The following is a 52,837-nucleotide window of genomic DNA, read 5'->3' as shown; positions in this document are numbered from 1 at the left end:
AGAGGATTTTTTGTCCCTGAATACTTTTTTTTAAATTTTTATTTTTATTTTTCTCAAGCCAGTCGTTTTTTGTGGGACCAGCCATGCACATCGGTTTAGGGGGTACACACCCCGAGCTCCGTGCTGCTTGCCCTGCAGTGAATCTAGAGGGGACAAGTATTTGGGATACAGACTGTGAGAGCTGGGAATAGCGAGGAGGGACACAGACTATTGCAATAGATCCCAGTTTAAAGCTTCCCAGCAGTGAAATACACTCCGCGTTTTCACCTCTTTCTGCATAATACAGTGTTATGCAGTGAAGGCTCCTTGCTGCAGTGTCCCCTGGCTCCTTGGCAGAGGAGGCTGTTGGCCTTAGCTCAGCAGGCATCCATAAAGACACTGCCCTTTCCAGACCAGGCCCATAGGAGCTTTGAGATTCTACATGTCACCCTTGGTGAGAGTTCCAGGGGTCTGGATCCAGGTATCAGGCCTATGTGCTGTGATTTTTTTGCCCTTACTTCACAGCATTGTCTTTTTGAGACCTGTGGTCCAAACAAATTCCAGCATTTCCTATACCCGTGAATCTTTTGATTTCCTATCATAAAATTAAAAAAAAATTAAAAACCCATCTCAGTCAAGGGGGGGATAAAATAAGAGACGTTTTCCTAGTATTTGTGATCTAAGCTCCAAATGCAGGGGCTGCTAAGCAGAAATCCAGCTATCTCCTTGAGTGGCATTTCCATGGAGATGACCACAGAACTTAATGACTGATGCAATGAAAACACCAGTTGATTTTATGGTTTCTTTTACTGTTACCCTTCCTCCTGAGAAGCAGATTTCAGTTACATTTTGAAGGCACTGTTTAATGCAGCTCCGTTTTCCTCACTGGTGTCAATTTTGGAGCACATCCTTTCTTCTTGTGGTGCATTGCCTCAAGCAGCCACAGTGCACACCAGGTAAGGTCTTTTGCGTAACTCTCACTTTGCAACAGCCTGCTGGAGGTTACAGACTTCCTGGTTCATCTGAGAGAGCAATCACATCTGTACTGCATACAAGGCTGCTGTGCTGTGGCTAGTAGCATGCATACTTTGAGTACTAAGCAAGTAAAGTTAATAAAAACTAATCCTGGGTGATTCTGAAAATTGAAGAGTCCCCCCTCTCTACAAACAAGAGGACTAGCAAGGGACAAAATACTTGACAGATAAGATTTTTCATTTTCCATTTTAGGTTGAACTAGTACAATGAGCTTTTTAATTTACGTATATAGAAAGAAGCCATATGGGTCTGGATTTAGATAGCCAGAATTTTGAGGAATCAAAACTGACTCTGAAACCCAAATAAAAGCAAACAATTGCAGTGACCCGGATGCTGCTGTGCCTCAGAGGTACAGGGTGGGTGTTCATTTAGAGATTCCAGATGTGAAGTGATACTCTGTGAAGATGCACATGAACAGGATGAACCCACAACTTGCTGAAGACAGAAGCGCCAGCCATTCCCAGCCCCCCTTGAAATATTCTCTCATCACTTCAAAGATGTTCATTCTTGTGAGAATTGATCTTGCTGTTAGAGTAAGCTTTATTTATGGCATAAGCTATAAATTGCAACTCCCTTTATCTTCATTTTCTTCTCTCCCATATTCATTTCATGGTTGTATTTTGTTAAGCCTTTCTGTTCTTGTGGCTCTTAGCAGTTACAAAACTGCTTCTTGAAGCAGAACTGTTTGAAGTTATGAAAACATAGTTTAAGGAAACCTTAATGTGACATGGAGCATCTTCATAAAAGACTGAGACCAATCTGTTAAGCACCACAGCAGTACTTTTGTATGGGTAAAATTACATATGTTTTAAACGTTTTTATCATAGCTGCATTGCACTAGTAAATTGTAGGGTATGAACTCATCGAATAATAGAACCATAGAATGCTTTAGGTTGGAAGGGACCTTAAAGAACACCTAGTCCCTACCCCCCTGCCATGGGCAGGGACACCTTCCACTAGCCCAGGTTGCTCAAAGCCCCGTCCAACCTGGCCCTGAACACTGCCAGGGAGGGGGCAGACACAACCTCTCTGGGCAACTTGTGCCAGTGTCTCACCATCCTCACAGTAAAGAATTTCTTCCTGATACCTAATCTAAATCTACCCTCTTTCAGTTTAAAACTGTTACCCCTCATTCTATCCCTACTCTCCCTGATGAAGAGTCCCTCCCCATCTCTCCTGTAGCCCCCTTTAAGTACTGGAAGGCCGCTATAAGGTCTTCCCCGAGCCTTCTCTTCTTCAGGCTGAACAACTCCAACTCTCTCAGCCTGTCCTCATAGGGGAGGTTCTCCAGCTCCCTGATCATCTTCATGGCCTCCTCTGGATCTGCTTGTGGCCCCCAGTGCTGCACAAGTATTCCCAGTGGGGTCTCATGAGATTGGAGAAGAGGGGGAGAATCACCTCCCTTGACCTGCTGGCCACACTTCTCTTGATGCAGCCCAGGATAGAGCTGGCTTTCTGAGATGTGAGGACACATTGCTGGCTCATGGTCTGTTTTCCATCCACCAGTACCCCCAAGTCCTCCACAGGGCAGCTCTCAATCCATTCATTGCCCACCCTGTATTTGTGCTTGGAATTGCTCCGACTCATCTGCAGGACCTTGTACTTGGCCTTCATGAGGTTTGCACAGGCCCACCTCTCAAGCCTGTCAAGGTCCTTGTGGACGGCACATCCCTTCCCCCCAGTGTGTTGACTGCACCATGCACCTTGGTGTCATTGGCAAATTTGCTGAGGGTGCATTCAATCCCACTGTCCATGTCACCCAGAAAGATGTTAAACAGCACTGGTCCCAACACCAACCCCTGAGGAACACCACTCGTCACTGCTCTCCACCTGGACTTTGAGCTGTTGACTGTGACTCTTTGGGTGTGACCATCCAGCCAATTCGTTATACACCGAGTGGTCCATCAAATCCATGTCTCTCAATGACTAGGATGTCATGAGGGACAGTGTCAAATACTTTTCACAAGTCCAGATAGATGACATCAGTTTTTCTTCCCTTATTCACCAGTGATGTAACCCCGTCATAGAAGGCCACCAAATTAATCAAGCATGATTTGCCCTTAGTGAAGAAGCCATGTTGGCTGTTACTAATCATCTCCTTGTTGGGATTCTAGAGGGCTTTCTGCGAGAGAATGGCCATGTGAGCAATCCTGCGTGAGAACAAGACTGATAAGAGCCTCAGCCGAGAAAGAATGCGATAAGGATGTGACCCTGAATGAGGGGGGAGAAACTAGAGGAGACAAACAACCCCCGGAATGGGTTGGGATAGAAGAGGAACTTACACAAGGTGGGAAGCCTGGCAGGGCTGATGGGGCACTTCTTATCCAATCATAAGAAGATTTAAAGTGCGGGCTAAGTTAACTGTCCAATCTTGAGGACTTGTACTGCATGTTACTCACGTGTGCGGGAGAACATTATAAAAGGGCTTTCTTAGTTGTAATAAACGGGCATTGCTTGATCACATTGTTCGTGTGCGTGCTCCGCTCTCCTGCATCTCCTTATTTCCCATGTGCCCTAGCACAGTTTCCAGGAGGATCTGCTCCATGATCTTGCTGGGCACAGAGGTGAGACGGACTGGCCTGTAGTTCCCTGGGTCTTCTTTTGTTCCCTTTTTAAAAATGGGGGTTATGTTTCCCCTTTTCCAGGCAGCAGGAACTTCACCAGACTGCCATGACTTCTCAAATATGATGGACAGTGGATTAGCCACTTCATCCGCCAGTTCCCTCAGGACCTGCAGATGCATCTCATTAGGTCCCATGGATTTGTGCACCTTCAGGTTCCTTAGCTGGTCTCATACCTGATCTTCTTCTATGGTGGGCAGTTCTTCATTCTCCCAGATCCTGCTTTTGCCTTCTGCATCTTGGGTGGTGTGGCTGGAGCACTTGCCAGTGAAGACTGAGGTAAAACAGTTATTGAGTACCTTCTCCATATCCCAGGTAACGTGGTGTCTCGTTTCCTGCTGGAGGGGGCCCACATTTTCCCTATTCTTCTTTTATTACTGACTATAGAAGCTTTTCTTGTTGCTCTTAACATCCCTAGCCAGATTTTATTTCATCAGGGTTTTGGCCTTCCTAATCTGATCTCTGGCTGTTTGGACAGTTTCTCTGTATCCCTCCCAGGCTATCTGTCCTTGCTTCCATTTGCTGTAGGCTTCCTTTTTGTGTTTGAGTTTGTCCAGGAGCTCCTTGTTTGTCCATGCAGGTCTCCTGGCGTTCTTACCTGACTTCCTCTTTCTTAGGATGCATCGCTCCTGAGATTGGAGGAGGTGATCCTTGAATATTAACCAGCTTTCTTGGTCTCCTATTCCCTCCAGGGCTTTATCCCATGCTGCTCTACCGAGTAGACCCTGAAGTGGCCAAAGTTTGCTCTCCTGAAGTCCAGGGTAGCAAGCTTGCTGTGCACCCTCCTTGCTGCTCTAAGGATCTTGAACTCCACCATTTCATGGTCACTGCAGCCAAGGCTGCCCTTGAGCTTCACATTCCTCACCAGTTCCTCCTTGTTGGTGAGAAAAAGATCCAGCATAGCACCTCTCCTCGTTGGCTTCTCTATCACTTGCGAGAAGGAAGTTATCACTGATACATTCCAGGAACCCTGTGGATTGCTTCTGCCCTGCTGTGCTGTCCCTCCAACAGATATCGGGGTGGTTGAAGTCCCCATGAAAAACAGGGCTTGTGAATGTGAGGCTGCTCCTATCTGTCTGTAGAGGGCCTCATCCGCTTGGTCTTCCTGGTCAGGTGGCCTGTGTGACAAGACATTATTAGGAGCACTATTTATTTTAATTAAGGTGTATTATTAGATATAGTGTTACAGATCCCCAGAGGTGCAGCAATAGGTCTCTAAAGGAATGTACGCAAAACATCCTCTCATCATACCAGAAAACTACCTCACGTTATCTATCTCCTGTGCAAAACATAATCGCTGAGGAAAACAACTTAGGAAATATTGCTGTGCTGGTGAACATGAGAAACAGAAATTCAAGGGACAAATTTTGCTGTAACTCAGGGATTGAATTTGTGTCAGAGGAGACTCTTAACTCCTGACCATACTGACGGTGAAGAAGTTTTTCTGCTTGGGGACATCCCTTGCTGGCCACAGCTGACCTTGCCTTACCTCTAGGCTGGCATCAGGCTGTGGCGAAGGGGCAGCACAGGGGAAGGTGAGCCCTGTCTGGTGTCATCAGCTCTGCCCATGCGCGGGACATGTGAATCTGCTCCTGCAAGTGAATTCTCCAGAGAAAACCCACTCATGGCTGACCTGTCCCCATCCAGAGGCCTGTCTTTTGTCCCTTTGAGTACATGTTCACTACAAGTGAAGAGGTGAGTTTTCCAGTGTTTCTTTTCCAGGCTTGGAGGACACAGGTGTTTCTGCACATCTTTCACCAGTGTCAAATGAAACTTCTGCCTAATACAGGCTGAGCTCAGAGTCGTTGCCTGAAGTGAGGAGACACTGTAAATGGTGTATTTGGTGTTTCCTGATGTTCCAAGCTGAACAGAAAAACAGATAAAGGAAAAATTTCACACTCCAAATCTACACAGCTACCTACATCTTGCTTTCCACCTGTTGAGCCTACCCCGGACTCCGGTCCCTGTGTCCTTGTCTGGATGACAGAAGATGTCCCTGGGATTGGCAGCTGCAACCCTGTCTGTGCTGTGCCTTGAGTTGCCTCCCCATGCTCAGGGTACTCTCTGCAGCTCCTAGGACATGAGCAGTCCCCAGTGGAAACCCCACACAGCTGACAGCTGAGAGTTTAAACCAAACCACCCAGCACAAGACATCTCCTCAGATAACACTTCTTTTGTATAAAATGATAGCACAAAACCAGCTTAGATAAAACATCATTTACAGGGAGAGGTAATAGCTAAAAATGGAGCAGTTGCACCAAAGTCTGAACTCACTCTTTCACCCCACAACTCAGATTGCTAAATCCATGTCTAGAAGTCATAAACCTCCAAATGAGAGCTCTGAAGCAGGGATTGAGAGGGGCCTGGCATCACGGCAAACAGGCTGAAGGACTCTGGCAGGCAGCACTCTCCTTCTGCTGTTTCTACAGAGGAGCTGGGTCTCACCATCCTGGTTTATGCCTTGATCAGTAGACTTTGAGATTTGTGGGATGGTGAGATTTCTCCTGGAATACCCTAAGACTTGGTGGGGTTTTTTAACAGGATTCCAGAACAGCTAGTCATTTTAAACCGCTTCAGGAAAGTTGCACTAGTTAATCACTACCATTTCCATGAGTGGAAAAAAAAAACAAAAAAAACCCAACAAGAACTATCTCTGGAGAAAGTTTCCATCCCTGAAGACCAGAAAAACTGATTCCTGTCTCTTTGCAAGCAAGATCAGAAGGAAGATCTCTGAATTTTAATGCATGCTTCTGCATGTGATTAAGCCCATACAAAAAGGTGGCAGCGGTGCTGCTGCCTGTATGGACAACTGAAGATTCATGTTGGCAGGAGAAGGAGAGGACAGACAAAGGTTACAGGAAAATCCAGGTTTGTCCCTTACAATATGCCCTTTGCTGTCAGCGCACACAAAAGCAACACTGACTGAGCTCCACTCTGGGTTACTGCAACAACGCACAGCCGGTGCAATCCCACCCCAGTGCTGCTGCACCAGCCCATTTGACGTGACCTTTGGTGTGGATTTATGAGTGGGGAAGAAGGAGCTGCAAAGAGCAGACATCTAGTCAGCATCTTTGTTGCATTTTCATGCCTATTATTTTCTTGCAGACATGGATACTGAAGAGTAACCAGGCTAACCAGACTAGTGCACAGTCTCCCCATGCCAGGCACATGATCTCAAATTATCGTGACTCCTTCACCTTTAAAAGCTTATCATCTGATTAATTGGACTCAAAAAACACAGGGTTTTACCAGGTAGGTGCCTGTGCCTGGGAGGCAGCCTTGGCTGGCTGCAGGTCAAGGAAAGGTGATCTACAGAGTCATCCTTGAGTAAAATAAACAGTAAAACAGGGCAGATGACCTGTTCTCCAGGCATGCAGCTGCATCCCAGTCTGGGCAGATTTTTTTGTGCAAGAGACTGCAAAGTGTTGGCAATAAACAGTATCAGGGTACAAGCAAATGGGAGCAGGGATTCACCCCTGTGACCATCTGCAGGTAGGAATTAAGCCCAAAGAATCTTTTTGGTAAACAGGAGTTATCTTCTGTGTTATGCTAATACCATGTTTACCTGCAACTTTCATCTCATTCCACTTTTATTAACGCTAAAACAGAGGTAAATATGTTTAAGTGGCTTTGTTAAACTGCTGCCAAGAATATTAAGAGCAGAGCTGTAAAGCATGAGTATCTGTCCCTGTTTTTCCTGGAAGGGTCTTTCTAAGGCAAGGGAAATCCCACAGATCCCATGAGAGGAGGCTGCTCCTCAGCTCCTTGTCTCCCACCCCGTGCCACTGGTACGAGCACATGATGTTCCCTGTTTCAATCTCCTCCTCTAACAGACTAAAATCAATCGTATTGAAAAAGGAAAGTCAAATTAACGCAGTCCATATTAATGGACTGCTTATTAAATGGAGAGGAAAGCCTTTTCACAGCAACCTACGCAAATGCACGCATCTGCAATTATCTTTTTAAATTCTAAATCAAAGCAAATTAGCAGTCTAGTGCTGAGCAGTAAACATGATTTGATTAGGCATTTCATACCCAGGATACAACAGGATTTTTTTTAAGAACTCAATTACAATCATGAATCCTGCTTTCTCTGTGTTATGAAGAGCTCACCACTAGGCAGTGACAGCTCAGCACACAGGGTCGGACTTTCAAAGCTTTCCTTCTTGCCTGGCACACTGAGTAGATAGTAAGAGTGCAAGAGCTGGCATCTCCACAACTCACTGTGCCTTGGGTAGCACTTTTATTCTCAACTAAAGCTCCAGCTCCTGGAGTCCCCAAGTGCAAGGTCCTGCTGCACCTGTGTGGGGCAATCCCCAGTATCAATAAACTGAGGTCTGAATGGATTGAGAGCAGCCCTGTGGAAAAGTACTTGGGGATGCTGGTGTATGAAAAGTTGATGAGCTGGAAATGTGCACTCACAGCCCAGAAAGCCAACTGTATCCTGGGCTGCATCAAGAGAAGTGTGGCCAGCAGGTCAAGGGAGGTGATTCTGCCCCTCTACTCTGCTCTTGTGAGACCCCACCTGCAGTGCTGTGTCCAGCTCTGGGGTCCCCAGCACAGGAAAAGACATGGACCTGTTAGAGCAGGTTCAGAGGGAGGTCATGAAAATGGTCAGAAGACTGGAACATCTCTCCTATGAAGAGGGGAATAATTTTTTTTGTGATGAGGGTGGTGAGACACTGGCACAGGTTGCCCAGAGAAGCTGTGGCTGCCCCCTCCCTGGCAATGTTCAAGGCCAGGTTGGACGGGGCTTTAAGCAACCTGGTCTAGTGGAAGGTGTCCCTGCCCATGGCAGGAGGGGTGGAACTAGATGATCTTTAAGGTCCCTTCCAACCCAAACCATTCTGTGATTCTAAGAATAACACAAACTCCTTAGTTGTCTAATTCCCTATTTAAAAGCTTGTTTCTAACCCTGTGGCTGATGAGAAAAGCTTGAAAATATACATAACATTGAAACTCCCTGAAATTAGATATCAAAAATATTTTTGATACATCATAAATCTCAAATCAGCCTCTGGATCTTATGCCCTCTGGAGTGGCAATAGTGAGTGTTGACATTCATGTCATTCAAGTGAACCACATAATTTCACATGGCTGGTCCTTGCACAGGCAACCACTTCTGCATGATGCTGCCAGACAAACAGAGAGGACAAGATTGTCCAGACAAACTTCACAATGCTTTTGTCCATCACTGGGTCATGGCTTTGCGCTCAAGAGATGTTTGGCAGGTGAAATCAAACATGAGAGACAAGGGTGTGACTTTGGAAGGCTCAGCATACAAATGACTCAAGAGCTCATTAGAGTTAAAAATACAGCATTAGATAAATGTTCAGTGATCATTAGCATTAGATATAAATAAATATATTCTTAGGGAGTTTTCTGGACATTTGTGTCCAGAAAACATCACACACTTAATGTTGTGATGATGTATATATAAGCAATAAATCTAATTTAAGAAATCTGTCTGTAAACGGCTTGCTTCTCACCAGCTTTCAATTTACTCTAAACACGAATCATGAGGTGCACATCAGGAACACAGTGTTCTGCCAGGCTGCAGAGCCCAAGAAAATCAGCAAAGTAAATCAGCATTAGCAGCCTTGTTACAGCCGCGCCAGAGCAAGACTCAACTACACAATCTGGTCCCCCCCAAGCACTTTTTTCCACTCTGTCCTCAAGAAAAACCCTGTTGTGTTCAGTGCTCTCTTTAATGCTGAGAGTTTGGACACACTTCTGCATGAGGAGCACCAAGTCAAACATGAAGAGCACAGCTGGGAGGAGAGGTGGGGTGTAGGCAGCAGATGGCAGACAGACTTGCCACCATTCCTTTCCTCCTTCCAGAAGGGAGCATCCTTGTCCTTGACATGATCACAGAGCACAAATGATCCTCTTTTTCCTGTTAGGAGTCACAGGACCCTGAAACTGCAGTCAGTTTTGCTGAGAAAGTAGCACACTGGTGTGCCTGTAACATGCCCTCGGTGATACTGTCTTGCCTCTGTCTATTGTCACCTGTTTTTACAAGGTCCTGGCAGTACCTATTTGTGTAGGAGAAACAGCATGTTGAAGAGCTGCGAGAAATAATTATGGCAGAAATCTCTGCCACACGTGTTAACTGGTGATTTATCACTCAAAGAGGCTGAAGCTACAGGTGATGGATAACAGCTACAGGTGATGGATAACAGCACAGAATTTTTCAGACACCAAGGATGTGTCTTGAACTACTGTCTGGAAGAGGACAGGTGGCAAACACTCAACCAGGACTTAAAGAACAGCACACTGTACAGGCTATCAGTATTTTCTTCTATGCAGACACAATAACTAGCACTGTCACACAGATTCACTGTCCTATTAAAGCAAGATGCATATTCTGTGCATTTCACAGGCAGAAAAAGTAAGGCAGGCATTATTCTTCTTCTTTAATGCTGCTGAGTTATTATTATGAGTTTTCATCCATGCAGAAATTGGGATTCACTGCAAAATGGCAGAGCATGGATTTGCAAGAGAGGTGAGCAATGAAACCAGACGTCTGTGTTTGCAGCCACAAAACACACATCTTGGAAGAAAGTTGCCATGATGGGTAAAACTAGTGGGGAGGAGTGAGTGGTGTTGATGCAGAAGGGTGGGAATAGATGGCTGTGGCTCTGTCTGTGTTTCTCATGAGTAGGCTGTCCATCTGATACTTGGTTAACCCCAGTTTCAGTGCTTTCAGTGTAGGTTTAAGTTTGGTGGTAACTGGAAGAGAGGTCAGTAAATTTACTCCCATGCTTCATGTTAAACGTGTTTTCATTCTCCAAGGACTGAAGTTTCCTGGACTTTCTTCACTGGATTCAGCAGGTAAAGGGCAAAAACCCAGGGAGAGCAGTTCAGCCTTGGCTGACAAGTCAGTCTTGGCTAACAAATTCTCTTTTAATGACACAAAGGGGTATATTGCTTTGCTAAAAATCCAAGGAGCCATACTCACCACAGCAAAGCAAAACAGACCAGCTGGAATAAAAAGCAAAGCAAAGCAGCTGAGTACAACAGCTCCTTCAACCTCCTTTGTAATTTTCAAATCTGATAAGGAGAGAAACCCAGGAATCATGTTTTTTCCACTATGAAATATAACTGAGAGCAAGCTGGGTTTTGGTATGGGTGTTTTTCAGAGGGGAAGAAACGGGATTAAATTCTTTATAGGTAGAAGAGGAGCTTAGTTTCTGCCTTTATACTTCTCACACTGTGCTTTTTAAGTTTATAGGATAGTGGTATCAAAGGTGTAATTTTCCTGATAGTCCTCTGAAGGACACACCTCTCCTTATACTTTTGCCCCTCTTTTTTCTTAGCCCAATCATGCAGAGGATGCTTAAGACAGAAACTTCACTCAGTAAGGGCTGGCGCAGCTGTTGGCAGCTTGCATGTGGAGGGTGGGTGACGAATTTCTAGAGGTCTGTGTAACTGAAGGTTAAACAATTAACAACATTAGTTAGGTCACCTAAATAAATGACTGAACTAGCATGAAGTGCTGCATGATGTGCTAGCAATTTCATCAGAGGTGCTACAAGAAGTAGCTGGTAGTAAGCAGTCATACCTAGTGCTGTGTTTGAGGAAAAGTTTCTCTCCTTGTTTGTTCAGTGTTTAGATAAACTGCAAGACTTCTGCATGGTTTCAGCAGTTATCAAGCAATGCTGCTGCAAAACTGGAAATGCAAATTCACATTTCAGCTTCCCCACATTGAGCACGTTTGATTACAGTCGTATAAAATATTTTGTTTCTGCTTTGTTTTCTCAATTAGTTTCATTCCAATTACTTTATCAGTTGATACTTCAACAATTCATTTTGCCTGTCAAAAAGTCCCAAACTAGTTTCATCAACATTGACAGTTTCTTGCAAAATACTGCAATTTAAATTGCATAATTTACTAACTTGTCAGTTCCCAGGGGCTCCTAGCCTCATGAAATCCCCCCCACACATCTTTTGCGGGGGGCAGGGTATATTTTCCTTCATTGCTCCGAGGCACTAGCATGAAGTTTCCACTCTTGTTTGGTATTACCCCTGCATCTCTTTCAAAGCAAGCACGGTAGTGGTATGCCTCCATAGGATGCTCAGCTGTTCCAGCTTCAGGCTGATGACCAGTGACTCCGTTCTTCGGAGTCATCCCAGCATGTATCATTGCATCTTGCATTCCCTTGTTCTCATTGACCCAAGTACTGAGCTTGATATTTCATTTAGCCCTTATACCTTTCTTGGTTCTTAGAAAGTCCCTGGGCCTTACACCCATGTGAAAATAGGTTCTGTAATGGCTGTGTAAATAGTTTATCTTTTTAAATGATCTGCGGAGAGAAGCACCAAAACTTCAGCCCCTGGGCAGGTTGTGTTCTCTTGCCATCACATTGCTCATGAGTGACTGATGCTCCCAGGGGTTCACATAGCCCAGCTCACTGACGTAGGGGAGCAAGTGTGTTGGAAGGGATGATGTCTTGCACTTAATCAGATATCACCAGATAAAACAGGGAAGTTTTCAATCACAAAAGCCTTTCTCCAGATGCACACATCATCCAGAATTTGGCCACTTTGATGATCCATATCAGCTAGCCTAGAAGGAGGTATGTGCCCTCCTTGTAAAGCTTTTTCTAGTGTTTCTGGATCATCACAGCTGTAACAGTGCTTTCAACAGTTTAATATTGGCATTTCACTACAAATGTAAATGAATGGATATTTAATGGAGCTTGCATTTGATCAATTTGTATTTCAGGTATTTCACTACCTTACAGCAAAGCAAATCAGAGCAGTTTACAAATGTTTTCTTCTACCTAACTTCTGTCTCCAAGATCAAGAGAGATACTTCTTTTAATAACTACACTTTATTATATTGTCTGTTCCATGGAAGTAGAAATGCAATTCACAATAAAAAAACTTCTTGGTATGGTAGGAGAGGAAATGAAGCCTTATCAGTCAGTGCTGACCAAGAGGGAAACACTCTATTAAAACACACTTTGGGAACATTCATTGCAGAGAAACTCTGGGAAACTTACTAGTGAGCAAAACGTTTGATTTCCTCTCCAGAGTGGTGCTATGACCCCACGCTCATGTGAGGAACAGACAAGTCAAAGACAACATAAGGAAATGAGAGCTGCTGCCCACACTGCAGACAGCATCCTGGAGGGTTTAGAGTCTAAGGACACAAAATGTACTACTTTTAATGCCCTCAGTTTTTAATATCCTGAATGGTTTATATACTGCTCTAGGCTCTCTATCAGAAAGATGGTGGCATTTGGCAGCCAGATAAAACAGTCTTCAGCCCCAAAAGAGCTCACAAGTCTGTAAAGGTGAATACATGGCCATTGCTGCCTTCTCTGGACAGTGGGGGAAAATAAGGAGCTGAGGGGATAAAGCAATGTGAAATGGGAGAGTAAGAAGCACAGACAGAAAAACACACTGCATGAGAACTGAAAGATGCTGGTATTGTCAGGTTGATGGGAGTCTTGTTCAGTCTGGGTAGAGTCAGAAATAGGAGATGTGCTTGCTGTGTTTCAAACTTTGCTAGGGAGTTGACTTAAATATGCCTCAGACCACAGTTCCTCCAAGTTCTCCATTCTCCCCTTAGGTGATGTGAGCTCTCATGCCTCTCAGCTAAAGGATGCTGGAAGAGTATGTCTGCAGTTTGATTCCTTTCTTTTCCACCCAGTGCATTTTCGTCATGTCTGCAGGGCCACTCCCACAGGCTCCTCTCCAGTTGGGCTTAGAATACAAAAATGCACTCAGCTGCAGTATTTCCACAGCTTCAGCAATATTCAAGTTTGAACACTGGAGTGAGTTACCACAGAAGGACTCTAGATGCACTTTACCCAGGTGAGACAGCAAAATTTCACTGCAGACAGAACAAAGCCGGTTTACTTCACATCTGTCACAGCCTTGGAGGACACAGCCTAGCCAGCACTCCACAACTTTTTAAGCTCTCCTGACTCATCTGCAATTCATCTCTTTCTCCAAGCTGTCCTAGTGGCTCTAGTCTGCCTCTCGCCATGCAGGGCTAGAAGCCACCATCATCACATGAAAAATCAAACTCTTCTCTCCCCTTTTTTCTCCTTTGAAAATATTTTATTTATTGCATTAACAGAACATAGACAAGTTGAGTAGGTTTGAAATACTCTTGTTATTTTTCTTCAGATGGTTGGTTTTTTTCTTTTTGCATAGCTTGCTATGAGGAAACATCCTAGGCAGGCCCATTCAAAACTATGTCCAATTTACCTGACCTGGGGTGTCCCCTGACTACCATGCTTTCTCCCTGGCAGGCACAGCCTGTTCCCCTTCTGACAAAATGGTGCTTGAGAATCAAACAAATGTACCCTATTGATAAGGGTAGGAATATTTTTCCAAGCATCACTCACTCTTCACAATTGTTTGCATGCGTATTCTGTAGGTTGAAATTCCCTTGGCAGAGCTACAAGCATCTCCCAAGGGCTCAAACAGTGTTCTCCCCTTGCCTTCCTCCAGGGAAAGCTCCTATATCCCACTGAGGAAGCTTTTCAAGCATGTCTTTCCCTCCAGAGGGGTCTGTTGCATTTCAAAGACACTGGATTGCTTTTTTAAGAAAAGGAAGGCACCTTCCTAACCCACCTGCCTGGTGCTAGTGTAACCTGCTCTGCACCAAACAGCTAGTACACAGATCACATTCCCTCTTCTGAAGAGCTTGGATGGGGCAGCAAGCTCACGATGCTGACTCTGAAAGTATCACCATTTGCATCAGAACGAAACGGGTTGGGTAAGTACTGCTTGGGTCAGAAATGCTAGTCCATGACCAGTACTAGTCAGGCTCAGAGACATTTGGGAACCATAACAACCTGAAAATGTTTTTTCTTAAACACTAGCACAGATTCTAAAGATTAAGAAAGCAACAGGGAAGCACCTGTAGCCCATACTGCTTCCTGCAGAATGAATTTTAGCAAACATTTTGGAGATAATCTCTTGCAATCGCCTAGACCTGCAGGTAAGATGGAACACATCTGCAACTTCTTTATTAACATTTTTTTTATTAATTACTATTCTACAAAAATTCTAGGAAAAATTACCCCTATTAAACCCTGGAGTCACTTGTAAAAGTTTGTTCTTTGAGGGAGTCAGCCTGAGAGTCTCTCTCCTTGTTTCACTGGTGTGTGCTCTCATTCTTCTGTTGCTGTTCCTTAGCTCCACTGCTTTGATATTTCTTTATTCTTGCTGTGAGAGCATAGGACAGACACAAGAAAGGGGAAACAGAACAGACTTTGACTGGTTGTCAAGATGTGAACTTTGAATATAGGTAGCCTGGGTTTTGTTCCCTGCTTCATGACTCCTAGTGCAGATTTCTCTCAATCTGAATATTCATCCATAAAAAGGGTAATTCTTGCCTAACTTATCTCCTATGTAACCTCCTAGCATGCTGTAAGGCATCACAATACTTAAACATAAAATACTGAAACATCAACAGAGCAGTCTTCTTGTCTATCCTTTTGCCTTGAGGTAGGGCAAACTAACTAAACTGTGCTTAGAAAATGTTTGATGCATTTTTAATATTAGAGCTGCGTAAAGATTAAATGCACAACCTTCATAAACACATGCATTCTGGTGCTTATCTCTCCACTCATGTTTTACACATGTTGAATGGCGCAGCTGTTTTTTTTATTCAGGAGGAGCTCAGCCAGAGTTGAAAGTAGAAAGAGATGTGAAAGGCAGCATGAAAGGCTTCTGTAAATAGATCAGCAGCAAAAAGGAAAGGAAAAGGAAAGTCTACAGCTCAACATGGCAAGGGACATAGTAATGAAAGACATGAAAGAGGCCAAGGTACCTAGTACCTTTTCTCTTTTCAGAGTTTTGTCCCATAGCATAGGACAATGACCTAATGAGCAAGTCCAGCAGAAGACCATCAAGATGATTGGGGGTGTAAGTACACAGCGCACAAAGAGAGGCTGAGCTGAGTGTTCTCAGCCTTAAGAGCAGAAGGTCTTACTGCTGACTACAACTGCCTTACAGGAACAGAAAGATGACAAGCAGCAGACTCTTTTTGGAGGTGCATGGGACGAAATTAGTAGAACAATGGACATTTTCATTAGATATGAAGACAGTTTATTACCTTGAGGGTAGCAAAATACAGAAACAGGATGCCCACAGAGGTTGTGGTAGTTCCATCCTTTGAGATACTGAAAACTTGACTGGATCTCCAGAGGTCTCTTCCAGCCATACTTCTACAATTCTGTTCTACATTTATACTTTATGACTCATGGCAAAGAAAGTGGCAGGGTAATGAGTGGAGACCACATCTCCCTGACTTCCAGCAGATCCCTAACTGATGGAATGTCTTTGCTGTTACAGACATGATCTGTATTAATCTTCAAATAACTGCTGTATTAGGACAGATTTTCTACAAAAAACACAAGCTTCTATTATGGACCTTATGCTTCTGCAAGCAACTAAACAACATGAAAGGTACTTATCTTTTCCAGAGTACAGGAGACAGGATCAAATAGACACTGAAGTATTATAACCTTTGATGGAAGGAAAAGCATGTTCATAACAGCAACCTAGTATCAGAATACTTCACCAAACCCGTTCTCTATCACTAATCACACGCACAGTAACATCTGTGCAAGCCAGTTGGCTCTGGACAGCTCCTGTGGTTCTTGAAAGACTATTTCTTGGCAGGTTCTGTTTTTAACTCTAATTGAAAGGTTAATCAAATCAGTCATACTTGTATGTTGGCTAAATAAACACACTGTCTCCACTGATGATGAAACAGATGCATTACCACTCACGTTTCCCAGGGGGTTCATTTGTTCCATGATTGCATTTGGTTTTCTTAAGCTTTTCTATGCAATATCTGACAGCATTTTGGATATTTTTCATAAGGAAATTTCCATTGCAGATGCTATTGCATTCACGTCTCAACTCTAGTAGTCTTTGGCAAAGGTATTATATATCCTCAACACTGATTCACTGTGGAAAATGTTGAAGTTAATCCTGAGAACAGGTGAGAACTCTTATTGAGGCATAACTGCATTATCAAGTCTAGCAGTTCATGTTGCTGAGGCAAAAAACTGCTAACATATTCAAACCTGGTTTCTCTGCCTCTCTTCTTTCAGATCCAAGTTTCATTTTGCAGAAAGCTGTTTTAGCAAGTTAGGTTCTAGAATCCAGTCCTGCAAATTCATATGCTTTGTGTTTGACTTCATGCAATTAGGCAGAGCCACTGACCTGCGCGTATCTCTTTCTGAAACCAGTGTTTATATCTGATATGGCAATTCATCATTCGTAAGGCATACAGAAGACATGGTGAATGCATGACAGGTAGGAAGGATTTATTTGAGTTAGGAAGTTTTGTGTATCACAGCATTTCCAAAGTTGAAGAGCTACAACCAGCTGATATTTGGTTTAAAGGAAAAGGAATCCAAAAACTTTCTGCAACATGGTAACTAATATAATGAAGAAAGTTTCAAACCATAGAGAGATTAACACAGCTTTAAATAATTTCAATATTACACATTCTAAAGTGCATTTGAAGGGGAAATAAAAAAGTGTACTTCTCCATTAAAAAAAAAATAGTATTTATGCAATGCAGTATTGAAGTTCTGTAGGGCAGGATTCATCTCACCTATTTTCTGTGATGTAGAAGATGTAGATAGCTAAACTAGTTTGCTAAATTGCTAAGAGATGTGCTCTCTGCCAGGGTCTTTAACTAAGCCAGGTTTTACAGATACTCTCTCCCTCCAGACACTAAAAGGAGAGCAGACTTGCCAGGCCTACATGTCTGAATAATTTAAGTAATTTGCATAACTCATCAGCCAGCAATTAACTCCCACTGCAGTCTCTCCTTTTTTTACTACTTTTAAAAGTTAAAGCATAAGATCATGTCATCAACTTCCAACCTTAGATCTCCACGTTAAAGACCTTTTCTTAATCTATCTCATAACAAAGAGGAAACTGTATTATGAAAGCTGAACATCACGCTAAGTACATAACTGTTGTTACAGGTAAACGTCATTTGGGAAAAAGTACCTGTCTCCCACCCTGTACTATACCTCTTTAATCTCCAATTCACCGAAAACCATCTTGAGCCAAAGGAGAATATTCTCATTTACTATATTTTGTCACCTTACCAAACGTCATGCTGATAGAAATTTTACTGTTCTTGTTATCATCATGTCGCCCCTAACTGCTGACAACAGAAACAGCAAATACAGGAGTAGATCAGGACAGCTGAGGAACCCACAGCCAGCAACAACAGGCAAAAGGCACAGTACTGACCGCCACAGGACTTCACTCATCTTCAAATTTACTACCACTTACAGCCTGAATCTGTCATTTGCTTAAGCACTTTGTTGAACTGAGGCATGGGAAGAAAGGCAACAGAAACCGTGGTCAGGTATCAGGTGGATTTACATTTTAAGCCAAGCACAAAAGACAGACTTGAAATTTCTCTGTAGAAAGGTTTGCTTAAGTTAAAAATAGCAGCTTACTCCAGTTTAATGATACTGTATTTGTAAAAGCTTCTCTGTAAAATGGTTTCACATAAAAACACAAAATGCTTCAAAAAAGTAGTGTGACAAGCTATTGTTTGAAGTAATTTTCTAACTTGTACTTTGAATTGTCTGTGAATGGTTCACAAGGTGCTATAATATACTTGATGCTGTACAGAAAAGGGAGTATCTGCACCGTCCCACCAGTTGAATGGCTTGCTGATCAAAGAATAAATGCTTTTAGAATGATTTTTTCATTTACTAGAATCTAAACTGATAAAAACAGGAAAGTCAGATTATGAGAACTTTGTGGGTATTAGGAAATACGACTGAATATAGATTCAGAAGACTGTTTTTAGTATTTATTTAGTAAAACTCACTATACAAACAAATGTTATCACAACAGTTTAGTATGCAGGGCTATAGCTTCTCCTTCCTTCAAGATGCTTCTTTGTTTCAGTAAAAACATATAGACATTTACAACGATTTCCCTTTAAAGCACTGGGATTTCATATATTAAAACATACCTGGTAAACTAAGCTTAAAATAATTTTACATTGCTTGGAAAAGATTTGAGTAATTTACTCTTACCAGAGTGCCATTGTTGCACAGTATTCAAAAAAAATGAACCACCACTAAAATATAGAGTAAAACATTTAAAAGTACATTTATTTAAAATGTGGGCAAAATATCAATATAAAAGAAAATAGAGTATAAGAAATAAAAATAAAGTACAAAACATTTTCATCTTCAACATCCATAATTTAATAGATAGCAAGCCCTTTTATTTGTACATCCAAATTACAATTTTGGCTGAAGTACCATAATTTACGTTAAAATGCTTAAAAACGGGCTAATCAGGATACCTAAAGTGGGCTCTTAAAATGGTAGTATAATACAAAACATAGTAAATTATGTTTCAGCATAATAAAATTACACATCCTAAAAAAGATGCAGTTTATTTTTGCTTTCCTGCTTTAAACTGCTCATCACCCCTAGGAAAACAGCTGGAAAACAGCATCCACAGGAAGTTTTAGTTGCTTTATACAATGGCTGAACAGCTAGATTTAATGCTCCAAGGATTCCGAAGCAGTAAGGCATTTCACTATCCATCAAGTAAATTTATATGTAAGTTTGTTAAGAAAGAACAATTTTAAGAAATGACTGCAAAATAGAACTTATATAAAAACATGTATAAAGACACAGAACCCTTACTGGGCCCTCCACTGTATTTATCAAACAGGGCTTATAATCTTCAGTAAAAAGCTATTTTCCTCAGCTGCAATTAACTCGTGACAAATACTTTTCTCAGTGTTTGTTTAAATATTGTTTAATATTCTACTACTATTACTTTCTCACAACCCTGTCTCCCACCACCACTGAAGTATTTCCTACCAAAAAGTTAATTCCACTTTGAATTTAAGCTAGATTTCTGGGTGTTTAACTACCCTCCTATCAAGTAAACATCCTAAAAAATTATAAATAATTACTTCCTAATTAAAAAAAACTTTTAGTAAACCACACTTCCCTAAGCAGTAGACAGCCTTTACACAAAAAGGATATGATTCATAATCCAGTGTTTGAGTAAGCACTCCAGTCAGGACAAACTCAGCATTGTGGACATCTGGAAATATCAAAAACATGCCTACAGTTCACATCCTACAAAGACATTCTTCCTCAATCTGCACGCGCATCAGGAGGGGCCATTCTGTACCTTTCTGTTCTTCACACAAAGGTGTAGGGGAGAAGCCCCTCCTGTTAGCCATCACACATTTCACACCACAAATACCAGACTTCCCCATGCATGTTTTTGATAATAAATACAGCATGTCTTGGAGTTCTACACTGAGGTGAAAATCGCTGAAGTGCAAAATCCCAGATAGTTAACTAACTTGATGAATACTGAGACAATAATCTTGCCTCATCCAGTACTGAAGCCCCAAGTTCAAGCCTACCCTTCCAGAGATTTATGGTGGCCTAAAATACCTCTATTAGAAATAGCAAACAGCTGCCTCAGATTTCTCCATGATTTGCAGGACAGACCATGTATTCCTCTACTATTACCTGAAAGCTTCAAGAGATTTATTTTCTTGTAAAATATTTTTTTTTAAAAAGAAAAAAAAAAACAGCTATACTGTTCCAATTACATTGATCATTTATACATACCTATGCCTCTTGCGAAATATTCTCGACATAAATGAAGGTCATTTTCACAGGAAATCAAGATTATCTCCGGCAAACTCTACACAAAAGAAATACATTGTAAACTCAGAATAACACAGTAAGAGATTACCAGTGATTTTTAGAAAGCAACACTGTACACACTTTATTCTGCTTATGCTCCATGAGTTTTCGAAAAGAAGGTTGTTTAGATAATACTTTTCCTCCTGCACATTCCACAATAGCTTTCATGGTGGAAAGACTGGGACAAATTCCAGGTGTAATGTAAAAATATTTTCCCTAAAAAGAGAAAAGAAAGAATAAGAGTAAGAAGTTTGTTAACTGATTTCTGCAATGCCTTAAGTTTTACTATCATGTGACTCTTAAGACAATCACAGGCAGGCTTTGTAAACTGGTGTTAGATATCACAGCTAATGGCAACAAATTCATCAGCTGATGAGTTGTCCTTAATTACCACTGATGTTTTCCCTGGACGGACAAACCTACAATTTTGCTAAGTTTGAACAGCCTAGGTGTGCTTATTTCAACACCTGGAAAATAACAAACAGGAAACCTTCAAATGACCACTAGGTTCAACTCTGGTTTTAAAAACAAAACAACAAAAAAAAGTAACTGCAGCTTGGTAATATATATAAGAACATCAATGCTCCTTGCTTCTTCAAGCACAGGGACATCTCAAGTATTGCAAAAGAACTTTACTCTCTTAATTAATAGCCAATATATTACTTTCTGACAAAAATTACCCCACTACATTACCCCACTACTTTTCTGAGAGCAATACAAGTGATCAGATCACAAAGTATATAATCTCTGTTTACCAGCTAGGAATAAACAAATAACCTTGCTATCTTTAGACTGCAAAAGTGAGTGAAATGTAGTATGCAAACTCAGTAGAAGATATAGAATCTTATTCATTACAAGTTGTAAAAATACCCTTTTTAGATGGTTTAACTCAAGAAAAAAAAACCCTCAAGTTCAGTTACACTGTAAAACCTCTAGCAACTTGGATCTTCATATACCTCTCTGCAGTGTGACCTTTTAACTGGAGGCGTGAAAACTATCTTGCACCCTCCTCACAAACAGCCTGGTGGTAAGTGCAGTTTTCAAGGAGAATCAGAGAATAACTCCCTTTGGCTGAAGTGAAAACTTACTCCCAGGCCCTTATTTTTATAGACAAGTGCTTTGAGTACCAGGTTGGTGTTAAAAACCAACCAAACAAAAAGTCTCTTCTATAAGCTGCATTTTACAAATAAAGGAGCAATGTTCTAAATTTTGTAAGGGAACAAATACTGTTAAGTATATTGAGCATGTTTTGTTCACATCTACAGGATCCAGGCACTCAGAGAGCTTAGATCCATCCTAACAATGCTTAGGCAGGAAATGGGCATAAAGTAAAAAATAAAATTTAAAACAAATGCTTCATGTTATACACTAGTCTGTTTTATTGCTCTTGGCTACAAAAGCTGTGGTCCAAGTGCTGAAAAATTTAGGTTGAAAAGCTCCGAGTATTTAAATGTCCTTTTAAACTGCATACCTTGAATAGTGGAGCTACTTGTGCTCTCTTCAGAGACTCTTCTAAACTGAAGCAGAATAGCACCTCAGCTTCAGCATCTCTGAGCACAAAGTTCTGCTCATCTGAAAAAGACAGACCGATGATGTAACGCACAAAGACAAAAACATTAACGTAACCCAGAATCTAATTTGATCAGAAAATGTTGGCAAGAGGGGGACTCTAAATGGTAAACACTAATTTTAACATGAGTATAATACTGCCTTTTATTAGGCATCTTACAAGGATGACCCACGATTACTTGGAGAATAAAACTGTATTTCACACTTGTGTAGCTAGCAACAACCACCGTTCTATGAAGTCCCTTTTTCTGAGTTACTGGAGGAACTTGCAAACTTTTACTTATTGATCCTCTACAAACAAAGGAACAGAATGATTAAATTTAAGCACAAACCACCATGACAACCTACAAGAGGCCCAAAACTGCCTTCAATTCCTCATGCCGCCTCAACAGACCAAACTTTCCATCTGTTTCCCTTGTCCTGTTACTTCAGCAGGGGCTTTTTTTTTTTAATCTGGGATGGAATTTCAGTCTTAATCTTTCCACACAAAACTATGTCAAACACATTTCTAATTCAGATTTATTCAAAACACCCAAATTTAAAGAAAAAAAAAAAGATGGAGAACAAATTGGTCTTTCCAAGGATAGTTCTGATAACTTGCAAAAGATGGTGTTAATACTTTTCCAAGAGACAAAGAAAGCCACTAGGACAATCTTTCTAAATAACTGTCATATTTGTCATCATTGTACTAGGTACAAAAGTGAAGGCAGCCCATTATCTACAAATCCACTAAATGTCAGTAGATTAAGTATTTCAGAACAGTCATCCTTCTAAATTCCCAGGCCTTCTTTATTTTCTAATAGTTTCCAAATGGACTGATTCCCCAGTTCACTGATGCTCAATCAAGCAAGTTGCCTTCTCTAGATCTATAAAAATGTTTGCTCGTTTATTGGTTCATTATCCATAGATTGAAGTCTTTGTGATGGTTAGGCAGGTATATTATACATTTGCTCCTTGCAAGCAGATTATATAAAAAGAATAAAACAATCACAAAACAAATAATCAGCCTTTAAGAACATTTTCTTCAGATCCAACATCCTTGTCAAAAGATCAAAACTATCTATGTTGGTTTTCTGTCCACAGAAAAACAGTGTAAACACAAAGTTAGTTTCTTCCAACACTGTTAAGGTACTAGACTACTTAACTTCAATTACTCAAAATTATTTTTGTGTGTATTTCCAACAGTGGCTTAGTTCCTTACAACTTCTATTTTAGAAAAATTACTGAAACCAAAAGTATTTGGGGCCTAAAAAGTAATGTAACCATAGGTAAAAATCTGCAAATGTTTATATGAGAAGCAAATACAGTGCTTAACAACATCCAACTATTTAAACACTCTAAAGCAAACCTTTAAAGTATTTTTTAAATTTATTATTTCCATTTAATGGAAAAAAACTGTATTAAATCAAATGAAAATTTAAACAAAATGCTCTGTTGAAAGAGCACTCAAAAAAAAAAAAAAAGTGATTTGTTCTTGTGACAGCTTTATTTAACAATTCCAACATAACCTTCTACCTCAAGTGAAATAAAAACTAGCTGCTAGTGTAATTGCTTAAACATAACATCAGTTATGAACTATGCTAGTACAATTTTCTGTAGACTTAAAATCTCTGCTTTCAAAACTGAACTCTTTAGAAAACTGTCAAGAGACACTAAAGTCAGAAGTCAGAACAACAAAGTGTATTTCAACTTGCATTCTATCTTCCCATACTTGAATCAATGAACCTTAAGTTTATTACAGAAGGTGATACTAGTTTAACTTACCAACAAACTTCTGGCATTTGAAACATTCTTCTAACCACTCTGGAGTGACTATGTGCTTGACTACAGAAATTGCTGTCAGGAACTTGACAGTTCGGGTCACTTTACTGGCAATTAGATGGGTACATTTCTGGGCAGATTCTGCTACTTCACCTCCAAGGATATAGAGTTTCTGAAAGTTGTACAAAACACAAATCAGAATGGAGTAGTCCTCTAAAAACTGGAGGAAAAAATGAAGAATCATCACCATCAAATAAATCTAAAGATCCTAATGAAACAGTAAATATAGGAGATTTCTGTGTTACAGTCATTCCTTTACTAAAGATGATTAAAGGACAGAATTTAAAGCCATTGAAAATCCAGGTACTTCCAGACACAAATTTCATCTGCCAAGACTGAAAGCTACATTCTGCTTCTGCAGTTTTTTGGGTTGTTTTTTTTAAAGCAAGGAAATAACTATAGGACACGAAATTTAAGTAGGCAGATTAGTAATTTTTCTCTTTTCTATGGAACGTACACTGCAGCTGCAGTAAACTCGATTTACTAGTCTTTTCTTTGAAGAGAAAAACATCTCATGAAAAACACGTATTCTTTAAATACACCATTTCCACATGTATTTTTGACGATACTGAGCAACTATCCCTTTTTTCTTTTGGGATTACAGACAGCAACTAAACTAGAAAAATCCTGGGTCTTATCCAGTACAACCATTACTACTTTTCTCACCTAAAATTGGTCATGAAGTTTTCTCATTTAAAAACAAATGTAGAAGGGCCTTCTTGCCTTTTAAAACAATCATATATAAAGAAAAAACAAGTACCACAAAAGCACAATTATCTGAAGCAGAACAGTCACCAAATAAAACTAATTTCACAAAAATTATATTCTAATCTGAGCTCCAGTAAGTATGGGGTTTTATCCATTAGAAATATGCTAATCAAGTCTTAGATAGGAAAAATTCAACATCAAGAAAAAAGTTAACAGATGTTTCAATGTAGTTCATAAGAGATAAGCATGAAAGTCACCTTAATGTACTGTTGAACTTGCATAGGTTCAAATCCTGTGAAGAGTACCATTGGTGTCAATTCTGGGGTGAGTTTTTTAGTAGGTGGTGGTAGGTCTTCAATCCTACAAAATATATGAAATACAGCAGAATGAGAAGCTTTGGCCTGAAGTTTGCTTTGTTTTGTTTTGTTTTAAAAATAGACAAGCACACTCTTGCAACTTTTACCAGCTGAATTACCCAGATGAATGAGAACTAGGCACAATCACTCTTATTTTGAAGAAAAAATTACTAGGCTGAGAACAGGACATTTTCTCCTGTTTGTTTTCTCCCAGTCCTCTTACTACTTCACTCTTTAGTCACTACTTTACTCCTGCCAGTTGAGTAGCTGGCAATATGCAAAAAACCGTTGATAGTTATTTCAATTAGCAGGGCAAAGGATGAAACCAGACTGATGGCCAGCTGACACTTCTGTGGAAAAGTAAATTAAGGATTATGACACAGATTGCTCACTATTCTTACCTTGCTCTTTTGGAAGATGGCTGAAGACTGGATTCATTTTGCTTTGGTTTCAAAGGCAACCTCACACCCTGAAATCAGATCATCTACATGTTTATATCTGATTTGACCAGGGAAACAAAATTTATTCTGAAATAGGAAAACTATACACTGATCTTTTGAGACTATATCAAAGAAAAGTAAAACACAAATGAGAAAGACACACTACTGAATGCATACTGGTGCACCTAATGCTTACACAACTGATGTGAGCAAAGCTCAGCATTAACCACAGCTTCTCCACAAAGTTCTGTAACTATTTAAGTGTACACCAAATAAAATACTGTGGGACTTTTTTCTTTAAATAAAGTTGATAATCATCAATGGAAATCCCAAAAAATTAAATGAGAGACTGAAAAACCCATCCATTTGTTAAATACATGAAGGCTATAATATTATTCCAGGTGCTTAAATATCAACAGAAAATACTGGCAGCTGTGTTTTAAACACTTAAGTTCCCTAACTACCTAAACAGATGCTCCATAGGATGCTATGGTACTCACTGGATAGACATTCCTGCCTCCCCAGAACCAGGTCGGCCACCACAGCATTTCCCCAGGGGTAGAGAAATGTAGCTTTTAGGCTCTCCCTGGCCTAACTAACTTGAAACAACAGCTCTCGCTTGCAGGAGGCATGTGACATCTATTAATTTTTAACCTTCAAATCTACACCTGAAATTTAATGACGAATACTAGAGGCACATGACCAGAACGACAGGCAGCATTATTTCAGCCTCGCTGTGAGGACGGTCATTTGGGAGGAACAGGCCACAGGGGTTTGTTCCCTATTCTCAGGGACATGCATTTTTATGCTAGGCAATCACTGGTAAGAGCAGCTGAAAGAAAAGCGCAGGCACTCACTTTCTGACAGACATTTCAACTATGAAAATGCAAAACATAGATGGCATCAACACCATCTGACAGACAGCTGTCCTCAAAAGAGGACACCATATTTTAAATCCAAAGACAAACAGAAATGCCTACTGTGAAGGCAGTGAAATACCTTGTCTGACACTTCCACATGCCTGGCATTTTCTATTACCAAATCACATTCTTCATACGTGGGCATCCTGAGGGGAGCTGGACAGATTACCTTCAGAAGTCCCTTTCAACGTTAAGTTACAAGACTCTCACTTCACATGGGCAAGAAGGGTCCCCATACAGTAAATACAGAAAGGGAGGTACTAAATTAGGCCTTCTGACCTCTAAGTTCTCTTCATTTGCTACATAAGACAAAACATGGGCCGTCACCTGGTTTAAGTCACACAAAAGCGGCACATTCCCAATTCTAAGATGAACTCAACTGCAGCGTGAACACAAAGGGTGATGGTAACAAACTCAAAACTGAAATAGTTAAAGGCTATTTTAAATATTAATAGTGCATAGTGAGTATCTTCAAGGATTTTTCATTTTGCCACACAAATTTTTGAAGGTACTTAATTTCCTAAAATTAGTTTACTATGGGCCCACAAAACACTTCCACAGGGGTCTATAAGAAGGTTTCAAACTTATGACCAGTGATACAGTAGTGGCTTCTTCTAAACAACAAACACTGCGCCAAACTCTATTTAAAGTATTAGTTCAAATTAAGCTATCACACTTACTAAGCTCCTCTTTTCTGAAGAGGATACAAAATGACTGAGTGATCCAGAACAAAAGTGGTATGGCAAAATGTTTTTGTGCAATATAAAATGTTATCTGACAAGTCATCTGTTGTACAAATGAACTGAAAGCTCACTATCTCAAATTGGGATTTACTTTCATCAGGACAGACACTGTGAAAATAGTTATCGTGTAAATGTGAAATGGGAAGAGAATTTATAATATAAAACCTGAAAATTTTTCTACATATTCAAAACAAGGAAACAGTTCAGAAAATAAGTTGCAGTTTCCACCTCAGCTCTTACACCTGTCTCATGTTCGCATGTTTCACAGAATACACTACATGGTAAGAACTAAATGTTTTGTATTTTTAAGGTACCTTCTTCATGTCCTTACTGTTGTTCATCTACACTGTTGTTATTTCCAGGGTTATCAACTACACTTTTTAAAGCAAGATATATTTTAAAATTATAAAATATATGGTATATATACCCATGGTTTTAGTTGTTAGGCTATTTCAAAGAGATGATATAAAGTAGTTCCACCCTTAATTTACATTATCTATTCTATTTAAAATTTAGTCAATATTTAACAAAATTCTTAAGGATTTTTGGTGCTCTGCCTTAAAATCCTTATGTGGCCTGATTTCATGTACTGACTCAAAAAAATACTAAGCCCTTTCTAAAGGTCTGATGTAAAAATTGAAGACTGAAACATTAGCCCAAGATGTCTCAAAAGTAATCTGATTTTGTGTATCATGTGGAAGTTCTTAGTTCTACAAAACATGGTTTCTCAGATTTCTCAGAGCAGAGAGAACGCTAGCAGGAAGTACAGTCAGGAGGTTCAGTACAGGTCTGTGTTAAGTCTCTCTGGCATGCTGCTCACACATCAAAAACACTGAAGAGTAATCTTATAAAAATAGCTTTATATTTGTAATAATTCCACATACCATTAGAAGTTCTGGTGATACCTTTAATGGGACTCTCCAAGCATCTAGAAAATTAAAAACAAAAGAAAAATTAAACCACTGCAAAGTTATTTATAACAGAAGATACATGCTTCTATTCATTCAGTGGGTACATATATGAAGTGCTGCAGAACACAGAACTTTGGGACCAAAACTCTTACCAAGAAGGTTTAGAACTAGATGTTGACTAGGAGAAAGTGGATCTTGAAGACTGAATACTGTATACCGACTGTGTTGTATCTGCCGTAAAGCTTCAAAATTTCCTAGCAGAATGTCACAGAGCCACTGTGCATTTACACATGGTATTCTCCACTCTTTAGCCTTCTCATACTTCAAGCCACTGGGCCTTATTGTTCAGAGATGAAGAAAAAAAGTAAGGTATTTCAGTAAAATAGATAAAATAGCAATTTCTAATAATAAACCGAAAATACCCTTATTTCTGTGTTTGCCTATTATCTATTTCAACCATGACGAAGTACATCCTCTGAAAAAATACTTTTGCTTTATGTGTTAGTAAAGTCAATTAGGGGAGAATATCTGTCCCAAATGGAATCGAGTTAGACCCAGATTTAACTTAATTTTCCCTCCCCCAATGTTTTAAAATAATTCTTTTTTTAAAAAAAAAAGTTATTTTACTTGTAGATGATGTATTTGCACCCCTTATAAAAGAATGTAGAACAGTGGAAGTAAAAATTACTTTTCTTTTGCCTGTCTTCAGAAGGCAAAATTTATCATGCAACAGTGTGCAGTAGATTAGTTCAAGAAAGTCATCAGTAAGTTTGTTGCTATCAAATTGCAAAAATTGATTAAAATTGACGTTCTTATAATGAGATGTAACTAGCACCTCACATTAAGAAAAGCAATAGGCAACTGAGAATGTGAGTACTGCAGAGATAAACCACTTACTCTTTACAGATGAGAACTGTATTGCTGCGACACAGATAGCCTGTGTATTTGGCACCTGCTAGGTAGGCCATTAGTTTGAGGTCATCTCTGTCACTATCAACAAATCCTGTCACAGAGATTATCTGCAGACAGAAAGAGACAGTTAACAAATAACTGAACATAGATGGTACTTACAAAATATTCCCATTGAAAGTATTTTTCTGTTACTAACTACTTCTGTTACTAACTAATTTACATCGAAATATACAGTATTATGACCACGGCATATAGGCACTTAATTAAAACATGGCTTGTAGGGTACATAGCAATACAATTTAGAAGTGATTTGTTTATACATAAAATTTTTAGGTTTCTAGCACTAGTTCTGACTCAGGAAGAACCATTTTCATTCTTCTGGTCAGCCTTTTCTCATTTACAAAGACTGCAGTTTTACTATGAAAGAACTCACAGCTAGTTTTCACCCACATCTCACCTTTCTTCTGCCGCTGTTTATATTCAGGAAACAGAAAAATGCTTAAACCTACTTGCCCTACTCTACTTTTAAAAATCTCCAGCCACAAAACCTGTGCCAACTGATTACAGGTGGTGAACTGTAATTCTACTTCTTCCATTCTTACCCTTATTTTTGCCAAGTTTTCATTTTTGCCATTCTCCCCAGGAAAAGGCATAATAAATGATGTTTATTACATTACATATTACATTTATTACTAATCACTGTGCTCACACGCATATTGTTATATTCTGGTTTTCCCAAATCTGTATTTCTTTTTATGTCTTTTAGAACAGGCTAGTAGCAAGGGTGTATGTCTGCATCCAGCACAAAGAAACACAATGCCAAGACATACTTTGGCATCTTGTTTTATACTGCACAGTGCATTTCAAGATGCATTCAATTCAACTGCAAGTTTATCTCTGAACCCCAGAAAACTCAACTTTCCCAGTGCTCCTCATTGCACAGGCCACTGGAAGTGTGACCTCCTATTCCCTGATTAACAGCACAGGCTTTCTTTTGTGGTATTTGCCAGGTATTGACCCAGAAAAAACCCTCAAAAAATCCCCTCAAAATGTTGGGTTATATACTGTTAGATGTGCTGTTAGTAAAAAACTACACAGCTTGGATTCCTGTCATCTTGCTATGACATAGGAATACTATGCCTATGTATAACTCAGGCAATCTTTGCACCTCAGCACTCAGAACTTGGTAAGACTTGCAAAACACTCTGAATCACCCACTATTATGCACCACATCAACACAGAACCTTAAGATTAACAGAAACTTTTCTTCCAAGACAAACAAAATGTGCATTTTGCTTTGAGTAAGCACTTTCTAGCTATATCTTAATACTGCTCATGCAATGAAGCAAGCATTCTTTAGAAATAAGCTTTTTCATCTTACATGTTGAGAGCATGGCTTTCCTCCTGGTGGAAATGCCACTGGAAAATGAAGAGCTCGATGAGGTGGTACCATTTTCTTCTTTTTCAAGATTGAGTTCAGCCAATGTGCTGTAATACATCTCTTCCTTTCTCTTAAAGCCTATGAATACATCCATAAACTGCTTTTAGAAACCAAAATACATCTTATTTAAACTTTTTTCTACGATACAAAGCTTCAATTTCATTTGTTTTTCTCTATTTTTTTCAGGATTCTCCTTCTCAAAGCATCTTTTTTAGTGTTCTCTGGAATAAATCTACTCACTACATGCATTATAAGAGTTTGTTACACCATAAACCAAAAATCATAAAAAAGCACATAATGAAAAACTTTAATTTTATATTTGCAATCTAAGCATGAAGTACATACATACTGTAAAGCCTGACCTTTCCAGTAACAAAACGAAAGCACGCATGAATACACGGCACTAGTTTGCTTACCTGAGCATACATGTTACTGACTTGGCTTTCACAGAGAAGATGTGTACACCTGCTTGTAAGGGTAGGGTCCACTGTCCCACCATGTGCTTGAATGATCTGGTAAGAGAACAAACCCAGAACTTCTAATATATGTAACAATTTTTAAATTACCCTAAGAAACAAACAGTCTGATATGAAAGCCTACTCTTTAGGACACTTGCCACCATTAGTACCATTTCACTGAAGAGTTACCCCCCCAAGAAAGGTTTGATACCTAGCTTAAGAACATTTCTGAAAAAAAAAAAATGTGAAAACAAAATTAAATATGCACCTTTTCAGTGAGCTACAAAAAGTCTATTTTTTAGAATCAATTAAAAATACCCAAATAAAGATATATAAACAAAAATAACCCTTCTCACATTTTTTATTTTTGCAGACTAACTATCGAACAATTTTTCATGAATTATTCAATTCTATCTCAGCAATAAACACAAGTGCTGTTAAAAATGTCAACAGCTTACTTGATTATGCAAAATTGTAGGGAAAATTCAACTATAAAATCCATCAGAAGTTTCTGAAGAACATCAAAGTCCTCTCATTTAGGAAAGGATACAATCAGATTTTTCTGAAAAATAGAAGTTGGCAAAAAATAGAAACACTCTATTCCTCCATCTTATTCACTCAGGTGGATAGCTCACAGGCTACTAAATGCCAAGATCATATGAAAAAAGTCTTTTTATACATCAAGTTAAAGATAGATAGTAATGCTGTATTACATTTGCTGCACTACAACTGTGTGATTAAAAGCATAAATAGTCAGGAAATACTTAAGGCTATAACTTATTTAGCTAATGTTACGACTAAAGACCTAATTCAACCAGGCTGCACATCTAAAGCATTTTTATTACTTTTTCTGGTCAGCTGCAGTTGAATAACGGTTTTTAGATTGTAACACAAACATTACACAAAAGGATACCTAAAGAAAAGTGAACAGTGCTAAAATACTTCCAATGATTTCTTTCTGAATTTAGTTACTATGACATTATTCTATCACAGTTTTTTAAAAATACAGCAGAATCTTACCCGTTTCCAGGTCGCTAACAGCTGTTTATCAGACATCTGTTCTGGGTAATCAGCAATTGCAAAGACACAGCCCAGTAGGAAATACTCTTCTGGAACTGGAATAGTTTGGCACATAAAAGAACAAAAAATTAAATACTTACAAGTCTGAAGAGTTCATCTCAGAACATATTTGCTACACTAATCTTTCCTATCACCAGGTTATAACCATCATTCAATTCTGAAGTAAATCTTTCTTGAGAAAAGCAAGATCCAAAACTGCAAAGCTGACAGCCACATCTAAAGACAGAGTTGAGCCCAGGTTGTTTGGGGTTTTTCTGTTCTGGGTGGGTTTCTTCCTGGAGGAAGAGGGCTAAAGGGGCAGAAGGAAGGGGCACTGAAAGGAAAATGTAAGACAACTTACTCTTTTATACAAATCAGTTATGAACAGTCAAAACAATCAAAGAGCTTTCAATTCTACTAGCATGGACAGAATTCAAAGCAGGGCATGGGAACCTTCTACCTGATACTGAATCCTCATTAATTTACTAGTATTTCCAAAATTTAAGATGTCTTTCCAGTTGTTATGCTGTCTGAAAGCTTTCCCCTTCCCCCCATCCAAAGAAAAAAAAAAAAAAAGTATACTATTCATAGAGAACACTATTCTCATAATTTATATGCTAGTGGTATAAAGCATATATTTGAAAAGAGAACCACGTCAGCGCTCTCCTGGTTTTCAGATTTCTGTATCACTAGTTACAGTGATCATTAGTTATGATTTAAATCTGTTTGCCTAAAAATTAGTAATACAGGTCCTGAGCCATGAATGGCATTTCTTAGTCTAACAATCCCATACCGTAAATACAGCATTATTTTTTTTTCTATTCTAACCCACATTATGTCATTAGCCACTTTTTTTCCAGGATCAGAAGGCAATAATTACTAACTCTCCACTGCTGGATCATGTCCAAAAAGTGGCTGCTGTTGCAGTTGTTGCTGTTGCTGCTGGTGGTGTTGTGGCTGCTGGGCTGCAACTTGATGCTGTAGTGTTTGAGATGTCTGAGTTAAGTGTTGTGTTGCCTGATTCTGCATTTGCTGTTGCTGATGCTGTTGGTGTAATCGTTGTAAGTGCTGCTGCTGTAACTGCTGCTGCTGCTGCATTTGCTGCTGCTGATGTTGCAGCTGTTGCTGTTGCAGATTCTGTTGCTGCAACTGCTGCAATTGTTGCTGTTGTAGCTGCTGTTGCTGCAACTGATGAAGTTGCTGTTGCAAAGCATGCTGCTGTTGGAACTGGAGCTGTTGCTGAGGTCGGTGTAGCTGCTGTTGAGCGTGTAACTGCTGCTGTGGAAACTGAAGCTGCTGTTGTGCAAACTGGTGCTGCTGATGAACTTGCTGTTGCTGTTGTGAAAACTGATGAGGCTGTTGCTGTTGGAAAGACTGCTGGGATATCTGGGGTTGCTGCTGCTGCTGCTGCTGTTGTTGTAGCTGCATAAGTTGCTGAGGTTGAAGGTGTAAAAGAGGATGGTGCTGTTGCTGCTGTGCTTGATGTGACTGCTGTAATAAATGTGTCTCTGGTGTTAATTTCACTTGACTAAACAGCACCGCATTTGGATGTGCCTGTTGGCTATGATTTACTTGTTGTTCTAAACCTTTTGTAGGTGCTGAAAGTGATTGTAATATCTAGAAAACAAAGATTAGTTTTGTGACCTTTTTGTTGTCATTCAGTTTTAAAAATATTTAAAGAACTACTGGGAAAATACAATTCTCAAAAGAACCCTATGCTTAAATATATTGTGAGCTAAACAAAAGTCTTTAACTGTTAATAGCAAAATGAAAACACAGGACTTACACATAGAAAAGCATGGAGGTACACGGCTCCTAAGGCAATGCACATTTTAGCAAAATTTAAGATTAAAACCTATCCCTGTATTATTGATGGTATCTCCAATAGCATTATGACTATTAACAATTACACTGATCAACTCACTCAACTGTAATACTAATTTTACACTCCTGTTGGCTCATTAAGTTCAAAGTTTATTTAACTTAATTGCTAATACTGCCTTTACTAATCAGTGCTGTTTGAAACATGGTAACTTAATACAACCTCACTTTCTTTTGAACCAACTCAGGAATATTTAGCTCTATTTTTTGAAATTGAATCCCAAAATACAAAGAAAAACATCGATGAGCTGAGCACTAATAGTTTCTTGGGGAGAAAAACCCTAACCACCTGTACCTAAGAACAATGGATTTTAGGGTTCTACAGAGTGTCAAAGTAACCTGGAGTTCAATTTCATTTTTAGATGCAGAACTTATTAAAGAAAAAACCATTTCACACTAAGCAGACACAAGTTAGCAAGAAAGTTTTTAAAGCATCAGAAAAGGGAAAATGAGGCAAATTCCTAACAGATTATGATGAGTTCTACATATTTACTGAAGAATTTTACTATAAACTACCTATTAAAAATTAGAAGGAGCAATAGGAAACTCTAGATTTGCCATCCAGTGTTTTAACTGTGAAATCAGTTTTGGTGAATCCTGTGAAGATTGTTTCCTGCACCCACACTATTTCATCACATACGGTGTAAACTCCAGTGATGTGTGTGTGAGAGACAGAGTAAGTAATCAAAGCACATCACTACAACACAACGCCAATTAAAACTGTATCCTCTCAATGAGATGTCCATCAACTCTTCATCAGAAGCAGCTCAAGTGTTTTTTACAATCAAAACATCTCAGGTTTCATCTAAGCAATTTTGATACTGTTGGTATAGCATACATTTACAACCACAATTATCAATGCATTACTCATCACTAATGTCTAGACAACACCACAGTATAAACATTCAATAACTAAATATACACAAAAAGAATGTTTCCATGGCTCAGTATGAGGAGATAGCTTCCTGCTGCTCTCCACAAAAAAAAGAGTCCCAAAAGTCCAACTTACAGAAGCTTCAGGACACATATTTCAAAATAAAGGGATAAAACTTTCAAAAGTATCCTAGTGCTATATTCAGAAAGTACCTTTGTATCTGCAAAATGCCATATTATTACAGATCTTGCCATTCAGCAGAAATTGGAGGTTCAAAGTAAACACTAACTTTCCAAGATTGTGCACCAAGATGTGGAATCCACCCAAGACTTGTACCCAAGCAGGATACGAAATGCAATTTAATCTAGCAAGAGGGAAGTTATAAGCAAAAAAGTAGAATTGGCATTCCTCCCTCTAGGAAGAGCAGATTCACAAGTCTAAAATGCAAAGCTTTTCTCCACATGGAGCTAGCACAACAGCCTACACAGCAGCCTGATAGAGTACCTGAGAACAGTCCTTGCACACCACAGTCAAGTCTCTAACAGACTTTTGAAAAACAAAGTCTAGCTGAAGAATGGTACCATCAACTGCCCTGTAGCTCTATAAATATTACTTAAGAAGAATACATACACAGGGACACCACTAAATAGTATTTGATAATCCAATGGCTGGGCTGTAGAAGATGTGGTGTTCAGACATGAAAGCATCAGCCAACTTACCAGCACTGGTCAACTGACCAGGATGTTGGCAGTTCTGCTCAGTCCTTACCCAGAAGTCTCAGTCCTTAAACAATTCAAGGCATCAACAGGAGGAATCTAAGACTCAGTTCTAAAATGAAGCCTGTATTTCTATTTCATATTCAGAAGTCATATAGACAACAAAGAACCAATATTTCTGAGTGACTCGACTTTTTGTGTTTTAAGTGCTAGCTGTAAGCTTCTATATTATTCAGGCACCTTTGAAAGTTTTACCATCATATGAACATCCAAATAAATGCACCAGTGCAATTATTTAAGTAAAAGGTATGTTTAACATTTACCAGCACCTACGTTTCTCATGTTTCCTTCCCATTAACATCTAAGAATTTCAATGCTGCAAGTTATTTCAGTGCATGCTCACTCACTTTTTATCTTCTTCTAAAAATAAATTAAATACAAAAGCTGCAATTATTTCAACTGTACGAGTGGCATAAGAACTTTTAAGTTAGGACTTCTCCATCATAATCCTGACTATACTATGTAACAACTTAATGATGACCAGCAGAACAACACAGTATAGAACTGAACCTATTGTGAGAACAATCAATTTCAGTTTTATGTGTTTATAGCACAAATAATTCCTTGCACTGAAGGAAAAGCTTGAAGGGTATGAAATCAGGTTTCCTGAACTAGTCAAAGAATTCTGAAATAATGATTTTTTTTTTTTCTCTGAACAAGAAATCAGTAGTGAAACTCTAAACCATGCTATAGTTAAAAACACAGCTTTACTCTCCCAAACATTTTTTCCGGATGCATTCTTACTTCCGTGAACCTGCTAGGAATGAAGTTACTTATTACGGGAAGGTTACTAATTTGGCCACAACTTCTGATACAGGGAACTTTTCTAATCCTCTGTAACATTTATAGAACAATAAAAGGAAACTGAAGTTCTTGGATATGATAGTTCCTAAGAAAACGTCCAATATCTTATAAATGAAAAATCCAACACTTACATGTGCTACATTTGATGGTCTATTAATCTGCTGAATATCAGCACTATTAGTAATATTCCTTAATGTCCGCATGGCTGGACTCCACGTAGTCATCATTTCCTGTCGATCAGAACTTTGGGCACCTTGTACTGAAGCCATTAGATTGCCTCTCATATCTGGAGGCAAAATGTTACCTGGCACTGGTGGGACATTGGCACATAAATTTATTAACCCAGAGTCTTTCCCTTGAGGCAACCTACGCTTTGCTGCAGATGCCTGTGGGACTTCAGCTGGTGTCCAATTCAAATTCCTTTCTTGCTTTTCTGGAGAGGAATCTGAAGAATCATCAAACATCAGTTCCCCTTTTGCCTTATCAGCAGTAGTAGATTTTGGTGAAAAAACTTGATCACCCAACGGTGATCCTTCTCGAGAAGATGCTGGGCTCGATAATTTTTCATCGGTACTAGCTTCATTTTGAGAATCTTGTTCTTCGTTTTCTGCTTCTTCTTCTTCCTCCTCCTCCTCCTCCTCTTCCTCCTCGTATATAATTAAACGAGGATGGTAAGGAGTCTCTTCTTTTTTAGTCTTATCAGCTACAGAATCCAGTACCCAGTCTGGTGTCACAATTTTAATGCTGTCCCGTTTACAAGCACATTCATATTTTTCCTAGGGAAAAAAATAAGACCTTATTGAAAGACAAAAAATCCAAAATAACTTATTTGAGGGTAAGGCTAGAGCATGGAGAGGCAGATCACAAGTGGTGTCCAGTAACAGAAAGTGATCTCTCCCAGAACCAACAGGACAAACAAACTACACTACTGTGCATAACCACAAGTTCCAAGAGATTAAAATAAAACCCTCCACATTTACAATACAAAGGACTCAGAAGACACAACTGCAGAAGATTGTCTTCCCTTGCAAAAACACCACTCCCCAAATTCTTCTCAAACCCAATCACCAAAGGATTCAAAAATAATGAAATTTGGTTCCAGAAAAGCTTTCAGAACTCCAGGTGCTGGGAACATCACAGTCAATACTAAGATGCAGCTCATTTTTTAGGTAGACATTAAGGTGAGTCTAAATACAGTTTATACTTACTTTTTCTTCACTAAAGAAAAAAAAAAAACACTACCACGAAAAAGAATTTAGGGAAAAATCAGAATTTCGCAAGAGACATATTTACAAGGTGATCACTGAAAAAAAGCATTTCAGCTGGAATACAAATCAGAACGCAGTTGACTATTTCCCATATACCTTCTCAGAAGCCGCAAACTGTAATATTGCCCTCAACTTGAAAGTTACTCTTCTGTCCAGATATTAGCTAAATCCATTTCAATGCGAGGTTACAAAGTTGACGAAGTAGAACACTTTATCCCTCCCTCCTTATCATTCCATCATTTTAAGATATATACAAACAGTAAAACTTCACTGATTCCTTTCCTAAGAAACAGAAATAGACACAGAAACAGTGCTCTATTTATTCAAACATCCTCTTTCATGGAAACCCCTCACAAATATCAAGACAACGGGGAAAAAAAAAAAAGAGAAAACTTTCTTTAGAAGATTTGAAACTAATTTCAGGATCTAATATTTAGAAGTGATTGAACTGGGATTTTCTTTGTATGTCAAACAATATAAATTAACAACTAGCACACTCAGAGGAAATTAATTTAATTTAATGATTCTCTAGAGTTATTTCCTACAATGAAACTGTCATTCATACACAATAAAGAGATTACAGATGAAACCACATTTATTTGCAGATATGAGTTTTAATAATTCTCACCACAAAGAATGAAGAATCTTGTTTTATCATCTTGTGTCTAGTCAAAGCAATCATTTAAGTTTTTACTAGTGTCAAAACTGTTCTCATTACAAACTGCTGCAGATTCCCTTGTAGTAGTATGTCAGATCAGCAGGACTAAAGCATTTTAAATAATCATCTTATAAAACTGTTCCCATTTAATGCTAATGTAAATTAAACAAGATAGATATTTTATCTTACAGATATGAAATGCTAATGTGTTTTCTCTCTGTTTCTTGACTGGTAAGCTCAAGACAACATCCTTTGCTCTGAAAAGCTCATGATTTAAGACAACATTTCTTAAAAGTATAACACTGCCTCTTAAAAACACCATGTTAGGTAGCAAAGCTCTTTGTCCAAGCATTACATTCTGTTGTGACGGAGGACGCAACTAGGGGGACGTTCGGTACACCCTTCTGAATCTTCCACAGAAGATCATGTACTTACAAACCCCAAAAACCAACACCACCAACACCACCACCCCCAAACCTACAAAGGTCCTTGTAGTTTTAAATGAAACAGGGAAGAAAAAGCAAGCATTTCTCATGCCTGCACCTCCTCTTCTCCAATGCCAGCCCATGTTTTATTCTAAGGCACTTTTCTTTGTATTGCATACATAAGGCTATTGACGCCCTACTAGTCATGTGTTTTTCTCTATCTTAGCATTAGATAGCTTACATTAACTCCAAAATATGAGAGGAGTCATTGGCAGGAAAATATACTCAATTTGTATAGAACATCAGAAACTTGACAAAGTTTCATGGTTTATGTAAGGAGCTAGTATATAGAACCTGATTTTGGAGTTACTCACATTCAAATAACTAAACTGTGTGACCTCTCCCACTGATTTCAAATTTAAAAAAAAATAAAATAAAAAAAAGGTGATGGAAACATGCTTATGTTATTAAATGACAAAAAACAAAACCAAGAACTTGCTCTATCAACCATGTCAACTAAAAGCATCCAGGCAATCATTTTTAAGTGAGCTTCAGTTATTTTAAGTATTTTCAGTCTCTGAAAAAACACACTAAATCAATTACAAATATATTTCTTCTTCAGGAGGAGTACCTGAACACTTCATGAAGATTCAGTGAACTATTACAACCAAAGCATTACCAGCATTTTAGTAGAGGAGGCTATTCTGTTGTGCTTAACGCTCTCTTTAGCCAGTTACCTGATCTTTCTGATTCCGTTTCTCCATTTCCATAAAGACAGCAACATTTAGCTTCCTACATGGGAGTCGGAACTCAAATGGTGACACTAACTTAGGAAGAGCTGTGGACCATCTTGAGGGTAGAGAGGCGTTTCAGAGAGATTTGGATAGAGCTGCGCAACCATCAACTGTATGAAATTTAATAAAAGCACGTGATAGATTCTGCACCTGGGATGGGGTAATCCTGGTTATGTGTACAAACCGGGGGGACAAGAGGCTGGAGAGCAGCCCTGCAGAAAGAAACCTGGGTTGATGTTAAGTTGAATATGAGTTAACAGTGTGCCCTGGCAGCCAGAAGCAACAACCATGTCCTGGGGCATGTCAAGCGCAGCACAGCTAACCAGTCAAGGAAGATGATTGTTGCACTCTATGCTGCATTAGTACAGCTCCACCTCAAGTACTGTGGACAGTTTTGGGAGCCTCAGTTTAGCCGAGGACATCAAACTATTTGAGTGCGTCCAGAAGAGAACAACCAAGATGGCAAAAGGTCATTTGGTTTGTTCACCTTGGAGAAGAGAAGGCTGAGGGGTGACCTCATCACAGACTACAGCTTCCTCCAGGCAGGCAGCTGAAGGGGAGGTGCCGATCTCCTCTCCTTTTATGACCAGTGACAGGACATGAAGCTGCATCAGGGGAAGTCCAGATTGGACATTAGGAAAAGGTTCCTCACTGAGAGGGTGGTCAGTTCCTGGAACAGGCTCCCCAGGGAAGTGGTCACAGGCCCAAGCCTGTCAGAGTTCAAAGAGCATCTGTACGATGCTCTTAGTCACATGGTTCAGTCTTAGGTAGTCCTGAGAGGAGGACAGAGTTGGACTCAATGATCCTTACGGGTCCCCTTCCAACTGGAGATATGCTATGATGCTACAATGGGAGTGATTCGAGGTATGACTGCTTTATGAGCAGCTGAGTAGGAATACTGTGTACTGTTTATCCTATCATCTCTCTTTAAGAGTTTTCTTTTAGAAAAATAAAAACAACAAAACCCCTGTTCCTCCTTCTGCTCTCTTTATTCCTTTCTCCCTCATAACATTGAAGGGCACTTTACAATCCTGTCCTTCATTTTTCTTCACTGATTCTGAATCTATAGATTTACAAATCACAATCACAAATGATTATAAGATATCAAAATTAGGTTAAGACAAACGGAATAAAGAATAAAATGCTTTATTCAACCAGAAATACAAATATCAATATGAAACTGGACATCTTTTGAATTAAACAGACTTAAAGCCATGCAGAAAATAAATACGAACTGAATAGCTGCAATGCGTAATTGTGTTGAATTGAGCTGGTTTAGACTAACAAACAGTCTTAAGAATCCTAACTTCAGAGAGATGGAAAATTTCTGATTATTCAAAAGCAAATGAGAGCTACAACAAGAATTGTACATGTAATAAACTCTTACCCCCTTTGGCTCAGGCACAATCAAATGAGTACACTTATTATTGAGGCTCAGCTGGCAATTCCCTCCATAAAAAGTAATCAAAGCCCACAGCGTACTTCGGTCTTCAGATGAAACCTGAAAGGAAGTAAATAAGCCTTTTAGTTCCATGCAACCAGCTGCCTTCTGCTTAAAGAATTTTAGTACAATCCATGACATACCATTTACAAGTCTGGCTAAAGTATTACCTATCACTTTTAAATACCAAATTACAACGAAAGTTAAGGAGAAAAAAGGGTGACAGAGACATGCAACAAGAAAAGACATTAAGCAATCATTTTTAACCTGCACAGAGAAAAACATCCTTCACTCCTATAAAACTCAACACTAATGTATCACTTTCCACAAGAGAAAAAAAATTACCCATCAAACAATTATCTTAGACAACCTGTTTAAATTCATTAAACAGAATCTTAACAAGTAGACCAAATTAATAGCCTGTGTAAACACATGAAACATTTATTTCTAACAATTTATGTCACAGCAATGTCCCCCTCCCCTGTCAAGAAAGTCACATGTATTTAAGCCACTACCATTCAGTTAGTGACAGTCTTACAGGAAGAATTAATTTGAACCACCATCTTTCCACTTACTTTACTCTTTGGCACCCTTGTTAAGGTTTCAGTGCAGAAGTAGGTAAAACGTGTTGACTGAGTATTGTATTAATGCAGAAACAGAAGAATAGGACCAAAGACTTTATAGTCTAGTGCACTCTGCACTTTAAAATCACCATACAGCTGAATATAAGATGAATCACTGATTGAACGTTCACAGTTCATGCCCTCATTTTCAGTGAAAAACTGTATTGGGTGATAACTCACCTAACATACAGAAAAAAAGTCATAATACAACAGAAAAACTGGTATCGCTCCTCAAAAAAGCAAAGCATTGCACATGTATTGTATATTAGAGTAGACTAAAATATGGCTCACTTCTTACCTGAGAGAGACAAGCAGTGACTCCAAAAAAGATCTGACATGATTCTGGAGAAAAGCCATTTACACTGGAAAGCAGGTGTCAAGGATGCAAAAGAGTTTCCTGAGGGACATTAGAAGAAAATTAAATAGTGTGCATAGTAATTCTCAGATATTATCAAGTATTTTATGATTCAGAAACTTTTATCTTTAAAAGCATATTGTCTGTTTCCAATTCAAGTTGTATGCATCAAGAAAAAACTGAGTCACAAACTGGATCAGGAAACCTCTAATATTAGGACCGATGTGGATAACATTATAAACTTGCCTTTTCCCAGAACATCTCCCTAGGCCCATCTCAGGGTGCTTAGTTTACAGGAGTCCAGTCATTATCAAGAGCTTTCTTCCATTATCAAGTGCTTATCTTCCATGCTTAAAAATACAGGAGAATCTGAAGAAGTTTTTGCTACAGTCACAATATCAAAGTATTATGATGCACAACTGAAAAAATTCGATAAAACACGACAGACCAAGAAAAGTGTGTTTTTCTAAAATGAAAGCTAATAGCAGACACCTGTGAGAAAGTCAAAGTGCCTTTTCTGCACTTATTAAAAAAGATGGCAATCTTGTAGACGACTTCATTTAAAACCAGCGAGAAATAAAAGCAGAGCCAAAGAAAGAAAGAAAGAAAGAAAGAGGTTTTGGTTGAAAATTTCTTAAGATTTCTTTTAGAACCTAACCTGCCCTTTGCAATTTCTCAAAGACCAGAAAAGTAGAAAAAGTTTCCTGGTTATAAAGTCCATGAAAATCACAACAAAGATGTCAAGGGACAAGCTCATATATCAAGAAAAACAACAAACCAAAGAGGCAAGTCAGTATAAGCAAGTATCAGATCTTCTACAGTTGATATTTTCCTCCTAAGGCATAACTCTGCATTGGAAGTTGGCTAGACAACATATATGGGGAGGAAATCTAGGAGCTACTGTGAGATTACAAATGGAGAAAAAAAAAACCACACTGGGATGTAGAAACAGAAGCACAGCCTGAAACTAAGAGGAAGTTTTCTACCATGCTTTCAAAGTTCAACAAGATCTCTGGTAGCAATGCATATTTGTTTTCAAATGCATGAAAGAGATAGATAAATGAAACAGTATGTGAAAAAGAGCAGTGAGAATTTTTACAGACCTAGTAAATACGACTTAAAAGAGGAAACTGAAAGACCAGAATGGGTATGTTTAAGAAGCTAAGATGACACATCTTCAAATCCTGTAAAGGCTGCCAAATGAAAAGAGAACTAATTTGTTCTCTCTTTTCAGAGTGGCTCACATAAATCAAAACAGGGTTAGACTGAAGCACAGTAATGGGGTTAAACTCTAACACAATAGTGATGCACTGTAAACTGACTGCTGAGACTATGAAATCTTCAATATGGGAGGGGCCTTGTGAAACAGGAGAGAATGGTTTGACAGAAGTGACCTGAGAAAGACAGACGGACCATCTGACTTCTGTAACTTCCCTCCCTTTTCTACACTTTCATACAATTTTGTCTTGAAGATACATGCATATCTTGTTGGTAAAAATGACTACAGAAACAGATGTATACTGCGGTACAAGTACACACTGAGATTTTGGAAATTAAATAAAATTGCCTTCCCTGTGCTGTTGACGGATGCACCAGCAGTACTTAAATTTTGTGACCCAGAAGAGACAACACACAGCAATCTGACAACAAAGCCCAGAGCACTTTAAAATTTAAGAATAGATTACTGTCATTATCCAGAATACTCCAAGAAGTTCAAGTCTGATGAACATCCTAAATTTCACTGTGTTGCTCAGTACATCATCTAAGATAGAGCTTCAGTACTGGATCTTTCAAATGTGTACAGTTGTCTACTCCCTGCCTTAACATCTGCTCCTAGCACATAAAGCAGGAACAGCTCAGTATTTAACTTTTAATAGGTCTATCAGTCTGACTGCAGCTTGCACTCTCTAAAGAATAGAAGTGAAACAGACCCTCTTATAACAGTTAGAAGGATCACAACAATAACGTTGCAAGTGGGTCTGGAAAACAAAAAAGAGGGAATGCAACAAAACTCACTTTTTTCCCTCCCCGCAACCAAAATTCAGAAGTGTTCTGGTCCTCTTTCATCTGTACAAGACCATGAAAAAATAAATCCTCCTCACTTTATTTTGCTGCCATCAAGAGAAATTAAGAAAGAAAACACCAGCCCTCTTTACAGCATTATAACTGAGGTTATAATATACAAAACTGTCTTTCCTTCTTCACAAAGGCTGCTTCCAGATTAATTTTTCTGTCACTTCACTTCAACTGCAGGTTAGTCACATTTTGCAGACAACAGTTCACATGGAACAGAACACTCTGCCTTCTGAAGTTCCCCCCAGTGAAAACAACTTTCTCAGTGGAATATTAAAATGTATTTATAAGAAACAGGAAAAATTATTATGCTTTAACAACTGACAGGCAAATGTCCATCAAATACATACTGGTTAAACCAACATTTGGTTAAACCAACATAAAATCTTTAAGGCTCTTACTAGATCCATACATCACTGACAAAATATGTTTCTAGGACTTGTTTCTTCAGAAATTCAATGACCACTTTGGGCATTAAAACTCAAAATTAAAACATAATACAAAAATGTAGAATCTCAAACCTCTACCTAAACAGGGTCCAAAATCAATCAACTGTAAACTAATTCCTGTTAACTACTGTATTTTTTTCATTATGGTAGTAACTAAAACCCTAATGAAAGGCTGAATGTCACCGCACTAGAAGTCATAAAGAGACTGAAACAGAACAAAGTTAAGTCTTAACAATCAATTTTAAGGAACACTATAAAGCTCAGAATAAAATCTAAAACCAGCAGGTTCTAAGGACACGAAGTGCTAGAAAGAATAAAGTCAAAGGTCCAAGGACACGTTTATTGCTGACAGGTGTACCAAACTTCCTTCTTCCACGCAACTCAAGAACATGATACTACTGAGACCTGGTCTTTTCATTTGGCCATTCCTATATAGCCACAATAAAGACTTCCTAAGCAACAGCCCTTGAGGGCTATATTCCTACATTTATTGCTACAATTTAGTGATGGACTGCATCACTCAGTGGTTTTATCTGTTGATTTTCTTCTGGTTGTGTAATAACAGCAGCTCTTAAAAGAGTACCCTCTTCAAAATCCCTAGTTTCAGACAGAAGACCAATTTTCTAATAGTGGAACTTCTTCGTGGAAGGAACAACACTAACAATGCAATGCTAGGTTCCTTAAGCCTGAAAATTTAGCTAATACCAAGCTATTTTTTTAATTTTTTTCAACTAGTCCTCAGGAACAGGGAAAAGGTTTACAGATGTGTGACATAAGCAACTGTACGCTCCCATCCTGATGATGAAAGGATGATGAACACATTTATTATTCCCAGATGCAAAAGACAAAAATCATCAGCCTAGATCACATCACAATAATCAACTTATTTTTAATACAGGAGTAGCTCTGCTAATCTGAGTTTTGCCATGTAACGTTTGGTGCATTTTTTCCATCTGGAAGCCAAGTCTTTCAGGAAAAGATTTCTTCTGCTTTGGTGAGAAGACTATCCATGGTTATGGCAAGTGTTTCACACTAACTGCTGAATCCTATCCTAATAGTCAAGACACAGCAAGATGCAAAGGCACATACCTTGAAATACCAGGTATAAAACATGAATTCTGAACCAATGAAGCACATTAAGACCAGATTTCCTATTACAAAAACCTGGATTACTGCATCTACCACCTCTTGTTTTCCATTATAGACACATTCACCTGCTAACCTCATTCCAAAATGAGATCTTGTGCCTGACAGCATACCTTCCTAGGCCTGGCATTCTTTGTGGCAACCATCCGCTTGTATCTGTAACTGAAACGTATTGCTCTGCTTCAGCTTTTCTATATACAGAATCTTTACTGTGAATTGTCTGAGAAAAAATGCATTTTTCTCTATAATAACAGCCATTGTCACCATTCCTGTGATCCAAAGAAAAAACTGAGGCAAACACAAATAGAGATGAAACAGTAACTGACAAGAAAAGGAAGGAATATGGCATCTATATGCAATATATGTTCCTAACAAGTTCAGAACTGTAGATCTAGCCAAGCACAAACAACAAGGGTCTACCAAAGGCAAGGACAGACTATCCCAAAAATGGGAATACTAACACTATCTGTATATAAAGTGTTATTTATATTACAGTGTTGATACAAGTTATTCTGTATTTATCTCTTATTTAATTCTGCTTCTAGAAAAGGCAGATCAGGCTCTTCTACTCTGAACCATCATTTACCCCCTTACTGCACTCAAGCAATTTTCCTGGACCCTCACAGTTAATTATCAACTTCCAGCTAAAATGTTTTGAGTCCATTTGATGACAGTTTTCTTGCAAGTGCCTATTATGCATCCAAAATAGCCAGAAGGACAAGAAAACTCAAGTAAGACAAAGAAGCTCCAAGCACGCTGCAATCTTTGCAGGCAAAACACATCCTGTCATTTAAAAAATGTAAGCTGTATGTACTTGAAACAGTCTTTAATCCCTCAGTGGTACCTATTTTAACATGCTTCCTATAGAATTGATTCAAATTTTAACTTAAAGGATACGGCAGAAGAGCTCCACAGCGAACAGACAAGATCACCCAGGAAGGCTGAAAAACAAAAACCACAAGACATTAAAAACCGTGGTCTGCATGTATGAAGTATGAATTATCTTCCAAGATTGTAATATAGCTAGTTTCAAAATATATCCCCCAGCTTTGAAAGTCTAAGTGTTTCACAGACATTTTACTTAGGTCTTTACAAATAAACCTTTTGATTTAATTGTAAGAGTTAATATAAAGACCGCTCAAAGGCTATACAGCGATATGGAATCAAGACCCCTTTCTCTCTTCCTTCTACTGTGTCAGGAAAACCATTTACAGTATTTATTCATCCTCTCCCTTTTTTCAGTTTTCCCTGCTCTGAAATAAACAAAAAAAACCCACAGAAATTCCTATCTTACACTCATCACCAAGGAGTCAGGAACCATAACCTCACCCAGAAAGAAGTTTCGAAACACATAAGCAATGCTAGATGCTAAGCACACAGGTGATGGCCCCTAACTGACAGTATTCTGGGACAGAAGGGCTCAAAGGGATAAAGGGAAGTGGTGAATAACGGAAGAGATTTAGGACAGTGGTCCCAATACAGCATGTAAGGAAGAAGGGAAAAGAGTGGCATCACATTATGAAATTGCTTCTCCTCAAACACAAACAAAAAATATCGTAGTAACAATGTTTATGGTGCCCAATTCCTGCTATTCTCTTTCCCTTAGAAGGCATAAAAAACCCACCCAAAAAAAACATTGAATGCGTAACTCCTCAGACCTCTGCAAAAACAAATGGGCGATTCTCCTCCTTTCTCTTCCTTATTCTTTGCAACAAGCTACCTTTGCCTCTGACTTCCATTCCCTTAATACTGAATCCAATCTTCCTGATTACAGAACATGCTGTGATGTTTTCAGGTCAAACTAAGTGGCATTACTGAAAGACTTGCTCTCATTTGGCAAATGAAAAAGTTTAGCTAGCAGCAGTTAGAAAATTATTTAAGTAAATGGCATTACAAAGCAGAAAGCACTGTTACGATGCTGATGTCCTTCCTTCACATGAGAATGGCAGCAGTCATGTAAGATGAAAGTTATGCCATAGAACACTTCAGAAAAAGGAATTAAAAATTAAACAGCATACCCACTATAAGGTCTCCAGCTAAACACCTTTCATTTTCTGAAATTAATTCATACTTACTTCTACAGTGTCAGGTAAACTCATGACAAACTATCCAAATTCTCTACTGCTACCAGCAATTATATGAAAAAAAAAAAAAAATCGGGTATCCAAAGGTATTGGCAGTGAAATAACAGGTGCTTTTTCTTCTAATTACTCTCATGACTTGCAGAGTGACAAGTTCACATTTTCAAACATGAAGCCCAGAATCTTGCACTGGAAAACATAAGACAGTATTGCAAGATAGTAACAAAGTACCGGTAATTCCGGTATGAGTAAGGAAAAAAAAATAAAAACCAAACCACCAAAACCCCACAATCTTGAAAAACTAAAATCAAGAGGGAAAAAAAAAAAATCTGTTTTTCTACAAGTTCCTATTCTTTAAAATTAGCGTAGTACACATACGCAGAATCAACAAAATAATTTCGCATCTTGCCAATTATATGCATTTAAAAAAACCCTCGGCAGTCTACTCTTATTCTAAATTGAGGTTTTCCATCACCAGAAGCTTGCAAGAACCTTCCCATCAGAAACATTTCTAAAGTACAGCTAATAGGACACCATCTCAGATGACAGAAGGAAGAATCTGGAAAAAAACAAAACAGAGGACAACAAAAAATCCAAACCACTGACAGATACAGAGCAATGCAAGAAAGGAGAGAATTGTAATACAAGTCTGTCAGTCAGGGTAAAAGTTGGTGTAACAAGAATAAAATATTTTTTAAAGTATGTTTTATTTGGTCATCATCCTAACAGGAATGTTTTCTGTTCTAACACTGAAGTATCCATGCCAGTACTTGATCAATATCATGGATGAGTCATCACCTTTACCACAGGGAGATCAAAAACTTCACGAGATTCTCCAACTTCTGGATTGTCCCCATCTTCTGAAATAATATGTGAAGCCAGTGCATTGTAAGAAACTTCCTTTGCTTTCCCAGCTTTCAGAAGCTGAATAACCTAAACCCAAAAGAGAAGAGGAAGAAGTCAACAATTTTTAGCATCTTTTATTTGAAAATAACGTTAACACAAGAACACACTAACACGAGAGGAACGAATATGACCTGTCTTGGTTGTCCTCCTGTAAGTGGCTAGCACTCTTTTTGAAGTTGGCAGATTAATCCCATTTAAAACCTGACTGCCAATGGTTTACATCTCTGCTATATTTTAATAATTCAAGTTAAATATTTACTCTCCAAAATAATTCAGGCTGGGCCTGAAATCTGGAAAATGTCAAAACACATATTCCTCAAAAAAATCTCAAAACAATTTTCTCTCAGGCAGGGTAAGAAAACCCTTCTTCTCAGTGTTTGTCTATGGTACCTTTGGAAGCATTTGAATATCTTTAAGAGATGAGCCTGAAGTTTAAAAAAGTTAGCCCAATAATTACCTTAGAAAAGGTAACATCGTAACTGTACATTGCAGTCTTCATAGGAATTCTTCCAGATTTGGCCAGTTATTTACTTGGATAGGGGGAGGAAAGTTCATGCATCTTCTGTAAATGTTCATTTAATAGATAAGAATTCCATTTTCACCAAATGCATTTGGTTCCAATGTTTCCAGATCCAATCAATATACCTCATCCCAGAGCATATGATTAAGTTTGGAAAAGCCATCCAGCTGCTCCAAAACAGTGCAGCCAGACAGAAGAGCTGAGGAAAGAACATGTCTAATACCCCCTCAGTATTAGAAGGATCTGCAAGCAAAAAAAAAAGTTGCAAGCACTGCCTTGAGAAGGGAAAACCTTCTAGTAAAGACTTGACTTATTGGGAAAAGAAGTGACAGAGGACAAAGAGATTTAGAGAAATAAGGAAGAAAATAAAATAGACCACATGCTTGTGAAGTTACTGCCTTAAAAAGCTGGAATTGAAATGTCTCACTTCATCACTCTGTCTTCAGAAAATGCAAAACATCTCACAACTCACAAAGCACATCTTACTCCTGTTCTTGTAAGGCCCATGGGAGATGTTGGGTGAAGAGTTCAGCATTCCCCTAGCTCAACTGTAGAGGTCTGTGTGAGGAATCCAGTCCTGCCCCCGAAAACAGGACTCACTTTTATTTGAATAAAAGTAACAGAGAAGGCAGTGGGGTATAGAGGGGAGGAAGAGAAAAATGTCTTCAAATATTATGGTCTAGACTTCAAACGTAGAGAGCAAGGCATTGCGCTCATCAAACAGAATACGAAGTCATTGGTCCTTATGCGATTATTACTTACCCTGTACACTAAACAGGACAGAGAAGGCACTGAAAGAGACTCAAAATGTAGCGTAGGGCTGTTATGAAGCATCTCTGCTAAGCAGAAAAACAAGGATGAAAAAATCGGCACTCAGTGAGGGGGCACTTTTAGCATTTCCTGACTGAAGTACCTGGCTTTAAGATGCCATTTTTTAAAAAAAATCAACGTTTTTCTACAATGGATGAATATGTGATATTATCAAATTACAGAAGAATTATTCTAAAATAATGAAGAAAATTGATAATAAGCTGGCTGTCCTTGCCACCACACAGTCAGGAATGGGAGGGAATGTTTAATTTTACACGCCAGTCTCCGAAACCATGGGACACCTTCCTGCATGAAATCCCATTAACCACAAGGTAACACAAGATGCTATAATTCCAATAGGAAAAGCTGAATCAAAATAAAGCACTTTTGAAAATAGTAGATATTTAAGAACAGCCACACCACACAAGGTTCGTGTCTCACATAGCTCTCCCTGAGCATAAGCCTCATTCAACTGTTTAAGGGAAAGCAAAAGACAGGAGTGAATGTAATGAACACTGAGCACCCAAATCTGACAGCACAAGACAGAAGTTAAAACTAATGAGCTGGAAGTATGAATTTTTTTATATCGAAACAATGCTTCATTAAAGACTTTGTGCAGAGTCTGCTTATACAAAAAGCTATTCTAGTTTCAGGTTGTATGTTTAAACACTATAAATAACTTTGTATGATTATCTGAAGTGGTATGAAAAAGACTTTTCCTAATTTAGCTCATGTCAACTTCAAAACTCCTGTTAGAACACAACTCCTTCAGTTTAAGTAGTGCCTGGACAGAAAAGTTGTACTGGCTAAGTTAAAGAACTTCACCTATACTAGTATCAACCATATACCTATAACTAGAAAATAAAAAGCTGAAAAGCCCTAATATGATCATTGTAAAAAAATCCTGCACTTCAGGTGTTAGCTCATACCCATTAAATGAAATTTCTTTTTTTTGGGCATATAAATTTTATCTTTGTTCTCTCCCACTAAGATGTTAGAAGAAACAAGAGGAATATTTCAAAACAAAGAAGAACAGGCATTAAAAACAAAAAAAGTAATAATAAAACAAGAGATAACCAGAAACCAAATATCCTGCTCAAAGTCGCTATGCTGCATCACATTACTTTTTATCTCTTTCTGTATGAAATACTGATTTTAACTGTTGTTACCAAAGCATGATGGTTTGGGTTTACGTCTTTTAGGAGTAGAAAAAAACATTCATTAAAAAAAATAAATAGCTGATATCTACTCATCACCCCCTGTAAAGTGTGAGCAGCCAAATGCACATCCCAGTGGAATGGATTTAAAGTTGAGAGCCAGCATCCTAATTCCCTCTCATTTGCCAAAGAACATCTAGGCACAATTCCAGACTTTTGTTTCCCTTCTAGTTTATGCTGCATATGTTTTAGTAGGTAATCGGTATGCAGTTAGCCACCTGAATATCCAACTTTTTTTTCTTCTTACTCTTGGATTTGTTTTGATTAGAGTGGTCACTTGTGCTTGGCCTGTTTTAATGTTTATTAAGATAACTGGTTTTCCATGAAACCATTTGGAAAATTAGAGTGATTAAAGCATGCTCCTCCCCCAAAAGATGAAGGAGGAAACTTCAAAATCAAGCTAGCATCAGTTTGTAAATGAAGAAGAGCCCCGAATGTATTTTTAATTTTTATATTACTAATGGAACAACACTAGAAGAACTGCTTTTAAAAGCAGTTTGTGGAGTTTAGAATTTCTGCCTTATCAGTTCAAAACACAACCGGTAAACACTCCTCTTGTTCAGGTTGCTCCCAGTGTACCACAGAAGGGAGGACAAAGGCACACGGCCAAGAGCTGGCCCCAAGCTCAGCCCAACATACTTCCTCGCTCTGACATGGGCTCTCCAACTCAGCCCAGGCAGGGCTCTGCCTCCCGGGTGCCTGGTGCTCCCGAGGGCTCACCAGTGCAAGCACCAGTGCAGACAGAAATAAGCGAGCCCTAGCCTCCGTGTAACACTGTGCAGGCCAGCAAGCCATCTCAGAAAGCAGACCACCGGAGGGAACACTGTTTAAACAGGCCAGCCAGCCACAGAAACAGCTCAGAGCCACAGGACTGAGACTCAGGCATCGCTCATGATGAGAAAGGGGCTAAAGAGCTCCCAGAACGACCTGGTCTTGCAAGCAGCGTCGCCAGTTCTGTTTCAGTGCTGTGCCTGATCCCAGCAACTCCACCAGAGCCACCTTAGGTGTCTGCCTTCGACCCAGAGAAGCCATCCACAAACAGAGGAGAATTTAGTGTACCTAATTTAGAGCAAATCAAAACCTTAAGACAATGACACTAACTGCTAAGAAGACTAAAACTTAACATAAGAAAGAAAACCAGCTTAACAGAATGCTTGTTTACTCACTCTATGGGAATACCACTGATTGTCTTGCTATGTCAACACAGAACTATCTACATGCCTTTTGGGACACTATTTATATGATAAACTATATATGAGAGTCCTATTGTTTTGTTGCGCTCATCTTCCTACACACAGTAATATTGCTGCTATAGGGTTTTTTTAAATACAGGAATTGTTATTCAAGCTCTAACACACTGTCAATGTGTCTGAAGACCTTGGGGTTTTTTTCCTGTTCTTAACTATATTCCTAGACTGTATTTCTTTTAGCATATAATCCTATTCCTATGAATAAAAACTATCTCAACAGGCCAGTGCCTACATCTCAAATTCACTTAAAGGCCTGGAAGAGTCAGTGAATGCCAGAACATGAGATTAAATGAACCCGATGCTGAAATACGATTCAACTGCAGCAACTACCAGAGCAGCAAAGACTTTCATTTGACTGTGACATGCGTAGTAATCTGCACGAAGGTGCCGTCCGAAAGCTAGATACGGTACACTTCAAACACTCGTCTAATTGGACATGCCACAGAAACTTTTTTGTAACCACCTTCACCCAACGCGACTGGGTGACATTAACTAGAAGGCCAAGTTCATCAGGTCAGGGATTGCCCTAAACCAGCGTAGGCCAAACTTGTCGTGCAGGTCACTGCCCTAGGCCAGAGGGCTGGGTGGTCATTTATCAGCACCTTCTGCTCCCGGCCTCCTCTGCATGAGGGCAGGGAAAACACGGGTATGACACCTCAACAACACCGGCACCTCTGCACACCCAACGGGTCCAAAGGGTCCCGGGACGAGCACCAGAGCCCCGGGGGTCCCGGGCTGAGCCCACACCGCGGCGGGAGGGGAACGGGCGGGCAGGCAGGTCCGTGTGGGGAGGGGTCAGCCCGCCAA

The 52,837-nt window shown here is 39.1% G+C and overlaps 1 protein-coding gene across 1 annotated transcript; it reads right to left on the bottom strand.

The window, feature by feature from the left end:
* Window positions 1–18,888: 18,888 nt before the first annotated feature.
* Window positions 18,889–48,720, bottom strand: PAXIP1 (PAX interacting protein 1). Its single transcript, XM_026843510.1, has 21 exons — window positions 48,691–48,720; window positions 48,126–48,260; window positions 46,144–46,187; window positions 41,522–41,585; window positions 40,547–40,660; window positions 36,146–36,790; window positions 32,564–33,296; window positions 31,641–31,735; window positions 30,579–30,674; window positions 30,103–30,240; window positions 28,707–28,828; window positions 27,962–28,146; window positions 27,783–27,826; window positions 25,197–25,264; window positions 24,697–24,799; window positions 23,675–23,843; window positions 21,813–21,913; window positions 20,423–20,557; window positions 20,264–20,339; window positions 19,661–19,721; window positions 18,889–19,225 (listed from the first exon to the last, which is right to left on the bottom strand). Exons 1-21 carry the CDS (start codon window positions 48,718–48,720, stop codon window positions 19,210–19,212), a joined length of 3,174 nt encoding a protein of 1,057 aa, XP_026699311.1. The 3' UTR covers window positions 18,889–19,209.
* Between the last annotated feature and the right edge of the window lie 4,117 nt (window positions 48,721–52,837).

Source organism: Athene cunicularia (assembly GCF_003259725.1).
Source record: "Athene cunicularia isolate RWA chromosome 2 unlocalized genomic scaffold, athCun1 chr2_part1, whole genome shotgun sequence".
NCBI classification, from domain to species: Eukaryota; Metazoa; Chordata; class Aves; order Strigiformes; family Strigidae; genus Athene; species Athene cunicularia.
The sequence above is the reverse complement of the archived record's forward strand: the minus strand, read 5'-3'. Positions and strand labels throughout refer to the sequence as shown.

Excerpts from the sequence above, each read along its gene's own strand:
- PAXIP1 (XM_026843510.1), bottom strand. The coding sequence starts at position 48,720 with ATGTACAGTTACGATGTTACCTTTTCTAAG. Across the intron at positions 30,241-30,578 it reads TCAGTAACATGTATGCTCAG|GCTTTAAGAGAAAGGAAGAG; the intron begins GTAAGCAAACTA and ends ATGTATTCATAG. Across the intron at positions 21,914-23,674 it reads CAAATGCCAGAAGTTTGTTG|ATGAGCAGAACTTTGTGCTC; the intron begins GTAAGTTAAACT and ends TGTCTTTTTCAG.